General features: G+C 39.0%; 1 non-coding gene across 1 annotated transcript in view; it reads left to right on the top strand.

The window, feature by feature from the left end:
• Window positions 1–94, top strand: part of LOC132651535 (U5 spliceosomal RNA) — a 118-nt gene extending 24 nt beyond the window's left edge. Inside the window, exon 1 of the small nuclear RNA XR_009589152.1 lies at window positions 1–94. This exon is cut by the window's left edge and continues 24 nt beyond it. This is a non-coding gene — a small nuclear RNA (U5 spliceosomal RNA).
• Window positions 95–72089: the final 71995 nt, after the last annotated feature.

Genomic DNA, 72089 nt, shown 5'->3' with positions numbered 1-72089 from the left:
ATAAATCTTTCACCTTTTACTAAAGATTTCCATGAAAAATTCAATAAAGACTATTATCCAAGTTTTCCTCCTGCTCCGTTTACCTCCTAACTGACTTCAGAGAGAATTTATGTAGCCTTTGTATGTGATGGCCTGGTGTGTGCCCAGTTTTCATGGGAGCTGTAAATAGCCTCCAGATCTGTTACCCTGACTATACCTGAACAATAGCAACAAAAAATTAAAATATCATGATAATGCTGTCAACCAAATGCAAAGTATGAAAAATTATGCAGGACAAATTGTTTGACTTTTCCACTAATTTGTTAAAAAGAAGAAAAAGAAAAAAAAAAACTGCTTGCCACTGTGTGTAATGATCTTTAATCCCAGCATAAGTTTAAAGCCAGTCTGATGTACATACTGAGTTTCAGGCCATCCAACTATACAGTGAAACCCTGTCCCCAAAACACAAAACAAAATAAAACCATGATTTGTTATTGTTGTAATTTCACATTGTTAAATTAATAAGCAAAATGAATTGGTATTTGCTTGATATTAATAGTTCTCCCTATGGAGAAGTAAGTTGTATATTCTTGTCTTCTGGCCATTTGCACAGACTAACTATCTTGTTCTTGTTCTTGTTCTTCTTTTACAATTTATTCACTTTGTATCCTGGTTGTAGCCCCCTCCCTTATTTCCTTCCAGTTCTACCCTCCCTCCCTTCCCCTCATGACCTTCCCTTAGTCCACTGATAGGGGAGGTCTTCCTCCCCCTTCTATCTGACCCTAGCCTATCAGGTCTCATCATGACTGTCTGAATCCTCTTCCTCTGTGGGCTAGCTAGGTCACCCCACTAGGGAGAAGCAATCAATAACTTTTAAAGAAAACTCGATATACATGGATCTTGGATAGAAAAGCAAAACATAAATCTCTCAATATTATAGAAAAATTCTAGGATTCTTATGGTTCATAGTATAATCAATAAAAGTGAGTATGTGTGGGAATGTATCAAACTAAACTCTCAAATTTTTAAATTCTTTTCAGTATTAAAGACCCTGTTATGAGAGTAAAACACAAACTCTCTCAATATTGATGTTGAGAATGTAAAGTCATATAGCCTCTCTAAAAGGATGTATACGTTTCATTTCCTTTTGTTTTCTTTTTTCTTTTTCAGTGTTGAGTATCAAAGTGTGGTACCACTGAGTTATACACTTAAACTCTCCATTTTCTTGTAAAGCTAAATTTTCAATTACTTATAAGACCTAGAAATATCACTCTTGAGTATTTATCTTACATAAAGGAAAAGTCAGATTTATATAAATATATGTATTCAAATGTTGATATAGTTTTGTTCATAATCATCCCTGACTGGATGCAACCTAAATGTCTTTCAATCAGTGAGTAAATAAACTCCAGTACTTCCATACCATGGAATACTCAACAGTAAAAGGAATGAAATGCTGATATAAAGAAAATTCTGCATGCTTATGAAGGAATTGATGCTTACTAGAAAAAGTCAATCTCAAAGGGTTAATGCCATGTAGTTCTAGTTATACATACATGTTGAAATGACAAATAATGAGCTGTAGAATATCTGAATAGGGGTTTGCAGAGGCATAAATGTAAGGCGTGGATACGATTATGACTTTGTGATGATGGTTGTATATACCTCTCTCACACACAACTACAAATGCATAGATACTGAAAAAACTGAATAAGTTCTCCAGTCTGCTACTATAATGATATAATATTTCATCACTATGAGAAACAAGTGAAAATGTACAGTAGACCATGAGCTATTTTTGCAAACACTTGTACATTTATATTTAAAAATAAAAAGTTTTAGAAAAGCAATGATGATTTTCATGGGGATGTTAATTTGAAATCTTTATACTTTTAATTTTTGTCATTTTCATTATTTCTACACTTTTAAAAATGCTTGAGTTATTTATTTAGATATAACATTTATTAATCTATATAAGACAAGCATGCTTCAAGTTTAAGGCAAATGAAATTATTTTAAGCAGTTTTACTTCCAATTCTACTCATAATATAAAGATTCCTGGCATTTTAGATTTTTTGTAGTATTTTTATTGAGAACTTTTGTTGTTATCATGATCTAATTAAAGACAGTATTATCAGACTATTATAAAACTTAATGAAATGTATTATTTTTGCAACATTAAAAGCCAGTTTTGCCTCTTTCTATTTGGCCTTTTATATAGTTGTCTAATGTATTGCAACTATATATAAAAACTACAAAATAACATTCTCTAAAGAATCTCGTGTGCTTTAAGAAACTAAAAGGAGTGAAAACCATTTTTAGCTATTTACATATGAATATGTGTATATAAATAATTTATGCTTCATTTCAAGTGAATCTCGGGAATTCTGTTTGGATTCATTTGCCTTCAGCTTGATGAAGAACATCCTTTTGTCAAGAGATCAAGCAGAATCTAGGCAGCAGTGGCATAGCTAGAGAATTCCATAGTATCCCGTATGCAGTTACTTGGTCAGTTTGTTACAATTCCATATACTTATCCAGAAAGGTTGGAACAAACCCAAATAGATTCAGAATATTTAGACAACAGCAATATCACTGTGACTTTAAAATGTTCACCAACTATATGTTCCCACATGATTACAGTGAACTAGAGGGCCTAAGTGGCAGGTTGTATTAACAATCAGTTGTCATGCCCATGAATAAGCAACCCCAAATTATGAATCAAGGATTTTATGTATATTTACCCTAAGATGGAATGTGGAAAGCTCTATGTTCAACTAATCATATAACCATAGATGTGAAATGGCCATGGGTTCATGCCTTATATGACTCGTTACATTGCCTCTTTCAGAAATAAATTGGAGGTTATTTTCCCAAGACCCATAGCAGGTTATAATCAATCCGTGCATAAGCAGTTTATAGTGAAAAAAAAAAAAAAAAACTCACTGAGGTGCCAAGTACTACAGCTATTTTCCTATACCTTTTGTATTTCATGTAAATTTCAGCCAATTGACAAATAATTTTCTTTGTTTTGTTGGAATTCAAAATACTTTGTTTTCCATCACTGAAGAATATATTTGTTGAGTACAAAATTCTGAGTTGACTTTTGCTTTCCCAGCACTTTAAAGATTTCTTGTCCCCAAAGATATCAGATATCAGCCACTTGTGCTAGCAAAGTTCCCCATATACGTATTTTTACGTAATGGATTGTTGTTCTCTGACCATTTTCTATGACTTTGTGTTTACAAATAATATGATCATTTATAACCTTAACTAGTATATATTGGTTTTTTTCAATTTCTGCTAATTTATTTTATTTGTAATAATTTTTGTTTTTTTTATATTAATCACAGGATATTTAATTTGTATCCCAGTCATAGCCCCTCCTTCATTCCCTCCCAATCCCACTGTCTCTCCCTCATCTCCTCCCTGCCCTTTTCCAAGTCCACTGATACGGAAGGTGCTCCTCTTCTCCTTCCGTCTTACCCTAGCTTATCAGGTATCTTCAAGACTGGCTGCCATGTCCTCCTCTGTGGCCTAGCAAGGCTACTCCTCCCTTGGAGGGGGAGAGAGGTCAAAGAGCCAGCCATTGAGTTCACATCAGAAATAGTCCCTGTTCCCCTTACTAGGTTACTCACTTGGATACTGAGCTACCATGGGCTACATCCGAGCAGGGGTTCTAGGTTATATCCATACATGGTGCTTGTTTGGAGAAACAGTCTCATAAAAGACGGCTGTGCCCAGATATATTTGGTCCTTGTGGAGCTTCGGTCCTCTACAGGTCATACTAAACTCACCCTTCTTTCATATGAATCCCTGCACTATGCCGAAGGTTTGGTTATGAGTCTCAGCATCTGCTTTGATACACTGCTAGGGAGAGTCTTTCAGAGGCCCTCCTTGTTAAGCTCCTGTCTTGTTACTTGTTTTCTCCTACTTCTAATGTCCATCCCATTTGTCTTTCTAAGTGAGGGTTGATCATCTTACCTAGGGTCCTCTTTCTTGTTTATTTTCTTTAAGTGTATAGATTTTAGTATGTTTATCCTATCTTATAGGTCTAATACCCACTTATAAGTGAGTATATACCTTGTGTGTCTTTCTGCTCCTGGGATACCTCACTCAGGATGATCTTTTCTAGTGCACACCATTTGCCTGCAAATTTCATGATTTCCTTGTTTTTAATTGCTGAGTAGTATTACATCGTGTAAAAGTACCACAATTTCTGTATCCATTCCTCTGTTGATGGATATCTGGGTTGTTTCCAGGTTCTGACTATTACGAATAAAGCTACTACAAACAATGTTGAACAAATGTCCTTGTTGTGTACTTGAGCATCTTTTGGATATATGCCTGGGAGTGGTATAGCTGGATGTTGACATAGCGCTATTCCAAATTGTCTGAGAAAGGGTCAGATTGATTTCCAAAGAGGTTGTACAAGTTTACATTCCCACCAGCAATGGAGGTGGGTTCCCCTTTCTCCACAACCATTCCAAAATGTGTTGTCACTTGAGTTTTTGAGTTTTTACAACCATTCTTATGGGTGTAAGGTGAAATTTCAGGGCGGTTTTGATTTGTATCTCTCTGATGGCTAAAGACGTTGAGCATCTCTTTAAGTGTTTCTCTGCCATTCTATATTCTTCTACAGAGAAATTTCTATTTAGCTCCTTACCCCATTTTTAATTGGATTGCTTGATTTATTGCCTTTTATATTCTTTAGTTCTTTATATATTCTGGATATAAGCCCTGTGCCAGATATAGGGTTGGTGAAGATCCTTTCCCAATCTATAGGCTGTCGTTTTGTTCTGAGGACAGTATCCTTTGCTTTACAGAAGCTTTTCAGTTTCATGAGGTCCCATTTACTGATTGTTGTTCGTAGAGCCTGGGCTGTTGGTTCTCTTCAGGAAGTCTCCTGTGCCAATGATTTCTAGGCTCTTCCCCACTTTTTCTTCTAACTGATTTAGTGTATCTGGTTTTATATTGAGATCTTTGATCCACTTGGATTTTAGTTTTGTGCAGGGTGATAAATATGGGTCTATTCTCATTTTTCTCCATGTAGACACCCAGTTGGACCAGCACAATTTGTTGAAGATGCTGTCTTTTTTCCATTGAATGATTTTGGCTTCTTTGTCAAAAATCAAGTGTTCATAGGTGTGTGGATTTATTTCTGAGTCTTCTGTTTGGTTCCATTGATCAACCTTTCTTTTTCTATGACAATACCATGGAGTTTTTATTACTATTGCTCTGTAATACAGCTTGAGATCAGGGATGGAGATGCCTCCAGATGCTCTGTTGTTGTACAGGATTGTTTTGGAAATTCTGGGTATTTTTGTTTCTCCATATGAAGATGATAATTTTTCTTTCAAGGTCTGTAAAGAATTGTGTTGGTGTTTTGATGGGAATTGCATGGAATCTGTACATTGCTTTTGGCAGAATGGTTGTTTTCACTATGTTAATCCTACTGATCCATGAGCACGGGAGATTTTTCCAACTTCCAATGTCTTCATCAATTTCTTTTCCCAGAGACTTGAAAAAAATTTTTTTTCAAACAGGTCTGTCACCTGCTTGGTTAGAGTCACCCCAAGGTACTTCATGTGATTAGTGGCTATTGTGAAGGGTGTTGTTTCCCTGATTTCTTTCTCGGCCCTTTTGTCTTGGGTATACAGGAGGGCTTCCGATTTTTTAGTTGATTTTTTATCCTGACACTTTGCTGAAGGTGTTTATCAGCTGAAGAATTTCTCTGGTTGAATTTTTGGGGTCACGCAAGTATACTTCATATCATCTGCGAATAGTGAAACTTTGACCTCTTCCTTTCCAATTTGTGTCCCCTTGATCTCCTTTACTTGTCTTATTCCTCTAGCTAAGACTTCAAGTAGTATGTTGAAGAGATATGGAGAGAGTGGGCAGTGTTGCCTTGTCCCTGATTTCAGTGGGATTGACTTAAGTATTTCTACATTGAGTTTGATGTTGTCTATAGGCTTGTTGTACATCGTCTTAACTATATTTAGTTATGTACCTTGTATCCTTGATCTCTCCAAGACTTTAAACCTGAATGGGTGGTGGATTTTGTCAAATGCTTTTTTGGTATCTAAGGAGATGGTCATGTGATTTTTCTCCTTCAGTTTGTTTATATGGTGGTTACATTGATGGATTTCCATATATTGAACCACCCTTGCATGCCTGGGATGAAGCCTACTTGGTCATTGTGTATGATATCTTTTATCTGTTCTTGGATTCAATTTACAAGTATTTTATTGAATATTTTTGCATCAATATTCATAAGAGAGATAGGTCTGAAGCTCTCTTTTTTTGTTGGGTCTTTGTGTAGTTTAGGTATCAAGGTGACTGTGGCTTCAAAGAATGATTTTGGTAATGTTCCTTCTGTTTCTGTTTTGTGGAATAGTTAGAAGAGAATTGGAGTTAGCATTTCTTTGAAGGCCTGGTAGAATTCTATGCTGAAACAGTCTGGCCCAGGGCTTTTTTTGGAAGGAAGACTGTTGATGACTGCTTCAATTTCCTTTGGGGATATAGGGCTATCCAATCTTTCTGTCTGATCTTGGCTTAATTTTGGTAGATGGAATCTATCAAGAAAATTGACCATTTCTTTTAGAATTTCAAATTTTGTGGCATATAGGTTTTTGTAGGATGACCTAATAATTGTTTGGAATTTCTTAGTGTCTGTAGTTATGTCCCCTTTTTTATTTCTGATTTTGCTGATTTGGATAGATTCTCTCTGCCTTTTAGTTAGTTTGGCTAAGAGTTTGCCTATCGTGTTGATTTTCTCAAAGAACCAGCTCTTGGTTTTATTGATTCTTTGAATAGTTTTGTTTGTTTCTAATTGATTGATTTTAGCCCTGAGTTTGAGTATTTCCAGCTGTCTGCTCCTCTTGGGTGTATCTGCTTCTTTTTTTTTCCTAGGGCTTTCAGTTGGGCCATTAATTTGCTTGTATGAGATGTTACAAATTTCTTCTTGAAGGCACTTAGTCTATGAATTTTCCTCTGAGCACTGCTTTCATTTTGTTCCATAAATTTGGGTATGTTGTACCTTCATTTTCATTGAATTCTAGGAACTTTTTAATTTCTTTCTTTATTTCTTCCTTAACCCATCTGTCATTGAGTATCAAGTTGTTCAGTTTCCATGTGTGTGTAGGCTTTTTGCTATTCCCATTGTTGTTGAGGTCCAGCTTTAGTCCATGGTGGTCAGATAGAATACAGAGGATTATTTCAATCTTCTTGTATCTTGCTTCATGACCAACTATATGGACTATTTTGGAGAAGGTTCCATGAGGTGCTGAAAAGAAGGTATACCCTATTGAATTTGGGTAAACAGTTCTGTAGACATCTATTAGGTCCATTTGAATTAGAGCTTTTGTAAGTGCCTTTATTTCCGTATTTGGCTTCTGTCTAGATGATCTGTCCCTTGGTGAGAGTGAGGTGTTAAAGTCTCCCACTATTAAGGTGTTGGGCTCAATGTGTGATTTAAGCTTTAAATTTACAAATGTAACTTTAAATGTAAGCTTTCATTTGCAAATGTAGGTGCTCTTGTATTTGGGGCATAGATGTTCAGAATTGTGACGTCCTCTTGGTGGATTTTTACTTTGATGAGAATGTAGTGCCCGTCCTCATCTTTTTTGATTAATTTTGGTTGAAAGCCTATTTTATTAGATATTAGAATAGCTACCCCAGCTTGTTTTCTCAGTCCATTTGGTTGTTAAAAATTTTTCTAGCCCTTTACTCCGAGGTAGTGTTTATCTTTGTTGCATAGATGTGTTTCTGGGATGCAACAGAATGTTGGATTCTGTTTCCACACCCATTCTGTTAGTCTGTGTCTTTTTTTTTGGGGGGGGGGAGAATTGAGTCCATTGATGTTGATAGATAATAGTGACTAATGAGCATTATTTCCTTTTATTGTGGAGTTGGTGGTCTTACTGTGATTCATTGCTTGTTTTCTTTTAATTTTTGTTGGGAAATTATCTGTATCCTGTGTTTTCTTGGGTATAGTTGTTTTCATTGGTTTGGAGTTTTCCTTCTAGTGTCTTCTGTAGGCTATTTTTCTGTGGAGAAATTGCTTTAATTTAGTTTTGTCATGAAATATTTTGTTTTCTCCATCTATGTTGATTGAAAGCTTTGCTGGATATAGTAGTCTGGGTTGGTATGTGTGGTCCCTTAAAGTCTGCATGACATCTAACCAGGCCCTTCTGGCTGTCATAATTTCTGATGAGAAGTCTGGTGTAATTTTGATAGTTCTACCTTTATATGTTACTTGGTCTTTTTCTCTTGCAGCTTTTAATATATTTTCTTTGTTCTGTCTATTTAGTGTTTTGACTATGATGTGCAATGAGGAGTTTCTTTTCTGGTCTAATCTATTTGGTCTCTGTAAGCATCTTGTATGTTTTTGGACATCTCTTTCTTTAAGTTGGGAAAGTTTTCTTCTATGATTTTCTTGAAGATATTTTCTGTACCTTGGAGCTTGGAATCTTCCTTTTCATCAATTCCTATTTTTCTTAGATTTTGCCTTTTCATGGCATCTTTGATTTCTTGGATGTTTTGTGTTTGGAACTTTTCCAATTTTACATTTTCTTTGAGAGAAGTATCAATTTCTGCAACTGTATCTTCAACACCAGAGATTCTCTCTTCCATCTCTTATATTCTGTTGGTGATGCTTAGTGGTTCCTGATCTTTTCTCTAAGTTATCCAGCTCCAGGATTTTCTCTGTTTGTGTTTTCTTTATTGATTCTAATTCTCTTTTTATGCCTTGCACCATTTACTTCATATGTTTGAATGTGGATTCCTGTCTCTGTATGATGGGCTCTATTTTTTTTTTTTTTTTTGTTCATTTCCTCTCTATATGGCACTAATTGTGCCTTATCTTGTATCGCTATTTGTTTGGCTATATTTGTCTGTGTTTCTTCAAGAGCTTTGTTCATTTCCTCTTTATTTGCTTCCATCTGTATGGCAATTTCTTTGAGAGATTTGTTTGTTTCTTCTTTATGTGTCTCTATTAACTGGATAAACATATTTTTTAAATTTTAATTTATTATTTTTAACTTGTATTAATTATACTTTATTCACTTTGTATCCCCCCATAAACCCCTCCCTCCACCCCTCCTAATCTCACCTTCCCTCCCCCTTCTTCACAAATGCCCCTCCCCAAGTCCACTGATAGGGGAGGTCCCCCTCTGCTTCCTTCTGATCGTAATCTATCAGATCTCATCAGGAGTGGCTGCATTCTTCTGTGGCCTGGTAAGGCTGCTCCCCCCTCAGGGGAGAGTGATCAAAGAGCAGGCCAATCAGTTTATATCAGAGCCAGTCCCTCTTCCCATTACTATGGAACCCACTTGGACACTGAACTGCCATAGGCTACATCTGTGCAGGGGTTCTAGGTTATCTCCATGCTTGGTACTTGGTTGGAGTATGAGACTCTGGAAAGACCCCTGTGTTCAAATTTTCTGGTTCTATTGATCTCCTTGTGGAATTCCTGTCCTATCCAGATATTACTGTTTCCCACTTCTTTCATAAGATTCCATACACTCTGCCAACAGTTGGCCATAAGTCTCAGCATCTGCTTTGATAGTCTGCAGGGCAGAGCCTTTCAGAGGCCCTCTGTGGCAGGTTCCTAACTTGTTTCCTCTTTTCTTCTTCTTCTGATGTCCATCCTCTTTGCCTTTCAGGATGGGGACTGAGCATTTTAGTCAGGGTCCTCCCTCTTGATTAGTTTTTTTAGATGTACAGATTTTGGTAGGTTTATCCTATATTATATGTCTATATGAGTGAGTATATACTGTGTGTGTCTTTCTGCTTCTGGGACAGCTCACTCAGGATGATCCTTTCCAGTTCCCACCATTTACCTGCAAATTTCATGATTTCCTTATTTTTCATTGCTGAGTAATATTCCATTGTGTAGATGTGGATAAGTATATCTTTAAAGTCATTTTCCTGTGTTTCTGATGAATTGGAGTATCCATTGATTTTAGGTGTTGTTGGTGAAGCCATGATTTCCTGATTTTTGTTGGCTGTGTTCTTTCACAGTCCTCTGGCCATTTGCTTATCTCTAACCTTCACTGTTTGTCCTTGGATTCTGCATTTCAGACTGGTACTGTCCTTCTCTGGTGTCTGGAGAATTCTTCAGGAAGATGAGAGAGTTCCAGTTGTGTTTCAGCTGTACCTGTGTGAGGAAAGTCCTCAGGCACAGAAGGACAAATGTGAGCAAGCATGTTTATGTGCATGTGCTGCATGGAATTGTGCCTTAAGGGACAGGGTGCTGGAGAATGTAGAGGCCTTCAGTGTGAGGGAGTGGTGCCTTGCAGGCACCAAAGGGGTCACAGGCCCTTAAGATATTGCAAGTGCTGGTGAGGATAGCGTGTGCAAATTCCTTGAGTACGTCAGTGACCTACAGGCTACTGGTATTCCTCTCTAACTGAGCTCCAGGAGTTATTTGCCAAAACTCTAGGTAGATCCTCAGAGCAAGGATTTCAATGTCCCAAGAAACCCTCTGTTTTCCACAGTGGGTGTGTGGGTGGGAGGGGATCTGATGTCTGGCTGCTAGCTTAGAAGCACCCTGGATCTGGGGCTCTCTAGGCACTTGAGGTCACACTCACTCTCTAGTAGGTAATATCGTAAACCACAGTGGTTCCTCCTATTCTCTACTGGCCGGTTTGGACCTGATGAGTCAAATGTGGCAGGTTGAGCTCAGTTAGCTCAGTGGTGAAGCAGCCACTGAACTGAACTGGGAAGTCCAGCTGTGGCTACAGAACTGGAGTGTCCAGGTGCCTTCTGGAAAGTCCTGAGGAGCCACAAAAGTGAGCCACAGACCTAGGTGGCCTGGTGCCTGGCGTACCTGGGTTTTGCAGGTCTGCTGGGCTATGGTGGCTGTACAGCTGCCTATCTGGCACTGAGGGATTTGGGAGGTCTGTACAGTCACTGCCTGGGAGGCCCTGCGGAGTTGGTATGGCTGCTGGTAGATGTGGGACCGGACAAGGATTGTACCCGCCTATCTGGGACCCAGCCGGGTGGTACTCAGCAGGTACTCACTCAGCTGGTGGGTGCAGCTGGCTGCTGAGGCTGAAGAGCTAGGAGCTTGCCTATGCTGTCTTAGTCCCAGGCAGCGAGTTTTGTGCTCTGCTTCGTTGGCTGTGGGTTGGCTCCCCCTAGGAGGAGGGAGGCCTGAACAAGGGAAGTGCTCTTCTCCGTTCTCAGAGAAGTCTGAGCCTGATCTGAATCTAAATGTTCTCCACTCCTGTGATGTCCCCTCTCTTTCAGGAAGCCACAAGGTCGATTTTCTAGCTTCAGTTGCCCCTCCACTCACCAATTTCGGAGTTTCAAATCCTCTGCCTCTCAGAAACGGTGTACACTGGTCGCTGCCATCTTGGATCCCCTTTTTTTCCAAATTTTAATTTTTTTATATTAATTACAGTTTACTCACCTTGTATCTCAGCTGTAGCCCCCTCCTTCATTCCCTCCCAATTCCCATCCACCCTCACTCATCTCCTCTCTGCCCTCTCTAAGTCCACTGATATGGGAGGTCCTCCTCCCCTTCTATCTGACTCTAGCCTATCAGGTCTCATCAGGACTGGCTGCATTGTCTTCTTCTGTGGCCTAGCAAGACTACTCCTCCCTTGGACGGAGAGGAGGTCAAAGATCCAGCCACTGAGTTGCATATATTAATTATATATAAATTTAATCTACTTTCATCATATCCCTCCATAATTGTGCCCCTTTCACCTTCCCTCACTCATTTCTTTTATAAGTACATTGTTCTTTTTTTACTTCCATGTCTGTCATATTTTCTGACTTCATATATAAAAGAAAGCAAAAAATGTCTGTGTTTCGTTATTTTGTCTAACATGATTGTCTCTTGTTCCATCCATTTTCCTGTCATAATCATGATTTTTGTTGTTCTTTAGGTCAGAACAAGTTTGTTTGTTTTAAGCATACTTTTTATCTATTCATCTGCTGGTGGGTACTTAGGCTTATTCCATAATGCTGTTATAATGAACAGTGCTGTGCCAAACATGAATGTGCAATGATCTCTGTGATGTGCTGAGTTAATTCCTTTTTATATACATAGGCATTGCCCATACTGGTAGAACTATTTTTGCTTTAGTGGGGAACCTTCATACTGTATTTTCATAGTGACTACACTATTTTACATTGCTACTGTCTTGCTCAGTGTTCTATTACTATGAAGAGACACCATGAGTATAACAACTCATAAAAGAAAGCATTTAATTAGAGGTTTACTTATAGTTTCAGCTTGGCAGTACACATGCTGGCACATAGGCAAATACGGTACTGGGGAGGTAACTGAGAGTTCTATACCCAGATCCAAAGGTAATGGGAAGAAAGATATGCCGGGCCTGACTTAAGTGTTTGAAAGCCCAAAGCCAGTCCCATGACACTCTTCCTCCAACAAGGCCACAGCTATTCCAACAAAGCTCCACCTCCTAATCCTTTCAAATAGTGCTACTCTCTAATGACTGATTAAACATTCAAATCTATGAGCTTATGTGGGCTATTGCTATGCAAACCACCACAGCCACCAACAGTGAATAAAGGTTAACTTCCACCTCAGCAGCATTTTTTTTCCTGGTTACCATTCTGATTGACATGAGATGGAATCTGAGTATAATTTAGAGTTTCATTGCCCTGATGGCTAACGATATTTATTTTTTTATTGGCTATTCATACACATTTTGGGCACTATCTGTTCCATCTATTTGACTATTTATTGGTCAGAATTTTTATTCTTTTGGATAGTTTCAGAGTTTTCATTCTTGCATTGTCTCAGTTCTCCTTCTCCATTAATACAGGCTAAGATCCCATCCAGGGAACGGTTCTCCTGCAGCAGTTATATTTTCCCATTTAATCAAGAAAAATTTTCAAAGTTCTTTATAACATCTACATATTAATTGTATATCAGGTATGTAATTAGGAAAGATTCATTTCTCCAATTTGGCAGGCTATATATTCACTCACTCTGGTAACTGTTTCTTTTGCTCTGTTAAAGGTTTTTTTTTTAATTTTTTTTATTTTACATATTCCCATAAGTTAATTCTTGGGATCATTCCTTGTGCAATTGGAGTCACTTTTAGAAAACACATACCTTTTTTGTTTGTACCAGAATTGTTTTCCTGTAATAGTTCCAGGGTTTAGGGTCTTACATTGCCTTAGTTATTTTTTTCTGTTGTTGTGATAAAATACACTTACAAAAGCAGCTTAAGGGAAAACTTTTTTTTTCTGGCTCACAGTTACAAAGCACAGTCCATCATGGAGGAGAAGTCAAGGCAGCAGGAACTTAAAGCAACTGTTCACATCACATCTACATACAGGAAAGAATGAAAGTTGAATAAATGCTACTTCTCAGTTCTCCTTCTCCTTTTATACTGTCCAGGAATCCCAGCCCTGGAATGATGGTACCTATAGTAAGTAGATTTTCCTACATCCATTAGCATAATCAAGATAATTCCCTACAGCCATGTCCTTGTAATTCTGGATTCTGTCCAGTTGACAGTGAACACTAATCGTCATATATATTTGATCCATTTTGAACTGATTTTTATACAGGCTGAGAGAACTGGAACTAGTATCTTTCATTCCTGTCTAGCCTGGGATTTGTCCTTTACTTCTTCATATCAGTGTCTTACTTACTCTTGGTGATGTAGTACTTAGTCACTTTGACTTGTCCTATGTTCATAGGATACAGTATATATAACTCATCTTGTACCATGCCCCTCTTTAGACATGAACACCCCTTTAGAAGCTCCAATTTCTATTTATTTTCAACTCTCATCAAATTACTGACTTTAAAATATTTTTTATTATTTTTATTGTGTGATGATTGTATATGGGTCTGTGTGGGGGCACATGCATGTGACTGCCAGTGCTAATGCAGGCTGGAAGTATCAAATGCTAGAGTTACAGACCGTGTGAATGGCCTGATGTTAGTGCATGGAATAGCACTTGGATTCTCTACATTACCAGGATGTACTTTTAACCACTCACCATCTCTGCAGCCTCAGTTTTGTTTGTTTTGTTATATTTTGTTCTGAGATTATAGTTGCATATCTTTCAGTGAACTGGCACCAAAAGGACTATATTCAGCCATACTAGAAGCAGAAGGAACTCTCCTATTTAGTCTTTGTTTCAGTACCACTCTTTTTGTCCTTAATGTAGAACTGTGTTCAAGAAAGGAGATTTGGTAGGTCAGATTTTCTGCAACCCTTTTAGTATCGGTCACAGAACTTTTGTCCTTGTTGGTATGGAGAGTGCATACCCCTACTAGTTTCAATTGCTAGTTTGTATTGTCTCACAGTGCCTTCCAAGTGATTCCCATGGACTACTTTTCTTGTTGAGTTCCTATTCTATTAAAGCTATTGGCTGTCTTAGATTGTAATACCTAACTATGGGAAAAAACTAAAACATTTATTATCTAGTGACTTTCCCAATGCCTCTGAGGAGAAAACATATACTTTTAAAAATGGCAGCTTGGCCTTGGCATTGCTTTCTTTCAATAGACACCATTCTAGTGTAGCGCTCCAGCTTCCAGAGTGGTTGGTAGAGTATAGAGCAATGTGGAGCAAAAACATACTTAGTACATACAGCTTTTAGACGTGTACTTGATCTATAGTTTCCATTATCTCAGCCAACCATATATCCCACCCCAGTGTTACCATGCCAGTCCAGGCTGGACCTTGACCACTGCTTATATGTGATAAGGGGGTGGAAATGAGTAGGGAAAATGATGTATTAGAGAAAAAATACTTTATCACCTTTGACTGTCTTTCCTATTCAGTAGTACTCTGCCATCATATCACTTTGGTATTGGCTTAATATTACCTTCTGTGCACAGATTCTGTGACATGCTAAGGGTTAGATTCTCGAGAAAACAACTTATCTTTCAGTTTTAAGATGAAATCATGTAATTGAACTTTGCACACACAAATGACAGTAAAGTAGTAAGGAGGCCTGTTGGGAAGAAGAACTGCAGTTGAAGGAGGATAAGAGAGGGCAATGAGGGCAAATGACTAAAATTTAGAGACATTTATAAATCTGTCAAACAAAAGAATAAATAACACCCTGAATTCTTTAGGTTTATCCTTCAACCATTTATTAAAACTTAAGATGAAAGATTCCTAAGCCCCACAATAACTGTTGAGAATTTCACACAATGAAGAATAATTGATCACTGACTTTAGTTTCATCCCTGATTAATGATAGAGACATCTCCATCAGGAGCTTACATATTAAATACACATTTATATACATACTATCTAATAGTATAAGAGCTAGTTTTGATTTTCATAAAACATTTCATTAATAAGCTATAAAGTAATGAATAAATTTGCATTATGCAAATTGATCACAGGGCCAAGGTTGAAATATGTACTATCCAATAAAACTAAAAATATCTGATTTTTGTTTGCTTATGGGCTTTGGTTATATTCTGCTAAGGGTAAGTCATAATTCATAGCTTCTGAGGAGATTAGGATGATATAAAGTTTGAATAAAAAGTCATCCTAAATTACTCTAGTTCTTAATTTTGCCTGAGCCATTAAAACTCAATTAGGTACAGACCAAATTCCTGTTTATTTAAAGGTTCAGAAGTCTTATAAATGAGTGCTTACACGGTTATGGAAGCCCATTGCATTCAATTCCATGAAGTCTTTTGCAAAAAGGCATTGCATCATTTTAATAACAAGCATATTTTCTATGATTATACTTATTCATGTTGAAAAAGCAGCTCCAATCATTTAAACTCCAGTGATGTAGACTATTTAAGCAAATGAGAGTATGAGCCATTAGCCAGCATCTTTCCTTCTTATATTGTATCTCATGAACACTTCACCCCCACCTCCAAGCCTTTTGAAACATTCTTCATATCCTCTAGGACCAACTAGAATTAGGTCAAGTACAGTCTCTCCTTTAACAAACAGAACTGATTGCTTCCTCTTTTCTTCTTTCTACTGCTTATAACATGTAGCTCAGAACACAGACTATAGTAAACTAGGTCAGTGAATGTAGTCAGATTAAAACCAATTATATCATGCAAAACAAAAATAATGCTTTAAAAAATTTTTTGTACTGTGGACATGATTCCACTGGTAAAGTGCCACTGTGAAAATGTGTGGACCTGAGTTTGGATCCCCAGAAAACATGCACAAAGCCACGTGTGACTATATACCCCTATAAACACATTGCTGATGGGGATAGAGACAGGATAGTTGGATCATGCTAGCTCTTATGCAGTGAAAGACTCACCTCAAATGAATGAGTCAGAGTGATAGAGGAAGATATCTAATGTTGACCCTTGATCTATGCACGTGCGCACACACACACACACACACACACACACACACCACAACAAAAACAATTTAATAAAATATTAATTTTTAAATGTTTTTAAAAAAATGTTCTGCCTTACTTCCAAGACACAAGCAAGCATTCTAAGAACACTTGTATAAGATTTGCTATAAGTATTTATATTGGGAGTAGAGAGAACCAAGAAACATGGTACTGATAATAATATGTGCCCTGCTCTAAGTTACTTCATGTTGTATAAAACTGTTATTTTCATGCTGTGCCTTGCTCTGAATTACTCCATTCTACAAGCAGCTTTTGACTATACTTCTAAATACAAACACAGAGACACTATATAACTCTGTACCTTGTTGGGCACATAAATACCACCATTTGTCTGACACCACCCACAGGTTAATAAATATCTCACTTCTAAAAGAAAAAAGGGTGCCAATCTATAAATTTATCAAAGTAGTTTGACAACATATGAGCAAGTGGGCTATAATGCTTAATCTTCATTGTGAACTTGAGTGCATTTATAATCATAATTTGGTTATGTAAATTTGGTTAGCTGAGATGGGAAATCCCACCTGAACTGTGGATGGCACTATGCCATGGGCTGGAATCCTGTACTGTGTCCAAATGAGAAAATGATCTGAGTACAAACATTCATTGCTTTCTGCTTTTTGACTATGAGTGCAATGTGACCAGCCATCTGCTTCTGATGCCACTCTTTCCTTGACATGAAGGACTGTACTCCTGTACACCAACATAATCCTTTTCTTCAAGTTTTTTTTTTTTTTTCTGGATGGAGGGTCAGGTATTTTGTCACAGCAATGAGACAAGTAATTTTAGTCCAGGTGTACTGAAAATGATATCAGGTATTTCAGAACATACAGGACCAAAGAAAGAATAAGACACCCTCACCTGGATCCCTATAAAGAAGAGCACAGCTAATATTGTGACGGTGAGACCCGATCAATCTAGTGTACACATAAGGAGATTGATGAGCAGAGAATATCCAACTATCCCATAGCCCTCAGCTCAGCTCAGTTTCTACTGCTGATGAAGCCTACTCAAATTGCTATCTGACCACCATCCATATGTCCATCTTAAATCCATCATGTCATTAATCTCTATGGCCTCCACCATTCTGTACCTGTATCCTGATGTTCAAATTAATCCCAAGACTTGGCTCTATTCTAACCTCATGCCTTGACTCTGCAGCACTGTATCCAACACCACCTCAACTGGTTTCCTTACTATCTTATTTAACCACTTACATTGACTCTCTTTGTATCTTCCTCAGGTTTCTACTTGTTTCTAGTTGTACCTCTTAGGAACTCCCTGAACTCTGTCTCAGTCTCTTTAACCACTTTGCAGCATTTCTGTAACAGACACATAGTGAGAGACCAAAGATTTAAAAATCAGTGGGTATTGTTTTAAAGTTTAAAGCACAAGCCTGAACTAAGGCCAGCCAGGTGGAAACATGTCCAGTCACCTGTGGGGTAGAAGTAGCCTCAACACCTTAAGGGAAAGAACTAGCCTCAACACCCTGAGGGAAAGAACTAGCCTTACTGCATTCTTTTCCTACCCCCTAGAGATACAGTTGCTAGGAAACAGGCCCCTCTCCTCTAGGAAGGGAAGCCAGACCATTAATGGTTTGGGGGCCTTCCTAAAGCCAGACAATCCAAAATACAACATCCTCTATTGTGTTTCTACCAATAGATGCTTGCCAGGCAGGAATCCCCTTGCTTTGGACATGCTGGAAGGGACCAGACTCTTTAAATCACCCAACTAACTTGAGCACAAGGCTCTAGGCTCTCACAGCTTAAGTGGTGGAGGTGTGAGCCCAAGCTGCAGCTTGTAATAAAAAGATCTTCATGTGTTTTGCAATGGACTTGACTCCTGTGGTGGTCTTTTGGGGTCTCGTGAATCGGGCACAACAATAGACTGATAAAGCATAGAATGTATAATCTGAGAATTAGTATTGATAGTTAAAATTGGAGTAAAAGTACCTGAATTTTCCCATCAGATATTTTGAGAAATTAGAACTATTTGGCAAACCAGAGCCAAAGAAATCAAGATAACCTGAGAATTTATTGCTACACAATAATTTCTGGCATTATGGAAAGACACAAACATGTCGGTTTATGCTTCTGACACTACAAACTTAAATTGTTTCCTGAACCTGTGCCAACCTATTTTAACTGACTTGTGCTTAGGAGAGTAGGGTATGACACTTCTGACATGGAAATGTATGACATGAATATAGAGACAGGTCTCTTCCATCAATCATATGTCCTTGCAGCAGATATTATCCAGCAACAGAATTGGAGATAACAAATGAGTTTTGGTGCTATTTTTAGGAGAAAAAAGTGCCATTGGAATTTTAAGTGTTGATTTTCTTCCATAGAAAGTATGCTAATTTGTTTTTTAAAACTAATTTTTCAATTAGAAGCATTAGAGATTCATTAGTAGTTTACATTTGCCACCTCTTATGATTTTTTTTGTTGTTTTAGGCAAGTATGATATTAATTTAACATTTACATCTTTAAATTAACTGTAAAACAACCTGAGGTTAACCTTACCTATAGTTTTGGAAACTGATTTCTGCCTATAATGTTTCTTTTCACTTTCAAATAAAGCTGACCTTAAGAAAAAAACAATAGAGCAAGCAGCAATTCTGCCCTTCTGTTTTGCAAAGCACCTCTTGCAAGCAAGGAACTTCTGGAATTTGGCTCCACTTCCCACAGCCTTTGGATAATATTTGCATGTAAACAATAATATCCTGTGTTACTTGGGACCCCTTTAACTGCCTTTATTTCTTTAAAATGAACTGCCTGGGTTCTTTCTCAGAGGTCACGCTTGACATTCCAGAAATAATACAGAGTTGACTTTAAAAATTGTACCCCACACAAAGAAGCTTGGGATTATCTGTTCTCTTTGCTTGCCATTGGGCTTGGTCTTTCAAATAGCATGGAAGGTGCACTCTCCTTGAAGATATTTGGTACTTTGGGGACTTGCCTGCCATTGTAAGATGCCTTTTCAGTTAGTTACCACTTGGGTGTTGTCTAGAAAAAGTGATATCAGTCAAAAACTCATAGCTTCTGAGGTCTTAGGCCCTAGGGGTGAACTTTCTACTATTGTTTAGTTAAACTGTCACAATACCAAGCTGTCTCATTAATATTTATGTTTATACTCATAGACAAATGCTACTCCTTTCCTTAATCAGAGAAGCCTCTCTTTACAATGGAAGAGGCTGAATACAAACATTCATGGCTGCTTAAGGTGTAGAGAATAAGTAAAAGTCGAATGCTCACCTGGGCACTGTGGGGCAATCCCAGCACTTAGAGAGGCAGCAGATCTCTGAGTAGACACAAAGCAAATCCAGGACAGACAAGGCTACACAGAGAAATCCTGTCTTGAAAACAAACAAACAAACAAAATAGTTGAGTGCTCTAAACAAGACATCTCTACTATCCCTTCTAAGTCTCAGAGATGATTGCTGAAAAGGGGATGAAAAGAATGTAAGAGATCAAATGAAAAGGAAAGAGGCTATGAAATGTTGACTTCTGGGCATGGACAAAAAATGCAGCCATGACTTCAAAGCAGCTACAGCTGCCTACAATGTACCTACATAAGACTGGATCCATCAACTCTCAGTTGCAGATTGGGAAGGGGCCCACAACGTTATAGTCTTCCTTTTGAAGTATTTCGTAGTGATGGATTCTGGGGCACTGGACTTTAATGAGCTAGGACTAGAGTAACTTTGTGAAAGAAAGCTACTATATTCTCCATACTTGATGTATCAAGGCTTCAATGGCAGCTTATGGCTACACAGCAAGTTTAAATTCAGCCTGGAGATCTCATCTCACAAAAAGAACAAAAGAAGAGACGAGAAAAAAAAGTATTTCAGCACTGAATTGGGAATTAGGTGATCTTGCCTATATATCCCAGCTAGCAACTTGGTCTTGGAAACCATTCTTGGTGTCTTTGACCTGTGTTAAATCTTGAAATAAGGGTATTACACTAGATAATCTGAATTCCTATATTCATCCAGGCAACTTAAAAAATCAAACAGGGAGTCATAAAACATAAACTTTCTGTCTAAGCTCCACAGCTCTTTGACTTAGACACAACTTAAGTAGCAACCTCAGGTCTTTGTCTTCCTTAGATATTTTACTAGAGGTTGTTTTACTAGTGTGTAGGGAAAAAGCTTCTTGCTTTACTTAATACCTGAGAATTTTCTGTGTGGTAAGAATTTCCTAGATGTGAGATATGCAAATCTTACTATATCTATCACCACTAGCTACATTTTGAGCCGAATTCCTAGACCATTTACTTATATGCAGTAACTCTTTTCATTTTCAGTTTGTGAAAATAAGGTCCAGAGAAATTTAGTGACTTTGTTGTGTCCAATTTGTGAGACCCCAAAAGACAGCCAGGAGCCAAGTCCATTGCAAAACACATGAAGATCTTTTTATTATAAGCTCGAGTTCTGGCCCATACCCTCACAGACACAGCAGTTGAGAATAGAGCCTATAGCTCAGGGTGGGTGTTAGTATTTAGACAGCCTGCTTTTGGGTTGCCTAGCAACCTATGATGTCATCATGGGTCACCTGCCAAGTAGCCACACCTGGCAAGTGTGGTTAAGTTTCTCCTTAAAAGGTTCAACCAGCCACTTTGTCTCTCTTGCCCTCTCCCCTTTCTCTGTTGGAGTGACCCCTCACTTCCCTCTATCATGTCTCCCTCTCTTCTCTCTCTCTCTTCATCCTCTTCATCTCCGTCTAATAAACCTTTTCCATATAAAATCTGCTGTATGCGTCATTTTATTTAGTCCTAACATTGGTGCATTGGCCGGGAAGGGTTCTCCTGATAGCATCTGGTCTGGTCATGCCAGGACCCTTTCATCGGACCATGATGGCTGCAACAGATTTTCTTTTTTTGGTTCTATCTATCCCTAACCACCACTAAACCACCTATGCCTTAAAACTTTACACTTTCTCTCAGACACCCTGCCCTTACTATGTATTACTGTCCCTCTGCCCAAGGCTACATCATGCCAGATGCTCTGAGCGCCAAATACCTGGGACAATCACACTGCACCAAAATCGGCTTGGGAAAACTAAAATGCTCATGCCAGATGCTGAAACTGCCACTTCAGATACAGACACAGCCTGCTTCTAAACTATTCCTGTTAGGTAATCAATTGCTGGGGGCCCTGTCCATGAACAGATGTCTTTAAATTGCACCGCTGCCTCAGGCCCCATGAGCCAGGTTTTAAATTTCCCCCGAACACCTGCCCCGAGAGGCTGGCTTGCAGAGGAGGGTTTTCATTTGTGCAGACTTCCAATTAGCTGTGCTATGTGCACGCACAGAGTTTCGAACTGGGATGGAACAGCCTTCCCACCAGCAACCACCTGGTCTTGCTGTGTTGTCACAGTTGCACACCACACATGGTGAGCTGCTATGTTGATTTTTAAAATAGAGAAGCCAAGCCATGTGTTCGCCCCTCCCTGACTCCTGAAAATTCCAAGCCATGCAGTCTAAACACTGGCTCTTAATATTTCTAGCCTAAGGTCCTACTTCCAGGCTTTAAAAAATATTTTCTTCCTGATTTCTGTATATTCTGTATATTTCTATATATTTCTGTATATTTTGAATATGTGTATATATATTTGAATATATGTATATATATTCAAAATGCTATTAATTCTTTTTTTATAATTTTATTTTTTTCTTATCAGTTACATTTTATTAACTCTGTATCCCAGCTGTGTCCCACTCCCTCATTCCCTCCCAGTCCCTCCCTCCCTCCCTCATCTCCACCTTGCTCCTTTCCAAGTCCACTGATAGGGGGAACCTCCTCCCCATTCATCTGATCCTGTTTTATCAGGTATCTTCAGGACTGGCTGCAAAGCCCTCCTCTGTGGCCTAACAGGACTGCTCCTCCCTTCAGGGGTGGGGAGACCAAAGAGCCAGTCATTGAGTTCCTGTTAGAAATAGTCCTTGTTCCCCTCACTTTGGGAAACCAATTGGTTACTGAGCTACCACAGGCTACATCTGAGGGAGGTTCTAGGTTATATCCATACATCGTCCTTGGTTGAATGTCAGTCTCAGAAAAGACCCTGTGCCCAGATATATTTGGTCCTTGTGGAGCTCCTATCCTTTCCCCATCAGACTAACTCCCCTTCTTTCTTATGATTCCCTGTACTCTGCCAAAGGTTTGGTCATGAGTCTTTGCTTTGAAAACACTGCTAGTTAGAGTCTTTCAGATGCACTCAGTAGACTCCTGTCATACGTTCAATGCACATCCCATCTGTCTTTCTAAACGAGGATTGATCATCTTACCCCATGTCCACTCTCTTGATTATCTTTTTTAGGTGTATAGATTTCATTATGTTTATCATATCTTATAGGTCTATATAAGTGAGTATATACCGTGTTTGTCTTTCTCCTTCTGGATATTTCACTCAGAATGATCTTTTCTAGATCCCACCATTTGTCTGCAAATTTTATGATTTCCTTCTTTTTGATTGCTGAGTAGTATTCCATTCTGTAAAAATACCAATTTCTGTACCCATTCCTCCGTTGATGGACATCTGTGTTGTTTCCAGGTTCTGGCTATTACAAATAAAGCTGCTATAAACATGGTTGAGCAAGTATCCCTTTTGTGTACTTGAGCAAACTTTGGGTATACACCTAGCAGTGGTATAGCTGGGTCTTGAGGAAGCACTATTCCTAATTGTCTTAGAAAGCACCAGATAGATTTCCAGAGTGGTTGTACCAGTTTACATTTCCACCAGCAGTGGAGGAGGGTTCCCCTTTCTCCACAACCTCTCCAGCATGTGTTGTCACTTGAGTTTTTCATCTTGACCATTCTGATGGGTGTAAGGTGATATCTCAGGGTCGTTTTGATTTGCATTTCCCTGATGGCTAATAATGATGAGCATTTCTTTAAGTGTTTCTCTGCCATTCAATATTCCTCTGTCAAGAATTCTCTGTTTAGCTCTGTTCCCCATTTTTTAATTGGATTACTTGGTTTGCTGCTTTTCAGCTTCTTTAGTCTTTAGTATATACTGGATATTAGTCCTCTGTCAGATAAAAGGTTAGTGAAGATTCTTTCCCAATCTGTAGGCAGTCGTTTTGTTTTGATGAAGGTGTCCTTTGCTTTACAGAAGCTTTTCAGTTTCATGAAGTCCCATTTATTGATTGTTGCTCTTAGAGCCTGTGCTGTTGGTGTTCTGTTCAGGAAGTTGTCTCCTGTTCCAATGAATTCTAGGCTCTTCCCCACTTTTTCTTCTAACAGATTTAGAGTATCTGGTTTTATGCTGAGGTCTTTGATCCACTTGTACTTTAGTTTTGTGCAGGGTGATAAATATAGATCTATTTTCATTTTTCTGCATGTGGACATCCAGTTGGACCAGCACCATTTGTTGAAGATGCTATCTTTTTTCCATTGAATGGTTTTGGCTTCTTTGTCAAATATCGAGTATTCATAGGTGTGCAGATTTATTTCTGGGTCTTCTATGCTGTTCCATTGATCCTCCTTTCTGTTTCTATGCCAATACCATGCAGTTTTTATTACTGTTGCCCTGTAGTACAGCTTGAGAGCAGGGATGGAGATATCTCCAGATGATTTGTTGTTGTACAGGATTGTTTTGGAGATTCTGGGTTTTTTATTTCTCCATATGAAGCTGAGAATCTTTTTTTCAAGGTCTGTAAAGAATTGAGTTGGTATTTTGATGGGAATTTCATTGAATCTGTAGATTGCTTTTGGCAGGATGGCCATTTTCACAATGTTAATCCTACCAATCCATGAGCACGGGAGATCTTTCCATCTTCTGATATCTTCTTCAATTTCTTTCTTCAGAGACTTGAAGTTTTTCTCAAACAGGTCATTCACTTGTTTGGTTAGTGTCACCCCAAGGTACTTTAGTGGCTATTGTGAAGGGTGTTTTTTCCCTAATTTCTTTCTCGGCCTTTTTGTCTTTGATATACAGGAGGGCTTCTGATTTTTTTGAGTTGATTTTGTATCCTGCCACTTTGCTGAAGGTGTTTATCAGCTGGAGGAGTTCTCTGGTTGAATTTTTGGGGTTGCTCATATATACTATCATATCATCTGCGAATAGTGACACTTTGACCTCTTCCTTTCTGATTTGTATCCCCTTGATCTCCTTTAGTTGTCTTATTGCTCTGGCTAGGACTTCAAGTACTATGTTGAAGAGGTATGGAGAGAGTGGGCAGCCTTTTCTTGTCCCTGATTTCAGTGGGATTGATTTAAGTTTCTCTCCATTGAGTTTGATGTTGGCTATAGGCTTGCTGTATATTGCCTTTACTATGTTTAGATATGTGCCTTGTATCCCTGATCTCTCCAAGACTTTAAACATGAATGGGTGTTGGACTTTCTCAAATGCTTTTTCAGCATCTAAGGAGATGATCATGTGGTTTTTCTCCTTCAGTTTGTTTATGTGGTGGATTACATTGATGGATTTCCGTATGTTGAACCACCTTTGCATGCCTGGGATGAAGCCTACTTGTTCATGGTGGATGATATCTTTGATGTGATCTTGGATTCGGTTTGCAAGTATTTTATTGAGTATTTTTCCATCAATGTTCATAAGAGAGATGGGTCTGAAGTTCTCTTTTTTTGTTGGGTCTTTGTGTGGTTTAGGAATCAGGGTGACTGTCGCTTCATAGAATGAGTTTGGTAATGTACCTTCTGTTTCTATTTTGTGGAATAGTTTGAGGAGAATTGGTGTTAGCACTTCTTTGAAGGTCTGGTAGAATTCCGCGCTGAAACCATCTGGCCCAGGGCTTTTTTTGGAGGGGAGACTGTGAATGACTGCTTCAATTTCCTTAGGGGATATAGGGCTATTCAGTCTTTCTACCTGATCTTGACTTTGTTGGAAGATGGAATCTATCAAGAAAATTGTCCATTTCATTTAGGTTTTCAAATTTTGTGGCATATAGGCTTTTGTAGTATGACCTAATGATTGTTTGAATTTCCTCAGTGTCTGTAGTTATGTCCCCCTTTTCATTTCTGATTTTGTTGATTTGGATGGTGTCTCTCTGCCTTTTAGTTAGCTTGGCTAAGGGTTTGTCTATCTTGTTGATTTTCTCAAAGAACCAGCTTTTTGTTTCATTGATTCTTTGAATAGTTTTATTTGTTTCTAATTGATTGATTTCAGCCCTGAGTTTGAATATTTCCAGCGGTCTGCTCCTCTTGGGTGTATCTGCTTCTTTTTTTCTAGGGTTTTCAGTTGGGCCATTAAGTTGTTTGTATGTGATGTTACAAATTTCTTCTTGCAGGCACTTAGTGCTATAAAATTTCCCCCGAGCACTGCTTTCAACGTGTCCCGTAAATTTGGGTATATTGTGCCTTCATTTTCATTGAATTCTAGGAAGTCTTTAATTTCTTTCTTTATTTCTTCCTTAACCCAAGAGTCATTGAGTAACAAGTTGTTCAGTTTCCATGTGCGTGTAGGCTTTTTGTTATTTCTGTTGTTGTTGAGGTCCAGCTTTAGTCCATGGTGGTCAGACAGAATACAAGGGATTATTTCAATCTTTTTGTATCTGTTTAGGCTTGCTTTATGACCAACTATATGGTCTATTTTGGAGAAGGTTCCATGCGGTGCTGAAAACTCTTTTGAGTTTGGATGAAAAGATCTGTAGACATCTATTAGGTCCATTTGATTTAGGGTCTCCGTAAGTGTTTTTATTTCCCTATTTGTTTTCTGTCTAGTTGATCTGTTGCTTGGTGAGAGTGGAGTGTTGAAGTCTCTCACTATTAGGGTATTAGGATCAATGTGTGATTTAAGTTTTAATATTGTTTCATTTACGAATGTAGGTGCTCTTGTATTTGGGGCATAGATACTCAAAATTGTGATTTCCTCTTGGTGGATTTTTCCTTTGATGAGAATATAGTGGCCCTCCTTATCTTTTTTGATTAACTTGGGTTGAAAGTCTATTTTATTAGCTATTAGGATGGCTACTCCTGCTTGTTTTCTGGAACCATTTGCTTGAAAAACATTTTTCCAGCCCTTTACTCTGAGGTAGTGTTTATCTTTGTTGCATAGGTGTGTTTCTTGGATGCAACAGAATGTTGGATCCTGTTTCCCCAACCATTCTGTTAGTCTGTGTCTTTTTATTGGGGAGTTGAGTCCGTTGATGTTGATAGATACTAGTGACCAACAATTGTTACTTACTTTAGTTGGTGGTGTCACTGAGTTTCATTGCTTGTATTCTTTTGTTTTTTTTTTTTCTTTTTTGTTGTGTAGTTATCTATTTCCTCTGTTTCCTTAGATGTAGTTCTTTTCTTTGGTTTGCAGTTTCCCTTCTAGTAACTTCTGTAGAGCTGGGTTACTATGTAGATATTGTTTAAATTTGGTTTTGTCTTGGAATATTTTGAATTCTCCGTCTATGTTGATTGAAAGTTTTGCTGGGTATAGTAGTCTCGGTTGGAATCTGTGGTCCCTTAGGGACTGTATGATTTCTGTCCAGGCCCTTCTGGCTTTCATAGTTTCTGTTGAGAAATCTGGTGTGATTCTGATAGGTCTACCTTCATATGTTACTTGGCCTTTTTCCCTTGCTGCTTTTAGAATTTTTTCTTTGTTCTGTAGGTTCAGTGTTTTGACTATGATGTAATGTGAAGAATTTCTTTTCTGGTCTAGTCTACTTGGTGTTCTGTAGGCCTCTTGTATGTTTATGGCCATCTCCTTCTTTAAGTTGGGAAAGTTTTCTTCTCTAATTTTCTTGAAAATATTTTCCGGACCTTTGAGCCTGATGCCTTCTTTTTCTTCTACTCCTATTATTCTTAGGTTTTGTCTTTTCATGGTGTCCTTGATTTCTTGGATGTTTTGTGTTTGGAACTTTTCTGATTTTATTTTTTCTTTGAGAAACGTGTCAATTTCCACAAGTGTATCTTCGCCTCCTGAGATTCTTTCTTCCATCTCTTGTATTCTGTTGGTGATGCTTACCTTTGTAGTTCCTGATCTTTTCCCTATGTTCTCCAGCTCCTGGTTTTTCTCTATTTGTGTTTTCTTTATTGATTCTAATTCTGTTTTCCTGTCTTGCACCATTTCCTTCATCTGTTTGAATGTGGAGTCCTGCTTTTCAATGAGAGCTTCTATTTTTTGTCCATTTCCTCTCTATGTATCACTAATTGTGCCTCTACTTCTTTGGGTATAATTGCCTGTATTTCTATGAGAGCTTTGTTTATTTCTTCTTTATTTGCCTTGATTTGTGTGGACATTTATTTGAGAGCTTTGTGTATTTCTTCTTTGTTTGCCTCAATTTTTGTGGTCATTTCTCTGAGAGCTCTATTTGTTTCCCCTTGGTTCGTCTCAATTTCTTTGGTTATTTCTCTGAGGGCCTTTTTCATTTCATCTTTATGGGCCTCTAATAGCTGGAGAAACATAGTTTTGAGGTCATTTTCTTGTATATCTAGTGAATTGAAGTGTCCATTGTTTTGTCGGGTTGCTGGTGAGGTCATTATGTCCTGATTTTTGTTGGGAGTGTTCTTACGTCTGCCTCTAGCCATCTGGTTATTTATAATCCTCACTGTTTGTTCCTCGAGATTGTAGTTCGGGCTATGATCCTCTCTTCTGTCTTCTGGACTGTTTTTTCAGGAAGATGAGAGAGGTTCACTGGTTTGGGAGTGAGCACTGTGGTTTCAGTTTTGCCTAAGTAAGGAATGTGACGCTGGCGCTATTCGTGTGCACTTTTAGCCGGCGCAGTGTGCATGCGCAGATTCTCTGACTATTGCAGTGGCCTGCAAGCCTCTATTACAAAGTTCTGTCTGAGATCCAGGGATTTTTTGCCTGGATTACACTGGTGGACCGGCAAGGCAGAGGCTTTAATGTTGGGGTCGCTATCCCAAGAATCCCTATGATGCCCACACTAGGGGTGTGGGTGGCAGGAATCTCATCTGATTGCTTCTGTGGAGAGGCCCTGGGTCTGGGGCAAACTCTCCCTAGAAGGCTCACTCACTCTCTTGTAGGACCAGTTGGAATGCACAGGGGTTCCCCTTGCTCACTACTGTCTGATTTGGTCCTGTTGCAGAGAGAGCACGGGTAGGCTAACAGTCAGCTCTCTGACACTGTGGTAGCAGGACTCAGTGTCCACCTTTCCTGTGTGCTGCCTCTCTGTTCTTTCCCTCTGCCTGGAGGGGTTATGTTGACTGGTCCCGGGGGTGGCACGGGAAAGAGTTAGGTTGAGTGTTCTCAATCCCAGATCCCGGGCCCAGATCTCTCTGCCAGAAGCAGCCTGGTGGTAGAACCTATGTTTGCTGTTCCCGAGAGAGTACCAGGTAGGGTTGAGTGTCCTCAGATCCAGAGCTTGGGTTTCTCTGCTAGGGGCTGCTGGGTGAGCTGGAGAGAGGGTGCTGTGTCCTTGGCAGGCTGCCTCTCTGTCCTTACCCTCTGACCTTCCCCTCTGCTAGGGCAAGCTTATGGAGGTGTTCTCAGGGGAGTGCCAGAAGGGGTTGGGGCTTCTCAGTCCAATCCTGCACCAGGATTTCTCTGCCAGGGGTCTGGGGGAGGGGGCGCCAGTGATAGAACTTGCTGCTAGACCTTACTGCGCTGGACGCAGGAGAATCTCAGGACGTGTAGAATGACCACAGTCCCAGATCCCTAGCTGAAGTTTGTTTGCTAGGAGCAGCCTGCGGCACTGAAGTTCTGGCACTGTGAAGCCACTGTGCGCCTCTCTAACCCTCCGCTCCGCTGAGGCAGGGTTATGGTGGTGTTTGGCACACCTTTCTAGGCACAACGAAAGGATTGGGTTTTCTCAGCCCTGATCTCAGGTTGGGGTACAGACAAAGTGGTCTGTTGCAGATTCTCCTGGCCGCCTCCTGCCTCCTCCCAAGAGGGAGTAGGGATTTTGAGCTGGGCGTGCAGCTCTCCGAGCGGCGGGAGCTCAGTTGTGATGGTGGCGGGTACCCGCGGTCAGCGAGACCTTCCAGGGAAAGACTGGGTGACCCGTGATCAGACTCGCAACTTTGTTTCCCCGTGGGGTTTTTTTGTGACTGGGACTCCCAGTCTCTGGCACCGTTGTGCCCGCCAATCAGCCTGGGAAAGTGATCGGGACATGCAGGCTTGCGGCACCAGCCTGGAGACCCAAAGCCTGCGTTAGCCGGATTCTCTTCCGGGTTCTGGTTGTGTGGCCCGAGAGTGGACCCGACTGATTCTCACGCCGTGGGAGCCTCCCCTCACCTGGGAAACAGGACAGCTGCTGTTTTAGGGCCCAGAGTTCAGGCTCTTGGTCGCTGCACGGAGTGTGTTGTCCCGCTTCTCAGACACAATGTTCTCCCAGTGCCGCCATCTTGCCTCCCCCATTCTTATCTAATTAATTGTATCATTTTCTTATTGGGTTTACATGTATACGACTTCCTTAATCATAACTAACTTTATTTTTTTTCTCCTTTTAGACTAAAAACAACAAGTCTTATTTTAAATTGAAAATCCACATAATTCCATCTCTCAGGTCAATTGGGCTCCAGATAAGTACTTCACTTATTGCCTATCTCAGAGAATGGGATTCCTCCTTTTTCCATGATTTTGGGACTTCCCTTTCCTGGCTATTTGATTGCTACATGCCTACATCCAACACCAGCTGATTGGTGAGTCTTCCCTTCTGGTTCGTATCAATTCCAGGCTACCAATTGCTACATTCGTGCACACAACACCAGCCATTTGGTGAGTCTTCACTTCTGGTTGGCACAAACACTTCTTACCACTCTCACCAACCTACATCCAAACCCTTCATCTAGGACCTCCTTCTCCCTTGGGTAAGATCTTTTCTTCAACTAGCACAGTTTCTCTCCCTCCTCCTCTCCCACTATGAAAATCCTAGCGAGGTAAAATGTGTATGCTACTGGCAACTGTGCACTTAGTCTCTGGCCAATGCTGATGAGCTGTTAGAACAGATATACCATACTACTCTACTGAGTCAGACCTTGCTCTTGGGATGCCTTGACAGGTCACTGATTCTTACCTGCCCAATGGGAATAGTCAATTTTTCTGTTCCTCCAGATTCTCCCCTGGGATATCTTCTGGAGAATTTCAGATTTCTACACTTAGTGCCTACTTTAAGTGCCTCTAAGCTTACACATTTCTGTAAACAAACTTGACCTCAATTTCCTTAGATGACAGATCTAAATCAAAGCCTTTTTAATTACTCCCAATGATTAGGTAAATGGAGGTTCCCTCAAGTAAATGGAAGTTCCCAACTGGGACCCATCCCACAGGTCTGTCACCGGAGATCTTGAATGGGGGAGTGGGAATGAAAAAGGGGACAAGGGTGCGAGAAATGAAGAACAAGACAGTATCTCTGATCAAAGTCTCCGTTTATTCAAGTTTTCCATATAACTATATAGGCAGAAGTGGAAGGAATGTAATTGCCTTTGGCAGGGTTACCAAGTGACTAGAAATCACTAGATGGCCCACCAAGATGTGCTAATAATGGTAATTTGGAAAGTTCCTCAGAAGAGTTACTTAGGAAGCCCTGAGGGAGAGGAGGATTTAAGGTATTTCAGAAAGATGATCTTATCGAAAGCTCCAGGTCAGCCAGGAATGCACTATTGTATCTGGACAGTAGTCCAGTCAAGCCAGATGCCAAAATTCAGGGGGCAGCAAGGTGCCAGAAGGCCCCTGAAAGGTCCCCCTTTATTTTATTTTTACAAGGCCATAATCCCAAGGGAACCGTGCTTGTCTTAGGTGGGAATCTGAGGTCTTCAACCCTTGCTAAGCCCGTCATTGGATACATCAGCAGCGATTGATTGGCTGAGCTCCTGTCTTAGGCGGCAAAAGGGAGGAACAGAAGACCACTGTGGATTCCCTTACCCGTCACTGGCTAACCAGTTCAGCTCACTGGGATGATTAGCATTAGGCCTATTCATAGTCTTGGCTGACCATCTCCAGCCTTTGATAGTGCACCTGGACGGGGTATACTTTTAGGGCATCAATCTGCTGCTTAATAAAAACCATAATTTTATTGAAAAGAACAGGTCCTATTGAAAGAATTGTCAATAAGATAAGCAGGAAACCAAGGAAAGGAAGGAGATAGGGAAGGAGCCCGTTCCTGTGCTGCTTAAGTCCACTATGAACATATATCAGCTGGAGGCAAAGGATCCCGGTCCATGGAAACAGTTGTGTTTCTTCCATCATTTCTGTAAAGAGATATAAAAAGAATATGTTCTCAGGGTAATTCTTTTACCCTGGACTGATGAATATTATTATTATTATCTATATGCTTTACTAATCGTTCTGGCAACAATCTGGCTGCATCTATCTCTTTAGAATAGATGCAAACTTCTCCTCTGCCCCATATCAGGACAGGATCTAGACCATGCCATTTATTGTCCAAAGGATCTTTCCATAGGACAGTAGCAAACTGTCTTTGTGTATCCATATGCCAGAAATGTTCTCAGCTGAATATCCATATTTTTGAATTTCAGGCCCATGTTAATTAAAGCCTCACGGTACTTTTCCACAGAACGGAGGGATGTAACCGCCCCGGACCCTGGTCCTCTGCTCGGGCAGAAATAAGGAAGTGAGCAAGCGAAGACCTTCACTCCACAAAGAATGACCAGATCTACGCTTGAGAGATAACATCACCTAGCAATCAACCCAGATGGACTCAATTCTTCTCCTGAAAAGCCACCGACCTTCTCACAGGCTTGCTCCTCAGAGAAGACACAGGTTGAAGCTAATTGCTCTCCCACCTTTGGCTGCAGCCACATCCCCACTAGCAGGAAATTTTGAGCATGAATTAAAGATCAGGTATTCCCCAGGTGTCTGGCCAGGACTGACCAGACCTGAAAGTCAGCTACCTAGCCCCTCATCCAGTTATGAGTAGCCAGGACTGCAACTCCTGAATTTCCCTGTACCCCCTCCCCTAAAGACCTGAGGCTTATGTCTCTGGGGGCCGCTTTTTGCTGACTGGCAGAGTGACCCCAACATGCGTTGGCCCCAATAAATCTTGCTTTTGCATAAAGCCTCCAAGAGTGTCCTATGATAGCCTCTCTGGAAATTAAGCTCATTGCCGGGCTTATTTAAAAATTTTAAAATAAAAGCTGTATAGGATTAAAATTTCTAGGGGACCCTTTGATGGGGTACCACTCCCCCTTTTTTATTTTTTCAAAAGTATTTTTTATAGATAAATGTGCCCTTTGTTTTGTCCTTGTGGATTATTAGGTGTACCTGTAATATGTTTAATATTAAGTTGTTGACAAAATTTTGAAAACATATTTCCATCATAGCCAGGGCCATTATCTGTTTTAAGTTGTGTTGGAAGTTTTTTTTTTTTTTTTTTTAATGATTAAGTAATGGATGTTTAATGTGTCTATTAGACTAATAACAGATGTCAGGTGTCCGAAAATGTTCACATTAACATAGTTGTTTTTCTTTTTATTTTCTTTTTTTTCATGGAATAAATGTATTTATTTATTACAATTTATTCACTTTGTATTCTGGCTATAAACTCTCCATCTCCTAAGAACAGATGCTCATTGCTAAGCAGGCAGAAATATATAAACATGTAAGAAAAACAACAGTAATATCTAGATTTATGGATAATCGTAGGTAATTATTACAGCTACATATAGAATCCTTGTTTTCTATGCTCAGCAATACATATATATTCACTGAAACACTGTCTTGGAAGTTTTAATATAGCAATTGCTGACAGCATATGAGCAATAACATTTTTTCCAGCTTTACCAGTTTGGAGTGTGGAAAATATAAACCACTGTAAGAGTCAACAAAAACATGAACATATTTTAAATTACCAAATTTAGGAATATGTGTAACATCCATTTGCCAAATAACATTAGGTACAAGGCCACAGGGACTGACCGCAAGATGGGGAGTAGGCAAAAGGACAACACAAGAAGGACATTGTTTAAACAAGTCAGCTTTATAATTACCTTTAGTTAAAGGTCCTGGAAGGTTAAAATGAGCTTGTAAATGTCCAATGTAAAAGGAAAAGTTCTTTTTTGTATCAAATTTTGAATTTGTAAAAAATAAAATTTTAGCAGAAGATGTCTAAATTTAATTTGTAGTCTCTAACCTAGGCAAAGAATGAGCTACATAGGCACTATCTGTAAAAATATTTAAAGACTGCGTATTAGAACTTTAAAACACAGCCAATACTGCAGATAACTCTGTTATTTGCGCAGATGTGCTAGACACTTGAAAAGATACTGTTTTTTTTATAAGTATAGACAGCAACACCAGATGATGAACCATCAGTAAATACCATAAAAGCTTTAACAACTGGAATAACTTTTATTTTAAATGGAAAAACTATAGGTTTTACCTTTAAAAACTGAATTAATTTGTTTTCTTGTGCATCAACAGGTTGGACTTTGTCATAATAAGCTTACATATGTTAAAATGTCATATTTATCAGATCTCTGACAAGTCTGAGGGCCAGAATATTTGAGTTACTCTTTGTTTATCTTTATCATCTGCTCTAAACTGCATCCTATAAAACAAGATGCCATAATTCCTAATTTTGGCATATTTTTGATGCTTGTTTTATAACCAAATTTTAAGTAAATCTCCATATATAGGCAAATTTTATGGTTACCCATTTTAGATTCAACCCTTTAAAAAAAAAAACAGCCTAAACAAAGAGACTAGGTAAAGCTCAATCTTATACTTAACTATAATCTTTAGCATAATTTTAAATCTGCTCTTTTTAAACTAAAATCAAAGCAAAACTTCTAAACAGACATAGTTTATAAAGGGGCTAGCAAATCTTACTAATCCTACCATATTGCATTAAGAGTTATAGCAAAAAAATTAAAGGACAAAAGTTTTATTTAGCATTAAACAGAGAACTAAACTCAGCTTGTAGCCCTCAGCAAAAATGGAATACTTTGGCCATATCAAATCTATAGGCCAGAATGAAACCGCATGAATTTATTTATTTAGGTGCTGGCAGCCAGGCATATATTTTATATAATGGTTAACAATGATCTGAAAATAACCCTGCATAACCCTGGACTAACATGGAACTGCAGTTCTTTTTTCCCTTTAAAAGAGCATAAGCAAGCATTTTGCATTGAAGAATCTCCAGCCTTTTTAAATGAAGAACAATGTATTTTACAGTTCTTTGTTAGACTGCCCAAGGGTTATTATTTTAAAATACCATCAGTCGTCAGTCAGATTTTTGAAATATCGTCCGTCCAAGTTCGAAATCATACACGCAGAGAGACATAAACAAGGAACATAGAAAATTGTCACCTTAGGGAAACCAGAATGCCCAGGCACCAGGACTTGATTGGCCTCTATGGAACAAAAGTCCCACAGATTCCAGGAGTGGACCCCCACATGGGCCCCCTCCACACACATAGATTTCAGAAGGAGCAGAGACCCCACGGCCCTCTTCACAGTTTCCAGATGGAGAGCAGGTTCCAGCAGCCCTCTCTCCATCCAGAATAGGGTCCCAGTGACCCTCTTTCCTGGTTCCAAAATGAGTAGAGCCTTTACCAGGAACTGGAGCATCCTCCAGATTTCCTAGACCAGATTGGAAACTCTCCAAATTTCCCCAGAGCTCCAGATCTCACTATAGATAGTTAAGGAGCCCAGGTGGTTGCTGAGAATTGAACTCAAGACCATTGGGAGAATAGCCAGTGCTATGAACCTCTGACTCTCCAGCCTTTGCAAGCAAACCAAAACCAGGAATCAAACAGACAGCCGGCAGACAAAAACCAAACAAAAAACAGAGACAAAGACAAAAAAACAACTGCGGTACCTGCTTTTTAAACATTTAAATATTTTTATTAAGCTTTGTAATATTAAAACAAAACATTTTTAAGAGTGAAATCATAAAGCATGTTTATAATTTTAAAACTCAAAACCAAACTTTAAAATTTACCAATGCAAACAATCCAATTTTTAAAACCAACACCAAATTAAATGAGATTGTCTTTTTTAGTTTCCTGAGCTGTAGGTTTTACATCCTTTTTAATAAGAGGGGAGAGCAGTTTTTTTGTTTTTTTAATCTTTCCTCCTCACTGTCTGAATCTTCCTCACTTTCTAATGAGATGAGGTCTCTCTCTTCTTTAGGAGGCTTTCTGGTACCAGCTCTTTTCCCTGTACTATCTCTTAACATTTGCTCACCTGATTCTACTGCCGCTGCCAGCAGGGGATCTTCCTATCTCACTCTAATAATATCCTGAATGAGATTCCAATAGGAAAAGGCTGTTACGAGGATTTTCTCAGGTCCCAAAGTCCTGTAATAATCTTTCATAGCCTCTCCCACTCGGTCCCAGCGCCTTTCATCAATGGTCCCCTCCTGTGGGAACCAGGGACAGACATCCTTAAGCAAACTAAAAATCTTAATAAATCTTTTACTCTCATCTTTACCCCTCGCACCTGAAGTAACTCATTTAACTGTTTAACATACAAGTTATGACTGCTAATTTCTTGTTCTATAATCACTGACACTCAGCAACTGCGTAGCTTCGCCGCGGCAGGTTCCCACGACAACATGAAGTTTCTCTGTCTTTAATATCGGTCGATCTATCTGACGATGTTCCTCACGTTCCTCCACTCCCCACCCCCAGCCCCCCGGATTCAGGCCCTGCGTGGGTGCCACTTGACCCGTCCCGCAGGTCTGTCACCGGAGATCTTGAATGGGGGAGTGGGAATGAAAAAGGGGACAAGGGTGCGAGAAATGAAAGTCTCCGTTTATTCAAGTTTTCCATATAACTATATAGGCAGAAGTGGAAGGAATGTAATTGCCTTTGGCAGGGTTACCAAGTGACTAGAAATCACAGGATGGCCCACCAAGATGTGCTAATAATGGTAATTTGGAAAGTTCCTCAGAAGAGTTACTTAGGAAGCCCTGAGGGAGAGGAGGATTTAAGGTATTTCAGAAAGATGATCTTATCGAAAGCTCCAGGTCAGCCAGGAATGCACTATTGTATCCGGGCAGTAGTCCGGTCAAGCCAGATGCCAAAATTCAGGGGGCAGCAAGGTGCCAGAAAGCCCCTGACACAACTGTAATTAATAAAAATAATTAAAGAAAAGAGTTTGAAGCAGAGAGAGTGAATTAAAGTAGGGTGAGGCTCTACTGCACAAAGCTTAGCCCCAGTGATTAACTTCCTTCAGCAAGGCCACACCTCAGTATGTCCCACCCGAACAGTGCTACTACCTGGGAACCAAGTAGTCAATACATGTAAAAACAAGAATCATTTTCACTCAAAGCACCACAGACCTCTCAGTAACAATTTCAATATCCAAATTGGAACCGTATCCTGGCCAGAAAGCCAGAAATTATACAATAAAAAAGCTGAGCAAAGTTGTAAATATTTTTATTCTAGTTCCAGTTTTTATTCTTCCTCAATGCCATTTCAATTTTTCTTTATTTTTTTAAATGATACACAGACACACGATGAAATATCATATCTAGCTCCTCCAGGTTCCTACTTCCAATACATATATCCTTAATTAAGAATGATTATCCCTTGGGGCTGGCAAAATAGATGTCTCAATGTTTAAGAAAACTGGTTGCTCTTCCAGGATACCTGGGTTCAATTCCCAGCTCCCACAGAACAGTTCATAGCTCTCTGTAACCTCGGTTCCAGGGGACATTACACCATCACACAAAGAAATTACAGGCTGACAAAGCACCAATGTGCATAAAATAAAATATAAAGAAAAAAATGGAGGTTTTTTTCAAGTCTCTTTGATCCAAACCTTCCACCTCTTTTCGCTCTCCCAAAAGTTTTAAATGTACACCTGAAGAAATTTTCTCCATAATCTACTTAACTTTGTCTTCTGCCTACATATGTTTCAGTATCTTGCCAGATCCAGATGTTTCCTACATCCATGACAATGCCAAAGCAGCTCTCACAAGTATTACAGTATGACCTCACAGATTTCCATCAAGCTGGACCTGCATTTTTCCTCCTAGCCATGGATGTTCTCATAGACCTTGGACAGCATCAAAACAACCTGTTCTTCCTGGACATGGTCAGTATTTCAGCCTTTTGACCTCCCTAGAGTGCCCCCAGTGTCAGCAGAAAGTAGTCAGAAGAGAATCTACACCCATTATTCACTTATTATTAACAAAAGGCTGGAATTGTGTGCTTTAGGGCCAGGACAAGTAACTACAAGTTCTCCCACCATTCCTCAGTCCTTACCTGCTGCCTATCATGGCTGGCAACTCTCTACTGGCAACCCTTTACCCTGGACTTTCCAGGGCAGGGGCTTCCTCTCCTCCTCTTGACCATGTACTTTAGACATTTTGTTGCTATTCTCTCTCTCTCTCTCTCTCTCTCTCTCTCTCTCTCTCTCTCTCTCTCTCTCTCTCTTGCATGGCAACCAAGAGCTGCTTCCAATGAAACTAAATCTATATACTTTAACTTGTCTTACATGAGAATCAGCCCAAGCTCCTCATTTTTTTTTAATTACAGAAGGGAGGAAGAATGTTAGTATTTAGGCATGCCTGGCAGGCATGGTTAATTTGCTCCTTAAAAGGACCAACTTGCCAATTTGTCTCTCTATTGCCCTCTTGTCTCTTGCCCTCTTACTCTTTGCCCTCTTCCCTTTCTCTGTCAGGGCACCCCCTTCCTTTCCTCCTATAGTGTCTTGCTTTCTCCTCTCTCTTCATTTCCACCCAATAAACTTCTTTCATATAAAATCTGCTGTGTGCATCATCATTTTATTTGGTCCTAACAGTGGGAGGGTAATTTAAAGGTCCCAGTCCCTCTCAGTGCTCCCAAAACATGGAAATTGTAGCCTGGCAAACATCTATTGGTTGAAACACAAAAGAGGATGTTGCATTTTGAACTGATTGGCTGTGGAAAGGCGCCAAACCCTTAACGGTCTGGCTTTCTTTGTTTTGCTGTCTAGGGGAGAGGGGCAATCTGGGCTGGTTTCCCAGCAACTCTATCTCTAGTGGGCAGGAAAAATGCATTAAGGTTGTTTCCTCCTCGCAGTTGGCTTGACATGTTTCAACCTGTCTGGTCTTTGCTCAGGCTTATGCTTTAAAATTCAATCCAATAACCCAGAAAACTAATTTTTAATTCTTTGGACTCTCAACTTGATCAGGACCATCAAGACAGGGCAGAAGCCATAATTTTTCTTAGTCTTTTGCTCTTTTTTTCTTTTCTTTTCTTTTTTTTGATACTTTTTTATTTTTGACATGGAGGCTCAGTCTGTAGCTCAGTATGGCCTAGAACTCATGGCAATCCTCCTGCTTCTGCCATTTAAGTTCTGCCTGTCCTCAAACTCATGATGTTCTTCCTGCTTCAGATTCCTGAGTGCTAAGACTATAGGCATAAGCCACCATACATGACTTATACTTTTTTTAAAAATCCTATTTCTGACAAGAAAATGTGTTACTATTCATATTTTTTGACCACATAGTCTGAATCCTGTAGACTGGAAATTGTATACATAGGGAAAACACTGGCTTTGCTGGGATGAAGGAAATATTCTCTTTGCAGATATACCCTAGACAGCAGCGTCCAGTCAGTGAAAAGATATAAGGGGCAGTCAAAATCAGCAAACCTGAGAAAATCCAACTGGATTGTCCAAACTCAGGGACCAGGCAGAAAGCATCAAGGCTACAAAGCAGGGGAAGTATGGAGAAGAGCATATCCTGTAGGTTTCAGGAAGGACACATGTATTAATTATATATGTTAGGTCTCCTCTCCCTCCCTTTTCCTTCCCCTGTATATGTTTATTCATGTGTGAGTTTGTGTGTATATGATTATGTGATGCCTTTGTTTGTGTGTGTACTCAGTCTGTATTATGTTGCTTGTCTGTGCATTTTCAGGGTTGACATCTTTATATTTGATAGCCACTTGTTGTCCTCTTCCATTGGGAAGACTATTTCTTCTGCTCCCAGCTTTCCTCAGTTGACTGCAGCTCTTTGTGTAGGGTTGAAGCCTTGTGGGCTTTTCTCTGTCCACTTTGGCATATTCATTTCCACCTTATTTTTTGAAGAATGCTATTTCCTATTATACTTGGAGTTTGTTGTGCTTGGCTAATTTAGCTGACCAGCAAGCCTGGCCTGTTTCCTGTTTCCTTCTCCACAGTCTGAGTTCAATGGCATGTCCCAGAACATTAAAAAAAAAAAAAAAACATGGGTGCTAGATATTTGAACTCAAGTCTTCAAGCTTATGCATCATATATTTTACCACTGAGCCATCTATCCAGCTTCCACTTTGTCTCTTGAGAGACTGTGAGTCTCTTACTGGGACCCAGTGTTTGTAGATTAGGCTCCACTGGGTGCTCATGGAACTTCAAAGAACCATCTGCTTCCACCTGCCCAGCATTAAAATTACAAGTACAGTTTCCATACTCTACTTTTCAAGTGGGTTCTGGAAACTGAATCCAGGTTCTCTTGGTTGGGTAGGAAGCATTTACCCCTAGAAAAGGTATTCTTTGAGGCTAGTTTTGGCTTTTGTTTGTTTTCCCATTTAAACTATTATTTATTCACATTACATCCTGATTGCACCACCCCTCTTCTTCTCCCAGTCCCCCATACACATACCATACTGCTCCTGCCATTCTTCCCTCTTTTTCTCCTCAAAGAAGCAGGAAGTTCCCCCATGGTTACCAACCCATCCTGACACAATAAGTCACTGCAGGACTAGGCACATCCTCTCCCACTGAGGCCAGACAAGACAGCCCGGTTAGGGCAACAAGATCCAAAGGCAGGCAAATGAGTCAGAGAGGGCCTCCACTCCAGCTGTTGAGGGTAGTTTTGTAGTGGTGTTCATGCATATTGATTGGATTAACACCTCAAAAATCTGATGGAAAACAATACACTCTTTCAGTTCATCTGCAGAAAAAACATCACTGAGTTAAACGAGCTCTAAAGGCACACCTAGGTCAGACATGCCCAGAGTTGGCAAGTCTAAAAAGCAATACTCCCTTAGGAGTACTAAGGAGCAAGCAAATTCCCTTTCTAGGGTATTTTTCTCTCTTAGGAATGACTGTGAATTTCTGAGATGCAAGGATACCATTTTGATTACATCAGAAGCTGCACTGGCAACATTACCAGAATTTGAGGTTCATACTGCTTGCTTATCTCTTGCAGACCTAGGAGAGATTAACCTGTGAGAGGATACAAGCTTATTAAAACTACACTAAAAGAAGACAGGGATGATTTTATTCTCAAATATACCTCATGGGGCTTTAGGGTACAGAGAGCTTTTAAGGGGGAAAAGGCGGGGAATACTGAGAGACAATGAGTAGGAAGTCCATGAACCGGGCAGGGCCTTCCTCACCCAGAGGTGTGTCTTCTTTCCTCTTCTCTGGCAGGAATCTAACAATGGAAGTTGTTCTCCAACATCTACTAGGCAGAATTTGAGGAAAGGCTTCTATTCAGAACAAAGCATCAGGGTAGGACAGAAAGCACAAGGCACAAGGCAAAAAGGAAAGGAGTAATTAAGAGTTTCAAAAGAACTCCCATTATGATTTCTCTTTTGTTTTCTACATGCTTCATTTTTGAGGGATTTGAACTGTATCATTTGCCTATCAATTATGCTGGATTGCTGGGTAGACTCATTAAGGGTTCCTGAAGTATACAGTGAGAAAAAGAGCCATATGCCTGTGCCTGAAAGAAACACCAAGTGCTAAATACAAGTAGGAGCCAAGGTTAGACATAGACAATATATGATGTCTCCACTAGAGGAAGGATAGCACCATGCATATGATTTGTTTATGTTTTTTTTTTTTTTTCAAATAATCCCCAGCTTGACAATTTCCTTTGTCTATGAGGAACTATTTTGCTGAAGCCATCACTGAATGATTCTGTGCTTTGGCCCTTCATGGTGGGGAATGTAAAGGAATGCATGTCCTGTCGTCATTCTGTTCTCATGTAGCAGAGAGCAGTAGTATAAGGAAAAGGCCATTCTTATGCCAATTTAAGCAACACAGGACATTTAGAAAGAGTGACTTTTGGTCTAAGTTTATCTGAGTCCATGGTTAAAATGGCAGTTAGCTAGAATCCTATAGCAGAAGCTGTGTTTGTATGAAATTGTGACAGGCCATCATTATAAACATTTGATCACTTTGTCTGGGAAAAAGCTAGCTCTGTCAGAAAGGTTACTTTATTTGTACTGTGATGCATTATCATTACATTTATCATATATTTAACAAAGTGTAAAAACAGGTAGAAAGTTGTGATTAGGACCATTTCAAAAGTTCCAAAATAGTTTTATTAGAATTTTATTTCTTATATTTTAGTAATACAGAATAGCAAGAATTGCATATTAATAATTAAACTGAAAAAATTTAAAAAATCATTAAACTACATTGCTTACAACAGCAACATCTTTAGAGTTCATTAGGTACATGCCACAGCACCACATAGATTTGAATAAAGATAGTTAAGAATTGCTGCTTATTTACCAGTGAAAAATGCACATACAGAAATGATCACATCTTGTTTTTATTTAATTAAATTTTTGGTATACAAAATAATAGCTTCACAGTACAAAAATGTTTTGTTTGTATGTTTTGTTTGTGTTCACATGCATGTATGAGGATGTATGTGGAAGTCAGTGGTCAGCCTGGGGTGATGTTACTCATGGGCCATCCACCCTGTTTTTGAGAGTCTGTTACTGGCCCCTTCAATATAGTAAGTTAGGCTGGTTTGCTATTGGGTCACAGGGATCCTCCTGTCTTTGCCTATCCAGACCTAAAATTACAGGCATACTCTATCACCTCCACCACTTTTTAATGGGTGCTGGGAATCAAACTCAGGTACTTTTGCCTATATGGTAAACACTTTACCCACTGAGCCATATCCCTAGTACTCATCATGACATTTGTACACACACACACACACACATGCAGGTATGTATTTTGACTTATTTACCTCCATCCATTCCTAACTACATCTTTTTTTCACGTCTCCTCTCCCACTGTTTGACTTCTACCCTCCAAATAGTTCCCTTTCTGTTTCATATTATACATACATGTTTAAAATTAGATTTCACACTTGAATGAGAATGCAATATTTGTGATGATCACATATAAAGTCTACATTGTAATATGACTTAGTATTTAGGTTTTAGAAATAGGAAAATTGAGAGAACATCTTCATAATAGACTGCATAATACATATCATACATTAAAATAATTTTATTTGTTTTTTAAAGACCTATTTATTTATTTTCATTTTATGTGTATCTGTGTGTGCCCAAGTATATTTATGTGTGCCACTTGCATGAAGGTACCTGTGGAGGCCAGAAGAGGGTGTGGATCCCCTGTGTCTGTAATTACAGATGGTTGTGAGATACCCAACATCGGTGCTGAGACTCAAACCCAGACCCTGCGCAAGAGGAGCCAATTTTCTTGTTACAGTAGAATAAAATCTCCTCTGGTTAAGAGTATGGAAGTTCTGGCTTGAGTGGAGACCATTCCAGCTGGGTTGGGTCAATCATTTGGTTAAGAGGCAACCTCTAGCAAGACAGTCACACCATAAGCAATGTTAAAGAGATAGACTGAATGATTAGTACTTCAGTGAGATACTGTAATTTTGCTTCCCAGAATTCTCACACCTAGTAGCTTACAGGGTGGCAGCCATGGAACTTTATAAGTCTGCCCGTGAAATGTGTATCTTCTTTAATGCGTCCCTTTCCTAAGCATCCTTCCTTTAATGCTTTGGGTCTCCCAAGACTTTGGGCTTCCTTACTCTTTATATATAGTCTCCTTCACAATCATGTGGCTGTCCTTTATGTCTCTGATCTCCTTGCCAACTTGAATGGCATAGCTTTCTTTCATAATTTCTCTCCTCCAACCTCCTCTAAGCAGCTACTGAGATGTACAGCTTTCCTGTGGTGTCATTAAAAAAAACTCTAAATAAAATTGTCCCTGAACTTCTGTTTTATCCCATTCTTTAATTCTTTATTACTGGATTAAGAACCCCAAGAGGGGACCCCATTTTCCCCTGTATGACTTTTAAAGTGTTACTCACCACTCCAGCCTACATTAACATCTTAATTTAAAACATTTTGGGAATGTAGAAGAATAAAGCAGAACTTTTCTTTTAGAGATTTACAGGAATGCAAGTCATGCTATTGAAAATGACTATGACAATGTATATTGTATTTAGTAACCCAGCAAGCCAATGATAGCTGTTTTATAGCATGTTTAAACAATCATGATACACAGTATTATATTAGAATGATCAGGCTTTTAAATTTTCAAAAATTTAAATCTGTAAAACAACAGTGGCTTATTTAACCAAAGTTATAAAGTAAACCTCATTTTAAAACACTTAAAAGGGTAAATGCCTAAAAAAAACTTTAATTTTTAAAGACTTAATTATCCTAAGAAGGAAAAACTCTAAAAGCAGAAAATTTTCTTTATATACAAAATCTTTTTTCTTTAAAACTGTTTCTTTTCTATATTGTATTAAGAGCAGTTAAGTATTTTAAGAAAATCTAGTTGTTTTAAACATAAAGAATTAGATTCTTACATGAAAAATATTCTTAACAAAAAAGAAAAACCTAAATAAATTAGATTCTGGTTTGATGACTGTATAGTAAAACTTAATTATAAAAAAGCTTTATTAATTTTAAGATTACAGTCAATTTACATATCAATTCTCTCTCATGATGGCTCTGGGGTTAAGAGTCTTTGCTATCTTTCCAGAAGCCCTGAGTTCAGCTCCCACCATAAATATCAGGTAGGACACAATTGCCTGTAAGTCTACTTCCAGATAGTCTGACATCCTCTGGCCTACGACCACACACATAGCATGCATACAGACACTCAGGTAGACTCATAAATGAAAATAAATCTTAAAAAAAAAGAAATCCTCTGTCATAAGACTTCTCATAAAGTTGTCCTTCAAATATTTATGTTTTTTTCACTGGCTTACAAAACGTGTAGCTTGATTAGTAGATCTTCAGCTGTATCAAAGTCAGTCTTTGATTGTTTACATAAAGATGTCATCCAAGAAATAAGAAACCACATCTTTAAAAAATAATCACCTCTTTCTTTCCATCTGTATTAAGCTTGGGATAAGAAAAAGTAAAACCAAAGAAAATTAGATTGGTTCAAGAATGCATTTGTTTAAGGATTCTGGTAATAATTAAACAATATTTAATTATAAATACTGTAGGATTCAGTTTACAAACACACTATGTAATTTATATATTTGCAGGTGTCTAAATATTTGTTGACTAATTTTCATATATTCATATCATACTTTAGATAAACAATGTATGTCATTTCTAGATGCACACGCTGTGTATTCATAAGAACAAAACATATGTAGGAAGGGGGTTTTACCGTATCTTTCTAGACTGTCCCACAAAATATTTTTTAATTACACCTTAGAGAATCTAACCAAGAACTAGATGGGAAAAAAAAAAAACTAGATAAGAAACCAAAGTGCTCCTCCTATTTCAGGGAGGCAAGCAACTTCTTTTAGCATTTATTAAAACTATTGGCATCTGTTTTCTAGCAGGCTCAGTTAAGTCACTGCTATTCATTGTACTTGCAATAATTTTTCCATTCATGGGTGTTTATAGTGACACAGAAAGATATGTTCTCAAAATTGACTGCTAACAAAAGTAGATGGTGATTATTTCACTCTTCAAATATCAAGTGTGTTGTCCTTATACAAATTAGAGACTTTAGTATATGTTATATTGATGTAGAAATATGATTTTTCAAATTTTTCTTAGTTTTTTGCAAGTTTCACATTATATTTCCCCAGTGTCATTCAACTCCCTGTTCCTTCACACCTTGTAGCCTTCCACCAAAAGAAAATAAAAACAACAAAAATAAACAAAACATAAGAATATCTTGCAGTGGAAGCTGTAGTGTGTCACAGTGTGTCCTACAGTATATCCCTCTGTCCACACATCTTTGCTTGCAAATGTTCATTGCAATGAGTCATTAGTTTGGTTTGAGGCTTCTGGCTTTTCTTACACCATCAATATTGGCTCCTCACCTGGTCTTCTTCTCGTTATCCTGTTGTTGCCCTGTGTCATGGAGATCCTACAGCTTTGTGTTAGAAAAACCAGCCCTTTCACACTTTACAACAGTTCACAGATGATGATGTAGATTTGGGGGGGAGAGCTAAAAAACTGCCCTGGATCTGGATCTGGGGTAGCTGAACTGGTCAGCCCATAGCTTCTCCCACATCTTCACCATCAGGGCAAGCTCTCCAGCACTGCTTAGGCTGGGCCACCTAATGAGACCTGCAGCCAGTAAGGGACAGGACAAGCTCACCAGCTCTCATGATCTAGGAGGAGAGGTCAGCTCTCCCAACTGCCACAGGTGGTAAGAGGAGAGTGGGGAGAGAGAAGTACAATCTTTAATCATGTTCCAAACATATTTCTTAATCTTGATTACTTTTAAATTATAATATGTTATATGAAAATGTACTTTGAGTAAATTATTTATTTTCAGATATATAATAATCCTTTCAAAACAACTGTTCTCAAACTCATTCAAAGACTGGATATCTCCTATCCATACATTAAGATGTTTTTTATGTGTTTATAATTTAAGAAACATGTTGAGTATAGGCAAATTTCTTATCTTATCTTTTCATATATTTTAAGAAGAGTACTTGAACTCTTGGGAAATGTTTTAGTATTTTAACTTCAAAATGACTTGGGCATTTTACTTCTATTATATTCAGTGATAAACACTTATCGTATCTTATGTTTATTCACTTCACTTTTCAAATAGTTTTTTTTAGATTACTCATAAAATTTAAGAAGCTAGACAATTACAATCAATGCCTGAGGAAAGTTTTTGCCAAAGAAAATCTCTAAATTTCATAGTACTTGAGACATTGCAAACTAAATGTCATAGTAGAAAGAAAAACCAGATGGAGAGAGAGCTCAAAACTCTTATCAAACAAAATACATATCAATTTAATAATGTAATGCTGAGAAGTGAATTTACCAGAAAAAAAGAGCTCAACGAAGTCTAAATAAATAAATATATAAACAAAACAACCATGATTAGCCCAGTCAATTATTTGTAGAAATTCTAGGGAATCATTTTAATTAAATTCTGCCTGGTGCTGCCTTCATTTGTTTTAAAGTCAGTAAGATACCATATAAATAGCATACAAACATAAACAGGCATGCATATACATGGTTACATCAAACAATACAAATACAACACAGAGTCTTTATTGATTCCATTTAGATTTATCATTTTCCAGTTTTTAAAATGTTTTCTTTCCTTTAGAACACTATTTGGTCATCTCCTGAACAACCTTTAATTTCCAAATGCAGGGCTCTTGATGAAAACAAAACGTAAATTTGCATCTCAAAGATGCTGATTTACGAGGTCTCATTTATTGATTGTTGCTCTTAGAACCTGTGCTGTTGGTGTTCTGTTCAGGAAGTTGTTTCCTGTACCATTGTGAGTTCTAGGGTCTTCCCCATTTTTTCTTCTAATTGATTTAATGTGTCTGGTTTTATGTTGAGGTCTTTGATCCACTTGGACTTTAGTTTTGTGCAGGGTGATAAGTATGGATCTATTTACATTTTTCTACATGTAGATATCCAGTTAGACCAGCACCATTTGTTGAAGATGCTATCTTTTTCCATTGTATGGTTTTGACATCTTTGTTAAAGATCAGGTGTCCATAAGTGTGTGGGTTTATTTCTGGGTCTTCTGTTAGGTTCCACTGATCCATCATTCTGTTTCTATGCCAGTACCATGCAGTTTTTATTATTGCTACTCTATAGTACAGCTTAAGATCAGGGATGGAGATAACCTCCAGAAGATGTAAGTGTTTGTTTTTAGGCAGCCTGCTTCTGGGTTACCTAAAAATCTATGATGTCATCATGTGTCCATATATTACTAGAAACTGTGATGTCTGAACAGAAAATAGTTTACTAATTTACTAAAAATTGCTGGAATAGCAAAGGACACCTAGAAGTTACATATGAAATGGGACAAGTAATATATTCTCAAGAAAATTTCTATGACTAAGAACTACCTTGTTTCTTTTTTTAAAATTGTTTCCTCCAAAAGTGATGTTTTAAAGAAGCAATCTGTGCCAATGCTTTACTGTAAAAGCCTCAAGAAAAGCATCATTAGCATGCTCCTTGTTATAGATGAGCCAAAACTGAGTCTTACTCATTCCTACCTCAGTCCCAAGTCATCTTTTTGGAATGGGAATCTGCCACAGAATGTGGATTCAAGTTGTGTGCTCACTAGTCTTTAGTATAGCCATCAGCAAGGAAATGTGGGGGATGGTGATGTCTGTCATAAGGGTGGTAAACAGAGGGCTAAACACTTTGATCTTGGCTGTCAAGGTACCTGTTTAAGGACTGAGAATCAGCAGGGCAGAGTGGATTGAAGTCCTGCCTGTGAGTTGAATTGCTTTAGTTTACATGTTGCTCAGTGACATTGAGGGTGTTATCTATTGTCTCTAGGGAATATAATGAAAACTGCAAAATTAGGACAGCTTCTTCCTCACAAGTTATAGTGAGGGTTGCCTGGCTGCATGTGTTTTACTTATTATCTGACCTATGAGTAGCATTTGGAGAAAATAGGCTGGCACTAACAGTTAGTCTCCTTTCTTTCTCCTTTCATTCTTCCTTCTTTCTCCTTTTTCTATTTATTGAGGTAACATTTGAACTTCCAAGTCTCACAGACTTATGCTCGAACGTTCATTCTATGTAGCCTTGAGTAGACCTCCTCTCTAAAATTTGTGTGCAAAAAGAATAGACTTCCTTCAAATGTTTCCTCCCAAGCCTCATTTCCTATGTAGCACTCTCCTGTAATTTGTATAGTTCTTCTATTTCTAGTTCATATGACAATCGATTGTAATTCCATCTGCTTTACAAGCTAAGCCCTGAGGTCCTGGCAGACAGGATTGCTTGTTTATGTTTGTATCTGTAGTGCCTCTTATGGTGTCTGGCCCAGAATTTACATTTAATAAGTCCTTGTTGAACTGTTAGTGCTATGCTGTAATTATTTTTCTAGGTCTGTCTTTCTCATTAAGCTGTGAGCTTCTGGAGGGCAGATATTTTATTTGTCTCAGTATCTTCCACACATAGCAGGGGTTTGGCTTAGTTAGATGAATAGCTAATAGGGTGGGGAAATGAAGAAAAAATTAATGAAGAAATGGGAGACTGATGATTAAGAAAGTTTATTTTTTGTCTTTTTATAGTATTCTACAATATTTTTATTGATTGTTTGAAATTTTCATATAATGTATTTTGAGCATATTCACACATACCCAATTCCTCCCTCATAAGTCCACCTTATCTTCCTACTTATTCCTGCCTACTTACCAACCTGACTTCCTGTCCTTATTTATTTCTTTATTCATTGATTGCTTTATTTATTTAATATTCTTCACTCATATATTACATCCTTATTGTGATTTCTTCTCCATCCCCTCACCTAAGTCTCTGGCCAGCCAAATTTACATTTCTCCAGATCCACACCCCCTCTACCTGTCTTCGGAGCATAGCAGGGCTCCCAGGGATATCAACCAAAGGCCTCATAACCAGCTAAAATAAGACCAGGCACATACCATCACAGCAAGGCTGCACAAAGCAACCCAGTAAGGGGACAAGTGTCCCATAAGTAGGTAAAAGTGTCAGGGACAGCCCCTGTTCCCATTGTTAGAATTTCCACAAGAATGGCAAGCTACTCAGCCACAACATACATGCAGAGGACCCGACCTAGGTCAGACCAATGCAGATTCCCTGATTGCTACAAGTTCCCATGAGTCCTGGTCAGTTGATTCTGTGGGCTGTGTTTTCCTGGTGTCCCTGATTCCTCTGGTTCCTCTGATCCTTACCCTTCCTACTCTTCTTCTGTAGGAGTCCCTGAGCTCCACCTAATGTTTGCTGTGGGATTCTGCATCTGCTCTCATCAGTTGTTTAATGAAGTTTCTCTGTCTCTCTGATAACAATTATCTAGCCTCCAGTCCCAGAATACTCTGCAGGAAGGACAACCTGTGGCTGGGTTGGTGTCTGAGTCCTTTGAGGTGTTGCCTTGTTACAAAAGATGACCAGTTCACACTCCATGTCCCCTATTACTAGGAGTCTTTGCTAGAATTACTCTCACAAATTCCATGGAGTTAAGGAAGTTTCTTATAAATTCACTGTTAACGAAGTAGTTGTGTGGGTAAGGGTTGGTCCATTTGCTGATTCTCCTTTTCAACTATGTTCTAGGGTGTAACATGGCTGGATACCTTTTTGCTGCTAGCCTTCCTTTCTTTAGCCTTCTTGAGGTCAGATATTTCATATTTCTCATGCTTTTCTGACTTCTTTTTGTTCTGCTTTTCTCATTGCTTTCCCTTCTATTCTCAGTACTTACTCCCTCTTCCATGTGGAGCAGTCCATTGAGCAGAAAACCTTGTTTGGACCTAAAATTTGGTTCTGCCTTCTTTCGTGGGGAAAATCTGATTCTTAAGGCTTCTTTCTGTAGAGGTGGCTGTATAAATGACTCTCAAATCTCTGTCTAGCTTTGATATTTTATCTGAGCTTTAAGTCTGAAGCTTCAGCCTTCTGCTATACATTAAATATGTTTGTTTGGTGGGCTTCCTGATCTTCATATCTTAAAAAATTGTATCTTTTTCAATCACAAATGACTTTTTTCTCCATATTATACGTTCTCATTAGAAGTCATGCCTTTTTTCTTTCTTTTTCTGTTACAGTAATTGTACCTTTTTTTTTTTTTTGAGACAAAACCTCATGACTCCTTCACTGGCCTCAATTTTGCTATAGTTAAGAATGATCTTGAACATAGCACAGCGTCATTAATAGTGTCAGGGCCTGGCTCTCTACTGTGGGGTGGGTCTCTTGGGCAAAAGATGGAAGGACCTGGAGGGGATAGGAACCTCATAAGAAGACCAACAGAGACAACTAACCTAGACATATGGGGACTTACAGAGACAGAGACAGAGACATAAACTAAGAACATGCATGGTCTGAACCTACGCCCCCTGTGCATGAACAGCTTGCTCTTCATGTTGCTCACCTGGGGAGTGGAGGTGGTGGGCTTTTTCCAACATGGACTCTATTGCCTGCTCTTGGATCACTTCCCCCTGGCAGCACTGCCTTGCCTGGCCTGAGGGGATGAAGATATTCTCAGTCCTTATATGACTAGATGTGCTGGGGAGGGTTGATACAGAGGAGGGGGTGGCCTTTTCTTGGGGAAATGAGAGAGAGGAAGGAGAAAGAAGAGGAAGAGGGGTACTGGAAAGGGGGGAGGGAGGGGCATCTTTGGAATATAAAGTAAATAAACTTAAATAAAAAATATTGATCTTATGTGTCTCATATCCACTTATGAGTGAGTATATACCCTGTGTGTCTTTCTGCTTCTGGGATACATGACTCAGGATGATCTTTTCTAGTTCCCACCATTTACCTGCAAATTTCATGATTTCCTTGTTTTTTATTGCTGAATAATATTCCATTGTGTAGATGTACCACAATTTCTGTATCCATTCCTCAGTTGAAGAACATCTAGGTTGTTTCCAGCTTCTGACTATTACAAATAAAGCTGCTACAAACATGGTTAAGCAAATGTACTTGTTGTATACTTGAGCATCTTTTCTATATATGCCTAGTTGTGGTATAGCTGGATCTTGAAGAAGTGCTATTCCTAATTGTCTGAGAAAGGACCAGATTGATTTCCAGAGTAGTTGTACAAGTTTACATTCCCACCAGCAGTGGAGGAGGCTTCCCTTTTCTCCACATCCTTTCCAGCATGTATTGTCACTTGGGTTTTTGATCTTAGCCATTCTGATGGGTGTAAGATGAAATTTCATGGTCATTTTTGATTTGCATTTCCCTGATGATTAAGGATGTTGAACATTTCTTTAAGTGTTTTTCAGCCATTGGATGTTCCTCTATTGAGAATTCTCTGTTTAGCTCTGTACCTCATTTTTCAATTCTGTACACATAAAGAAACTAATTAAGAAGGAGGACTCTGGCTAAGATGCTCAATCCCTATTCAGAAAAGCCAAAGAGGATGGACATCAGAAGAGGGAGAAAACAGGGAACAGGACAGGAGCCTGCCACAGAGGGCCTCTGAAAGACTCTACCCTGCAGGATATCAAAGCAGATGCTGAAAATTATGGCCAACCTTTGGTCAGAGTGCAGGGAATCTTATGAAAGAAGTGGGAAATAGTAAGACCTGGAGAGGACAGGAGCTCTACAAGGAGAGCAACAGAATAAAAAATCTGGGCACAGGGTTCTTTTCTGCGACTGATAATCCAACCAAGGACCATTCATGGAGATAACCTAGAATTCCTGCACAGATGAAGCCCATGGCAGTTCAGTGTCCAAGTGGGTTCCATAGTAATGGGAACAGGGACTGTCTCTGACATAAACTGATTGGCCTGATCTTTGACTGCCTCCTTCTGAGTGGGGAGCAGCCTTACCAGGCCACAGAGAAAGACAATGCAGCCAGTCCTGATGAGACCTGATAGGCTAGGGTCAGAAGGAAGGGGAAGAGGACCTTCCTCATCAGTGGACTTGGGGAGGGACATGGGTAGAGGAGAGGAAGGATGGGATTGGGAAGGGAGGAGGGAGGGAGCTACAAGGGTGATACAAAGTGAATAAATTGTAATTAATAAAAATAAAAAATAATCATCTTGAGCTCCTGATTTTTCTGACTCTATACTCAAAGGCTAGGATTACAGGTATGCACTACCATGGCTGTTTTTTGTGGTACTGAGAATGAAGCCCAGGCCTTTGCACATGATGAATAAGCAATCTACCACTTGCCCTACATTCCTAGCCTCTCTATGTCTGTTTGGAATGCTTCCCAAAGGCTCATACACACACACACACACACATATACACAAACCACACAACACACACACACACACACACACACACCACATAGATATTTAAGGCAGTAACATTGCCAAGACAATTTAGCAATGTTTAGAGGTGGGCCTTGGGGAGGTGATTAGATCATAAGGACTCTCATATTGTTAATGAATTCAGGGTTTGATGGGATTCCTGGGAGGTGATGGAGACTTTAGGAGGCTGGGCCTTATTAGTTCAAGTGAGTAACTGAGGATGATCTCTAGATTGGCATATCTTATTTCTGGACCATTCTCCATGATCTTATTTTTTTTTCCCTGCTTTTTCTCTGCCATCCCTGCAGCAGCTTTTTCCCTCTTTGCCCTCCTATTATGAAGTTCTGCCTCACTGAAGACCCACAGATGGATGCAGCAAAGTGCCCATGTCTAGAAACTTCAACTAAGAGCCCAAATAAATCTTTGGTGTTTTAAGTTGATTTTCTCAAGTATGTTTGTCTGAAAGTTGATTTTCTCAAGTATGTTTGTCTGAAAGCTGAATGAAAGAATATACATCTTTCTGTTTATCCTATCTATGTACCTATCTATTAACAAACATCACAAAATGAGTAATTTATGAGTATTACTTAATATCCAATGCATATTCAGAATTTCCTGATTTTTCTTCAAGATGTATATTTTTGTTACCTCACTTGAAATAGAATCCAAACAAGAGACAAATGTGTATTTTGTTATATGTTATAACTCAATGCTTTTGAGTTCTCAGAAAATTCAGAACTTTTGTCCCAAAGAAAGTATCATATTCTCAATTTATCTGATTTTTCATGTTGAGTTTTTTCTCTATCCCTTCTATTTCTAGTAATTTTTTTTAGCTGTATGTGGAATCTTTGATTAAACTATTCAAGTTAAATTTGTGGTGTGTGGGTGAAAATCTTCCCAGCATCATTTTTGAATGTATAATTTATTATAATTTATTCACTTTGTATCCTGGCTGTGGTACCCTCCCTTGTTTCCTCTCAACCTCACTCTCCCTCCCTCTTCTTCCCCTATGCAGCTCTCCTAGACCACTGATGGAGGAGGTCCTCCTGCCCTTCTATCTGATCCCAGCCTATCAGGTCTCATCAGGACTGGCTGCCTTCCTCTATGGCCTGGCAAGGCTGCACTCCCCTCCCCCCCCAGAGGCAGGTGATCAGAGAACCTGCCACTAAGTTCCTGCTAGAGACAGCCCCTGCTTCCCTTAGGGGAGCCCACTTGGAGACTGAGTCTATGGGCTATACGTGTGCCAAGGTTTTAGGTCCTCTCCATGCATGTTCCTTGGTTGTAGTATCAGTCTCTGCCAGGCCCTTAGGGCCCAGCTTTTATCAGCTCTGTTGCTGTCCCCTCCAGGTCTTTCTATCTCCCTCTTCTTTCAGAAAATTCCATGCACTCTGCCCAAAGTTTGACAGAGAATTTTTGCCTCTGTCTTGATACCTCAATCAGTAGAGTCTTTCAGAGGCCCTCTGTGGTAGGCCCCTATCCTTTTCCCTGTCTTCTCCTGCTTCCGATGTCTTCACTTTTGACTTTTTGAATGAGGATTGAGCATCTTCCCTAGGGTCTTCCTTGTTGTTTATCTTCTTTTTTAATTAATTATTTTTTAAATTAATTACAGTTTATTCATATTGTATCCCAGCTGTAGCCCCTGCCCTCAACTCCTCCCAATCCCACACTCATTCTATCTTCCCCTTCCATGTCCCTCTCCAAGTCCGCTGATAGGGGAGGTCCTTCTCCCCTTCCATCTGACCCCAGCCTATCAGGATGGATGTATTATCTTCCTCTGTGACCTGGTAAAGCTGCTCCCCCCTCCTGGGGAGGTGATCAAAGAGCTCCCCTCTCAGGGGGAGGTGATCACTGAGTTCATGTCAGAGTCAGCCCCTGTTCCCTTAATAGGGAACCCACTTGGACACTGAGCTGCCATGGGCTACATCTGTGCAGGGGTTTTACGTTATCTCCATGTATGGTCCCTGGTTGGCGTATTAGTCTCAGAAAAGACCCCTGTGCCCAGATATTTTTGTTCTGTTGCTCTCTTTGTGGAGCTCCTGTCCTGTCCAGCTGTTTCTATCTCCAGTTCTTTCATAAGATTCCCTGCCCTCTGCCCACAGTTTGGCTATGAGTCTCTGCATCTGCTTCAATATCCTGCTGGGTACAGTCTTTCAAAGGTCCTCTGTGGTAAGCTCCTATTCTATTCCCTGTTTTCTCCCTCTTCCGATAACCATCCCCTTTGCCTTTCTGAATGAGGATTGGTCATCTTACCCAGGGTCCTCCTTCTTAACTTAGGTTTTTTAGGAGTATAAATTTCATTATGTATATCCTATATTATATGCCTAATAACCACTTATGAGTGAGAATATACCGAGTGTGTCTTTCTGCTTGTGGGTAACATCACTCAGATGATCTTTTCTAGTTCCCACCATTTGCCTGTAACTTTCATGATTTCCTTGTTTTTTATTGCTGAGTAATATTCCATTGTGTAAATATACCATGATTTTTGTGTCCATTCCTCAGTTGAGGGACATCTAGGTTGTTTCCAGATTTTGGCTATTACGAATAGAGCTGTTACAAACATGGTTGAGCAAATGTCCTTGTTGTGTACTTGAGAATATTTTGGATATATGCCTAGGAGTGGTATAGCTGGATCTTAAGGAAGCACTGTCTTTGAGAATGCATTCAAGTTTACATTCCTACCAACAACAAAGGAGGCTTCCCCTCTCTCCACATCTCTTCAGCATGTGTCCTCACTTGAGTTTTTTATCTTAGCCATTCTGATGGGTGTTAGGTAAAATCTCAGGGTCGTTTTGATTTGCATCTCCCTGATGACTAAGGACATTGAGTATTTCTGTGTTTCTCTGCCATTAGATATCCCTCAATTGAGAAAACTCTGTTTAGCTGTGTACCCCATTTTTTAATTGGATTACTTGGTTTGTTGGTGTTTAACTTCTGAAGTTCTTCACAGCATAATTTTGTAAGTCAGCTCTGCCTGCCTCTTGTTTACTGATACTAGGATTGCTCAGTGGGTTCATATGGTGTCATCTGAAGTCTTCCATCATAGAGGTGCCCTTTCTCCTTTTACCTAATGCTTTTTGCAGCCGTTGTGATTATAGCTTTTGCACATTATTTTATTAAGGATTACACAGGGCCACTCTTTCTAATTTTGGTATTTCTTCTACATCTATTAGTTCAATTTTTTCTATATAGAAGAAGTTTATTTACTAACAATTCAGTTACCTTAAATGACAGTGTAACCTAAAAGGCAGGATAATTATTTGGTAACTTCCCTTTTAAAATACAGATTTTCAGAGTTGGTATCCTAGCAACCTTCACTAATGGCTAATCAAGCTATTTAAGTATTGCTATGAACTCATGGGATTTTTATATATTTTGTGTGTTTTGAGCCACTGTAGCTGTTCCTCATTTTTTATAAAATTTTATCATCATAGGCTAGTGTGAATCATTCCCTGTGAGCAATTCCTTCATTTGGTCTTGAAAATGTCCTTGATTTTTTGGTTTGGCAAGAAGTTTAATACTCATTTTGCACAATTTCAAACCCACACATGGAGTCAACTGTTCTCTAAAGAACTCTACTTTTCCTAAAGTGGAATGGGATCAGATAGTAATACCTCGGATCTGAGTTTCCTTATGTCTTTTCTTTTTTTCTTTTTTTTCTTTTTCCAGCCCCGGTATTTATTTTTTAATTTTAATTTTAATTTTTTCTTCACAATTTATTCATTACATACCCTGATTGATGTCCCCTCCCTCAACTCTGCCAAATACTGCCCTCCCTTCCTCTTCCCCCAATCCCTTTCCCCTAGTCCACTGAAATAGGGAGTTCCCCTCCTCTGCCATCTGGCCCTAGCTTGTTAAGTCTCATCAGAACTGCCTGGATTCTCTTCCTCCATGGACTGGCAAAGCTGCATCCTCAGGAGTAAGTGATCAAATGACTTCATGATAGCGGCAGCCCTTGCTCCCCTCACTCGGATATCCACGTGGAGACTGAGCTGCCAATCAGCTGCACCTGAACAGGAGGTCTGGGTCCACACATGCATGGTGGTCAGTTGGTGCATCAGCCTCTGCGGGACACCCCTGGGTTCAGATCTTTTAGCTTTGTTGGTCTCCCATGGGGATCCTGTCACCTCCATGTCCCTCTATTCCCACCCTTCTCTTCTCCATAATGCTCCCTGCATTCTGCCCAAAGTTTGGACCTGAGTCTCAGCATTTGCTTCAATCCCCTGTTGGGTGAATCCTTTTAGAGGGCCCTCTATAATAGGCTCCCATCCTGTTTCCTCTCTTCCACCACCTCTGGTGTCTATCTTGTTTGCCATTCTGAATGAGATTTAAGCATCCTGATCCTTAAGGTCCTCCTTAGTGTTCATCTTCTTTAGGTATGTAGATGGCTATCCTATATTATACGTCTTGCCATGCCTGTTTTTCTGTTTCTGAGTTACCTCACTCATGATCTCTTCTAGTTCCATAATTTGCTTGCAAATTTCATGATTTCCTTGTTTTTAATAGCTGAGTAGTATTCCATTGTGTAAATGAACCACAATTTCTGTATCGATTCCTCCATTGTGGGGAATCTAGGTTGCTTCCAGATTCTGGCTATTACAAATAAAGCTGCTATGAACATAGTTGAGCAAATGTCCTTTTTGAATGGTGGGACATCTTTTGGGCATATGTACAAGATTGCCCTCCCACCAACAATGGAGGAGGGTTCCCCTTTATCCACATCCTCTCCAGCATGTGTTGTCATTTGAGATTTGGATCTTAGCCATTCTGATAGGTTTAAGAAGGAATCTTAGAGTTGTTTTGATTTGCATTTCCCTGATGACTAAGGATGCTGAGCATTTATTTAAGTGTTTCTCTGCCATCATAGTCCTCTGTTGAGAATTCTTAGCTTAGCTCTGTACCTCATTTTTAATTGTATTATTTGGTTTGTTGGTGTCTAATTTCTTGAGTTCTTTATATATTCTGTATATTAACCTTCTATTGGATGTAGGGTTGTTCAAGATCTTTTCCCAGTCTGTAGGCTATCGTTTTTGTTCTTCTCTCAGTGTCCTTTGCTTTACAGAAGCTTTTCAGCTTAACGAGGTCCCTTTATTAATTGTAGATCTTAGAGCCTGTGCAGTCAATGTTCTGTTCAGGAAGTTTTTTCCTGTGCCAATGAGTTTGAAGCTTATCCCCACTTTTTCTTCCAACAGATTTAGCTTGTTTAATTTTATGTTGAGATCTTTGATCCACTTGGAATTTAATTTTATGCAATGTGATAGATCTGGGTTTATTTGCATTTTTCTACATGTGGACTTCCAGTTAGACTAGCACCATTTGTTGAAGATGGTATTTTTTTCCCCACTATATGGTTTTGGCATCAAAAATCAGGTGTCCATAAATGTATGGGTTTGTTTCTGGGTCCTCTATTCACATCCATCAGCCTGTTTCTTGCTTGTACCATGCAGCTTTCATTACTATTGCTCTATAGTACTGCTTGAGGTCAGGGATGGAGATACCTCCAGAAGATTTTTTTTATTATACAGGATTGTTTTAGCTATTCTGTGTTTCTTGTTATTCCATATGAAGTTGAGAATTTTTTCAAAGTCTGTAAGAATTGTGTTGGTAATTTTATGAGAATTTCATTGAATCTGTAGATTGCTTTTGGTAAAATGGTCATTTTACTATGCTAATCCTACCAAGCTGTGAACATGGGAGATCTTTCCATCTTCTGATATCTTCTATTTCTTTCTTCAGAGACTTGAAGTTTTTTCATACAAGTCTTTGACTTGCTTGGTTAGAGTTACACCAAGTTATTTTATGACTTTTGTGGCTATTGTGAAGGGTGTTGTTTCCTTAAATTCTTTCAGTCCATTTGTCTTTTGTATATAGGAGGGCTACTGATTTTTTTTTAATTAATTTTGTATCCTGACACTTTGCTGAAGGTGTTTATCAGCTGTAGGAGTTTCCTGGTAGAATTTTTGGGGATTATTCATGTATACTATCATATCATCTGCAAATAGTGATATTTTGACTTCTTCCTTTCTGCTTTGAATCCCCTTGATTTCCTTTAATAGTCTTATTGCTCTTGCAAGGACTTCAAGAAATATGTTGAAGAGATATGGAGAAAGTGGGAGTTAAAAATCATGAGGCTGGTTAACCAATATTCTCTGCAATAAGTTTATTAGCAGGGAGGGTGGAAGGGGGGACAAGGACATGGGGAGAGAGAGAGAAAAGGGAAGGGGAAAGGGGGGCACCCCAAGAGAGAGAGGGAGAGAGAAAAAGAGAGAGTAAGAGAGTATAAGAGTGTAAGAAAGAGAAAAAGAGAGAGTGTAAGAGAGAAACCACGTGTCAGGGTTAGCACTTTAAGGGGTAAGGTAACCATGCCTTCCAGGTGTGGCCACCTGGCTGGTGACACATGATGACATCATAAGTTGCTGGGTAACCCAGGAGCAGGTTGTGTTCCAAAATACTAACAGTGGGCAGCCTTGTGTTGTCCCTGATTTCAGTGGAATTGATTTAAGTTTCTTTCTGTTTAGGCTTGTTGTATATTGCCTTTACTATGTTTAGATATGTGCCTTGTATCCCTGATCTCTCCGGGACTTTAAATATGAATGTATGTTGGATTTTATCAAATGCTTTTTCAGCATCTAAATAAATGATAATGTTTTTTTTTCTTTCAGTTTGTCTATATGGTGAATTACAGGATGGATTTCTGTATATTGAACCACCCCTGCATACCTGGGATGAAGCCTAGTTGGTCATAGTGGATGATATATTTGATGTGTTATTGGATTTGGTTTGTGAGTACTTTGTTAATTATTTTTGCATCAATCTTCATAACGAAGATTGGCCTGACTTTCTCTTTCTTTGTTGGGTCTTTGTGAGGTTTGTATATCAAGGTGACTGTGGCTACATAGAATGAGTTTGGTAGTGTTCCTTCTGTTTCTATTTTGTGAAAAAGTTTGAAGAGTATTGGTGTTAGCTCTTCTTTGAAAGTCTGGTAGAATTCTGTGCTGAAACCATCTGGCCCTGGGCTTTTTTTTGGATGAGAGACTTTTAATGACTGCATCTATTTCGTTGGGGGATATAGGACTGTGTAATTTACTTATCTGGTCTTGGTTCAGCTTTGATAAATGGAATCTGTCAAGAAAATAGTCCATTTCATTTAGAATTCCAAATTTTGTGACATATAGGCTTTTGAAGTAAGACCTAATGATTGTTTGGATTTTTGCAGTGTCTGCTGTTATACAGATTCTTTTGAACAGTGTCCCTTTGCCTTTTAATTAGTTTGGCTAAGGGTTTGTCTATCGTGTTTTTCTCAAAGAACCAGCTCTTGGTTTTATCGATTATTTGAATTGCTTTCTTTGTTTCTAGTCCCTCATTTTGATTATTTCTAGCTGTCTACTCCTCTTGGGTGTGTCTGCTTTTTTCCCCTTAGGTCTTTCAGGTGAGCTTGCCTGATATGTGTTGAAGTTCTTTATGAAGGCATTTAGTGCTATTAACTTTCCTCTTAGCACTGCTTTCATTGTGTTCCATAAGTTTGGGTATGTTGTGCCTTCATTTTTGTTGTATTCTAGGAAGTCTTTAATTTCTTTCTTTATTTCTTCCCTGACCCAGCTCTCATTGAGTAGAGAGTTGTTCAGTGTCCATGTGTGTAGGCTTTTTGGTATTTCTGTTGTTGTTGAGGTTCAGCTTTAGTCCATGGTTGTCTGATACGATACAAAGGATTATTTCAATCTTCTTGTATCTGTTGAGGCTTGCTTTCTGACCAACTATATAGTCTATTTTGGAGAAGATTCCATGAGGTGCTGAGAAGAAGGTAAATTCTTTTGTGTTTGGGTGAAAAGTTCTCTAGATGTCTCTTAGGTCCATTTGATTCATGTCATCTGTTAGTGTCATTGTTTCTTTGTTTAATTTCTGCTTTGTTGACCTGTCCTTTGTTGAGAGTGGGTTGTTGAACTCTCCCACTATTAATGTGTGGAAATCTAGGTGTGGATTAAGTTTTATTAATGTTTCTTTTTATATGTTTTTCTTTCGATTTATTTTTTTATTTTTTATTTTTTATTATTAGTTACATCTTATTAACTCTATATCCCAGCTGTATCCCCCTCTCTCATTCCCTCCCAATCCCACCCCCCCTCTCTCATCTTCTCCCTGCCCCTTTCCAAGTCCACTGATAGGGGAGGACCTCCTCCCCTTTCATCTGACCCTGTTTTATCAGGTATCTTCAGGACTGGCTGCAAAGTCTTCCTCTGTGGCCTAGCGGGACTGCTCATCCCTTGGGCGGTGGGGAGGTCAAAGAGCCTGCCATTTTGTTCCTGTGAGAAATAGTCCCTGTTCCCCTTCTTATGGGAAACCAATTGGCTTCTTGTATGCTTATAGGCCTCTCTTTTAAATTGGGGAAATTTTCTTCTATGATTTTGCTGAAAATATTTTCTGTGCCTTGGAGACAGGGGTCTTCTTTTTCCTTTATTCCTTTATTCTTAGGTTTGTTTTTTTTTTTTTTTTTTTTTTTTTTTTTTTCTTTTCATGTTGTCTTGGATTTCTTGGATGGTTTGTGTCAGGAAATTTTTAGATTTAACATTTTCTTTGGTGGATACATTGATTTCTTCCATTGTATCTTCCACATCTGAGATTCTTTTTTCCATCTCTTGTTTCTGTTAGTTTTGCTTACATCTGTAGTTCCTGTTTTATTCCCTAAGTTCGCACTCTCCAGGATTTCCTTTGTTTGTGTTTTCTTTAATTTTTCTAATTATATCTTCAGATTGTGAACCATTTTGTTGATTTCCTTCACCTGACTGTATTTTCCTTCAATTACTTCACCTGTTTGTTTGAACTTTCCTCTCTTTTATTTCTTTCAGTGATTTAATTATTTCCTCTCTAAAGGCCACAAACTCTTTGGCTGCATCTGTATGGATGGCTATAATCTGTTTGACTTTATCTGCCTCTATTTCTTTATGCATTTTATTTGATTCCTCCATTATCATCTTCATAAGCATAGATGTAAGGTCATCTTTTGAATTTCACTTATATTAGGGTGTCCAGGACTACTTGTCCCTGGATAACTGGTTTCTGTAGATGTCATATTGCTTTGACTTTTGTTGGTTGTACACTACCCATCAGGCTGTCTCAGGTGTTGGCTGTTAGTTTCTGGTGCCTGCTAGAATCCTGGGATAGGGAGAATCCCCTTGGCAGGAAGATGGTTGTTCCTCCTCCACTTTTTGGGTATGGTCATTGAATGGCCAGTGCTTCTCAGGGAATTGCCACAGCTCACCTCAGGTGCAGATCCTGTGGGGTAACTGGTGTTTTTGTTGTTGGGGTTCGGGGACTCTCCTCTTACCAGGAGAAGTCCTGGAGACAGCTGTCCTGCCACTGGGTTTCTTGGTCTGATTTTAGTGAGCTGCTGCTGCTCTTACACTGTGTTTCCTGGGCATAGCCCTCTTGAAGAACCAGGGAGCCCTGAGGTTTCATCAGTTTAGCTAGGGAGACAGGTTGAACTTTGGAGCAACTTGTGGGGACTGATCTTGTGGATCTTAGGCTTCTGTAGGTCTGAGGTTGGAGCTCTGTGCCACAGTAATGAAATGGTAATCAGTGTCAGGTGAGGACAGCACTCAGGCATGTGGCAGGAGGCTAGAGCCTGGAGCCTGTGGGAACCCAGGAACTTTTTCAGAGGAACATTTTTAGCTGGGTGTCCTGAGGATGGGTTTGATGTTTGCCTCACTGTGAGGTTTTCTCCCAACAGGCAAACCTAGTCTGTGGTGTTTAGGGGTCCACAGTTCATTCTGGGATGGTGAGTAAAGCATACAGGGACAGGTGAGTGGCTCTGTGCTGGTGACTGAGTGCCCACAGGAATCTGGGAACATTTTCTGGGAACTTTTGAGGGGGGTAGTAGTTTGGCTGGGTGCCCTGGGGTTGGACCTGATATTTCCTTCACCCAGGGGCTTCCTCCCGACAGGGAAACCCAATCTCTGGTGTTTGGGGGCTCACAGTTCTGTCTGGGACAGTGAGTTACATGCACAGGTGGGTGTCTGGGTTGGCAACTGAGTGCCTGCTGGAGCCCAGGACCTTTTGCAATGGTTGTCTTGGTAACCTGAGGTCAGCCAGCCTCCATTGCTTCCTTTAGAGTGGGGTTTTTCTAGACTGAAAGCTAAGTCCCTGGCGTTGTGGGACCCACAGTTCAGTCCGGGATGGTGATCAGAGCATGCAGGCATGCAGCTCTGGGCTGGCTTCCGAGTGCTATCTCGGACCTTTCGGGGTTAGCTGGGTATCCTGAGAATGGACCCAATTGCTTCCCACACCGTGGGATATCTCTCCTGGGAAATACAATTGTTGGTGTTTTAGGGCCAAGAGTTTAGTCTATTGGCCACTGTGCAGTCACCTCTGTCTTGCTCCTCAGATACAGTGTCCTCTTGGTGCCACCATCTTGGATCCTCCATGTCTTTCTTTATGGGAATGACTTAGAAAACTTTGTAACCCAATTGAGAAAAGTGTAATCTTTATTTGTTTGTTTATTTATTTATTACAATTTATTCACTTTGTATCCCAGCTATAGTCCCTTCCCTTGTCTCCTCCCAGTCCCTCACTCTTCTCCTCCTATGCCACTCCCCTAATCCACTGTTGGGGAGGTCCTCCTTGCCTTCTATCTGACCCCAGCCTGTCAGGTCTCATCAGGATTGGCTGCATTGTCTTCCTCTGTGGAATGGTAAGGCTGTTTCTACCTCAGGGGGAAGTGATCAAAGAGCCAGCCACTGAGTTCATGTCAGAGACAGCCCCAGTTCCCCTTATTAGGGAAACTACTTGGAAACTGAGCTTCCATGGGCTCCATTTGAGTAGGGGTTCTACGTTATCTCCATACATGGTCCTTGGTTCAAGTATCAGTCTCTGCAAAGACCCCTGGACCTAGTTTTTTGGTTCTGTTTGTGTCATTGTAGAGCTCCTGTCCCCTCCAGGTCTTCCTATCTCCCCCTTCTTTCATAAGATTCCCTGCACTATGCCCAGAGTTTGGTTATGAGCCTCATCATCTGCTTTGATACCCTGGTCAAATAGAGTCTTTAGGAGGACCTCAGTGGTAGTCTCCCGTCCTTTTCCATGTTTTCTCCCACTTCCAATGTCAATCCTGTTTGCCTTTCTGAATGGAGATTGAGCAACTTCCCTAGGGTTCTCCTTCTTGCATACGTTCTTTAGGAGTACAGATTTTGGTATGTTTATCTTACAATATATGTCTAATATCCACTTATAAATGAATATACACCATGTGTGTCTTTCTGCTTCTCGGATACTTCACTCAGGATGATCTTTCCTAGTTCCGACCATTTGCCTGAAATTTTCATGATTTCCTTGTTTTTAATAGCTGAGTAGTATGCCATTGTGTAAATGTGTCACAATGTCTGTATCCATTTCTCAGTTAAGGGACATCTGGGTTGTTTTTAGATTCTGGCTATCATGAATAAAGCTGCTACAAACATGGTTGAACAACTTTCCTTGTATACTTGAGCATATTTTGGATACATGCCTAAGAGTGGTATAGCTGGATCTTGAGGAAGCACTATTCCTAATTGTCTGAGAAAGCTCCAGATTAATTTCCAAATTGGTTGTACAAATTTACATTCCCACTAGCAATGGAAGAGGGTTCCCCTTTCTCCACATCTTCTCCAGCCCATGTTGTCACTTGAGTTTTTGATCTTAGCCATTCTGATGGGTATAAATTGAAATCTCAGAGTAGTTTTGATTTGCCTTTCCCTGATGATTAAGGACATTAAGCATTTCTTTAAGTGTTTCTCTGCTATTTGATATTCCTCTATTGAAAATTCTCTATTTAGCTGTGCACCCCATTTTTAATTGGATTACTTGATTCTTGGTGTTCAACTTCATTAGTTCTTTATATATTCTTGATATTAGCCCTCTGTCAGATAGAGGGTTCATGAAGATCTTTTTGCAGTCTGTAGGTTATGGTTTTGTTTGGATGACATTGTCCTTTGCTTTAATAAAGCTTTTCAGTTTCAGGAGGTCTCATTTATTGACTGTAGATCTTAGAGCCTGTGTTGTTGGTGTTCTGTTAAGGAAGTTGTCTCCTGTGCCAATGAGTTCAAGGCTCTTCCTCACTTTTTCTTCTAACCAGTTGTTTTCCAAAAGAGAAAAGGGTAATCATATATTGATATTTCAAAGTTAAATTTAAGTATATATATTAATTTTATTTATTAGCATAAAGTAAAAATATGGATATTTGTCAACAGAGTAGAAGGAGCACAAAGGACCCAAATATTAGGAGAGTTCTGCTTTTTCCACCTTTCTACACTGAAACAAATGTGGTATTACTGTGGGTGAATTCAGGGAATCATACAAACCTATTCTTGCCTTGGTCATTAGCCAGGAGTATAGTGATTTTCCCATCATATGTTACAGAACAATGAATGTTATACTGCTTCCTTTCTGTGCTTCTGTTGCTTGCTTTCATCAACCTTGATTTTGTTTGGTTTATTTATTGATATTTTTCCTTACTGCCTCATTAAAATATTTTTATTAATTACTTGTGAATTTTTTAAAAAAAGTATTTAGATCATGTTCACCTCCCATTCCACCATCTAATTATGCCTTGATTAACCTTATACTCCTACCCTCACAACTTCACATCTTTCCTTTTTATAATCCAGTTAGTCTAATTTATGCTTCCATATACTCTGGGTATGGGTCATCCATTGGAAAGTGGTCAACCTACCAGGAACTATATATAGCATTGAAGAGAACTGACTTCCTTCCTCCAGAAGCCATCAACTGCCCATAAATCTTCAGTATAAGGTGACAGATGTCTGAGCTTCTCCATGCTAGAATGTTGATTGGTTTGATATTGTGCAGCCATATACAGCTGCTTTAAATTCATGAGTGCAGCATTCTGGTCATATCTAGAAGATATCATTTCCCTTTAGTCTTCCCTGCCTCCTGGACTCACAGTCTTTCTGTCCCATCTTCTGGGATGGTCCCTGAGCCTGGGTTGGGGATCCCCTGTACTTCTAAAGCTTACACATAAAAAAATGTAAGTAAGACAGAATTTCATATTAAAAAGAATTAGCTGTTACTAGATACATCAGATTGATGGGGCATGATGGCTCTTGGGCATTGATATTGATTCTGAATTTTTGACAGGCACTTTTCAGGATTACAGTGGTAAACATTGCCACTGTATCACAGACAAAATGGGAATATAGTCTCCTTTTAAAATGAACTGAAACTCCAAATGGAACTTGTCAAAGGAAATCTGAATAAGCACATTAGATGCACAGTGGCACACGCATTTAATTTTAATGATATATATGATACAGAAATGCCAATCAAATCAACACTGCTTATATGAACTGAAGTAGAATTTTGCTTTTATTGTTGTTAATATATATTTCAACAATTGATTCAACTTATATGCTCCATATATTTCCATAACCACATTGGAAAACTCTTTGGTGATATCTTCTAAAGCTAAATAAATCTCTTACCTATGACCCAGAAATTCTACTGTGTATGGTCAGCCTTAGACAGACACAATATTTCCTTTATAACATTAATTAATTTATGCTGTTTAGACAATAGAAATTACTCAAATGTCTATCACCGGTGAGTACATTATAGTATATTCATACTATGGATTACTCTATAGTAATGAAAGTGAGCAAACTATAGCTAACACACTCTCACAAACTGTGATTTACTCTATCACAGTCACAGCCTCTCACTTACCTTTTCCCCATAACACAGATTAGAACAGTGGAAACAACCCATTATGTTATTTCAGTGGCTGTGCTCTTTCTATGCTCTCTCTTTTATAAATTTTAGTCTCTAGCTCAGTTCCCATCTACATCTTCTCCTTCGTCTACATGGTAAATGTATGTATTTGAATTTATGTAACTCCTATTTGCATATGGCTTGGCTTAATTTTGATACATTATATTAATTCTAAGAAGTGGAATTTTGGTCTTCATGTCTTTACATGCATCTTAAAATAAAAATATGTATATTAGAAATACAAAATTTTAAATTTTTTCTTTTTATTATTTATTATAATGTATTCACTTTGCAAACCAGCTGTAGCCCCCTCCCTCATCTTCTCCCAGTCCCACCCTCCCTCCTTCATTTCCTCCCATACCCCTCCCCTAGTCCACTGATAGGAGAGGTGCTCCTCCCCTTCCCTCTGACCCTAGCCTATCAGGTCTCATCAGAACTGTCTGCATTGCCCTCCTCTGTGGCCTGGCAAGGCTGCCCCTCCAGGGGGAGGTGATCAAAGAGCCACTGAGTCTGTGTTAGAGACAGCCTCTAGTAAGGGGAGATATAACTTTTAATGACAAGAAATTTCAATCACATATAAAATTAGGTAGGCAAAGAGCCCTTATAACCCATCACTCAGCTTCAACAATAATCGTGTGTGCCCACTGTTGTTTCATCTATATTATATCTTCTCTTTTTATTTCTGTAATATCATGAACCAAATTGCAGATATCATATTTTATCTGTAAATAGTTTGGTATGTATTTGTGAAACATTAAGACACTTAAAATGTATTCCATGTTTATTACTATCTAAAAATGAATAAAGTTTCATTAAAATCTATAAATATAAAGACAAATGTTTAAATTTCCAATTATTTTAACAATCAAAATGATTAATTTTTTGTTTGAGTATTTTTTTTGAAAATGTTTGAAAAATTTTAATCTAGCCAAAAATTGGGGAAACCAAATCATACAATGTTCAATTAACATTTCAAGATGATTTAATTAACAAACATTAAAAACAGATTTGTTAATTATTATTATCATTTATTACAATGTATTCAATTTGTATCCCAGCTGTGGTCCCCTCCCTCCTCTCCTCCCAATCCAGCGGTTCCTACCTTTTCTCCAGCTTTGCCCTTCTCCTAGTACACTGATAGGGGAAGTCCTCCTGTCCTTTTATTTGACCCTAGCTTATCAGGTCACATCAGGACTCATTGCATTGTCTTCCTCTTTGAAAAAAATAATATTGTTTGAGTATTTTAACATATAAGTTTTTCCCATTTGTTTTCTTCTTACTTTCTTTTTTAAATAGGTTGCTTTTCTTGAAGCATTTCTTACAGCCTGAGTTTTCCTTTTTAAGGTTAGTGTGTTCCACAGTATTCAGAGCTACTTTTAAATTAGTAAATTTTAGAGGTTTAATCAGAATCATTTTATAGGGATTATTTATTTATTTTATTTACATTGTGTTTGGGTTTTGATGACAGATTCATCTGTACTTAAGAAAAGCTATTTGATCTCTGATATTAGAAATAAATTGGGACTTTGTACAGATGTTCATTTAGGTGTCATCCACCCAAAGAGCATCAGACTGTCCGATACCTTTTTCTCAGAGGCGGGGCCTGGGGCATCAACCCGCATGCAATCAGACATGCCCTTCTCTGGGTCGAAAGCGGCTGACCCTGAGTGCAGTGCTTAGCCTCGCATCCTGAGCGTAACATTTTAGCTCCCATGCTTGGGGAGACTGTCCTGCTTCAATAGCTGTAAAGGCCTGAATGGTCATATCAGAGATCAGACCTCTACTCTTGCCTGATGCGTCTAAAACAAAAAGAGGGAACTGTAGAGAGCTGCGTAATGCTGCGCCTTAAAGATGGAGCTGGTTTCCGCCTTCCACCTTCCCGATGGTAAGTGCTCTCTGTCACAAACAACTCCATATTTGGCTAAGGCTGAGGATCTGGCTTGCTTCCATGTATGGGGACCTATCTGCATTGCCCACATGGCATGCTGGGGTTGGCTACCCAGAGGCTATTTAAGCTGTGGGCTGGCTTTCCCAGGGTCAGAAGATTGTTCAAGGTTCCTGAATAAACTGCATTGAAAAAATAATAATAAAATAAAATAAAATAATAAGCTAAAAAAAAAAAAAGAAAAGAAAAGCTATTTGGATGTCTCTGTTTTGTGGAATTTTTGTTTGTTTGTTTTGAAACAGGGTTTTTCTATGTAGCAATGGCTGTCCTGGACTTGCTTTGTAGGCCAGGCTAGCCTTGAACTTATAGAGATCCACCCGGCTCTGCCTCCCCGAGTGCTGGAATCACAGGCATGCACCATTGTACCCAGGTTTTGTGAATTTTTAACACTTGATTGATTCCAGATTCACTCATTCACTGAGTCTTACAAAATTATGTTCTTATTTTCCTTTTCTTCTTTGCTAGATGAACTATTTCTATATTCCTACTATTTTGTTATTCCAGGAGACATATTGTCTATGAAGGCAATGTGAATGACAAATTCAAAATTATAACCTATTTCACTAGCATCTCCTAGTGTAGTCAATCAGTGATTTAAATATTAATGATGTATTCATGGATTTAAGTACATTTGATGTTCTAATTCCCTCGCTTTCTTCATATTGAGGCTAACATTGGACCCTCTTCAGAAACTGGGAGCCTATTTAAATAGGCTTCTGAGTCCTTTTCACCTAACATTGGTAGTCTTTGAAAGCTTCCTTGCTAGCCATGATAATATATTCCAGGATCATCATGTGAATTTCCTGCTCCAGATCTAAAGAAGCATATTTTTAGATATCAGTATGGTACAGAAAAAAGAGCACAGACTTTTTAGTGTGAAAAACATGACTGAACTGTGCGTGGCCTTTCCTTATGCAGCGTGCATGGCCATGAGCAAATTAACTAACACATACCTACTTCAAGTCTCCTAATTTTGAAAATGAACCAATAAAATGTAACTCCAATGATTGTTAGGAGAATTACAATGGATATATGTTCTCAGTCTATTGATATATAACTAAGCATAGAGCTTAAGAATTATTAGTGAAAAAAAAGAATTTGTAGGTGTTCATAAATTCAAGTACATTCTCCAATTCTTGTTCTTACTCTAGTGGCAGCTTCTCAGTTATAATCACCTTTGTGTTTATAGCATAGAATATTCTCTATTATGTGTTGTAGACATTCCATTCATACATCCAAACAGATCATAAAGATAGACACAATAAAATATGTGATTCCAAGATCTGTCTCAATGAAGTAGATTACTAGAAACATATTCTCATTTGTTTTCAAAGCAAAATGAATTTATAATTAAGTTTTTAATTTAAAATTTATTTTGAAAATAAAAGATATTGCTTTTTAATAATCAAGTAGGTATAAAGATTGTAAGAGCCAAAGGGAGTTGATGTCTTTAGTCAAACAAAAACTGACAGTGAAGTTGTAGTCACAGCGGCTGGGACCACATACAGAAGACCTGCACAAGATCAAGGCAACCAAAATCCTAGCATATGGGGGAGGGGCCAAGGAATTTCTATTCCTAGATGAGACTCCATTGGTAATTGATAATTGTTGAGGCTGGGGAGTCAATTTTCTTCAGTGATGCAGCCTTCAAGAGGCTACCTGTGCTCCACTGCTAAGTGGACTTAGTAGGTTCAAGAAGAGCACATGAAGTTGGAAGGGAAAAGAAGTGATTAAGGAGATAAGAGAGGAGTTGGCGGAGAGGAATGGAAATAGATTTGGTCAAAACACATTATATGCATGTATAAATATTAAATAAAAACACACAGCAAAAAACATAGACTCCTCTTTACACTTTCTGCCCCCTCCCCGCCAGTTGTATTAACTGAGCTAAAAAGAGAAGTGTAAGTAGTTCATAAGCATAGTTTGAGGCAGCATGTCATTTCAGAAATAACTTATATCATTTGGAATGACATTATTTTATACATGTACAGCAAACCTCACTCCTTAAATTAGCTACAGTTATACTACTGTTAAGTTTGATTTTCATTCCTCTAGGTTGCAACAACTAGGGAGAATAATAAATCCAAAATGTGCTGAACAAGCCTCAAAGCCAGCTAGGAATAAATGTTTACTGGGGATGTCCTGCACTGAGACTGAGCTGTTTGCATAATGTTGTGCTTAACCTAGGATCAGAATTAGGAACCAGCCAGGAAGACTGTGTGTTCTAGTTCTTGTAGTCAGGGGAGTTCAGTTGATACAAAGTACATACACTTTTACAACTCACTGGAAGAGCCTAGAGGAATGTGGGAGCAATGAGAGAAGTCATTTTCATTAAAGGCAGCATCTCCTGATGGCTTTCATCTACTTCAGTGTGACCTGGAGAGCTCACTAAAGAATTATTTTGCTTTGTACCTTCTTTCCTAGAAGTAGACAGTGAAGAGCCAGTTGGTCACAAGCAGTATTGACTCAGAAGTGTTGACATTCAACTGGAGGAAGCTGTTTGAAAGCTTCCAGTAGGTCCTGCTCACTGAGCTGTTTGTCCTTTGATGATTTTGAAGCAGACGAAGTAACTAGAAACCCCTCTTACATGTCCTGAGAGGCAAAGTCTTAGATTTTTCCTTTTGGGAGCTGTTGATCCAGGGTCCCCTTTTGCATAAGTCCCAGGAATGGATTCTAAACAAACAAGGGTTCATACTGTTCCCAGAACCTTTAGATGTTCTTTTTATACATCTTGTTCTTGAACCTTATACATAGCATGAGAGCATGGGTATTAGATATCTATTTGATACACAAAGAAGTGTGGGTTTAGAGAGACTCAATAACATGCTGCCTTTCCTGTACTGGACTGGATTCACATAGCCAACAAGCAAGTTGAAGAGGAAGAATTTAACCGTTGAGTGTTAGATTCTGAAATTGGAACTCTTTTACTCTAACACTGTGTTGCCCTTCCTCAGCTACTTTCCTCTCAGTTCACAGGGTCCTACTTTTTAGTTGCTTAAACTTTCATTTTAACTACTTTATTGACAGCCAACCTCTAATGAGAAAGAGCACAGATATCAAATAGGGAAATGATGACTGAAGTTCTGGAAAACACCACTAGGTTTTCTTCTAATTTTCTCTGTATGCCATTTCTTCTATCTGAATCTGAAATTCTTCTAGCCTTGCATTGAAAATTATAGACTCATGGCCTAATGAGAACAAATGAATAGCCAGGTATGATGGTATTTGGCCAGCTAATCATGAATAGAATTTGAGGACAGCTTGAGCTCCATCATTGAGATCCTGTGTCAAAAATAAAGTTAAAAGTGAATAAAGTGTAATCAATAAAGAATAAAAAAAATAAAGTTAGGGGCTGGAGAGATGGCTCAGAGGTTAAGAACACTGGTTGTTCTTCCAAAGGTCCTGAGTTCAATTCCCAGCCACCACATGGTGGCTCACAACCATCAATAGTGAGATCTGGTATCCTCTTCTGGTGTATATGGCAGAACACTATATAAACAATAAATAAATCTTAAAAAAAATAAAGTTAAATAAAACAAATAAAAAGAATAAGTGTATTTAAGGTCAGGCCAGTGATGCTGTTAGGTATGGACTTCCTCTGAGAAATCTGGTATTCTTGGTTACATAGCTTTGAGTCCCTTCTGACTCTTATTCCTGCATTCATGTTATATACTCCAGTAGTCTCCTGGAAAAGCTGGATGCTGAAAAAACAAAGGTACTTTATACTTGGGGCTGCTGGTTGAACCATAAAGAATTCATATCCTCTTTCTATGTTGCTCTAATGAACTGAGCCTTAAGAACATTGGATGGAACAAATATATCTTCATATAAGACTATGGTTAAACAGGAAAGAAATCCAAACTTGGATATTAAATGTTTAATCTGAGAAGCAACAAACTAATTAGAGTCATGGAAGCTTTTGATCAGAGCCAAGTAACAGGAGCAGATATTATTTGAGCATATGCTCAGTATATTTAATAGTTTTCTTGTTTGCTTTACTCTGTGCTTAAGTTTTACAGATAAACAAGAAAAAGTATAAAAGGACACTACTACTAGGTTTTAATTCACTGAAAAAATTATTTTCACACAGGGTACCCTTAAAATAGGTAATGAGACTAATAAAAATTATTAAATTGGCTTTTAAAAGAAGGGTGATATCCACCCAGGAAACATTTTCTTTGGAAATATTAATTCTTCTACTTTCCATGCCTGTTTTGTGCTGATAGAAAATGGGATTATAATGAATAATGTGCTCTTACCAGAATTATTCTTCTCAGTCTGTCATTTTTTTTCTAACCACTTTTGATCACAATCCTTTATGATTATATGT

The sequence above is a fragment of the Meriones unguiculatus genome, assembly GCF_030254825.1.
Source record: "Meriones unguiculatus strain TT.TT164.6M chromosome X unlocalized genomic scaffold, Bangor_MerUng_6.1 ChrX_unordered_Scaffold_30, whole genome shotgun sequence".
Taxonomy (NCBI): domain Eukaryota; kingdom Metazoa; phylum Chordata; class Mammalia; order Rodentia; family Muridae; genus Meriones; species Meriones unguiculatus.
This window is presented reverse-complemented; position numbering and strand designations above follow the sequence as displayed.